This window comes from Rhagoletis pomonella, unplaced genomic scaffold, assembly GCF_013731165.1.
Source record: "Rhagoletis pomonella isolate Grant_MI unplaced genomic scaffold, Rhpom_1.0 Rhpom_scaffold_00006, whole genome shotgun sequence".
Taxonomy (NCBI): Eukaryota; Metazoa; Arthropoda; class Insecta; order Diptera; family Tephritidae; genus Rhagoletis; species Rhagoletis pomonella.
In genome coordinates, this window is record NW_023458560.1 from 44,100,525 (window position 1) to 44,166,819 (window position 66,295).

Consider the following 66,295-nt stretch of genomic DNA (forward strand, 5'->3'; position numbering starts at 1 on the left):
GGCAAATGACTATACAATTCACGACTTTCAACTATTTTGTTAAAAAATTTTTTCCCAGAATGCATATGGTTTTCTAAATTTTCAAATGCAACGCGCAAGTACTTAGAGTTATCATATTCGAATGAAATTTTGCACAGCTTATTTTTAGGCCAAAAGACATCTTTTTGAGCCCGGCAAACTGTATATTTAAAAAAATAGTTAAAATAACGAACGGTCTAGTGTGCACTCGGACAAATCAACAAGTTTGATAAGAGTTTTACGCGATGTAGGTAGGGTTTTGCCGATTATGACAAGTAAAAGTAAACAAGGCCTCAGAATGTTAATGTCTCTGTTCAAGGTGACACAGGGCGATGGCAGAGCTGAAATTTCATTCAGTGACCTCGCCATTCACCAGTGGCACTGGAATGAGCGGTTCGGGAGAAAAATGGTGTCTGCACTACATCGACTAGGGCAAAACGAAAGTTAAAGCTCGAATCCTCGCTGGCGAGAGGTGGTGAGAGAGAGAGGGAGGATAGAGCCAGCAGAAAGCGAACCGCACCCGCCGAAGAGCGGGCGCAACCAGAGAAGAAAATTTTAACCCGCGCCCGCTGATAAGCGGGAAGTCACGGAGAAGTAACACCACCTGAGTCTCCATTTCACAAGCGCCTGCGGAAGCACACACTTCCTCCATAATCACATAGGGCAGGTACAGGGCAGAGATGTTAAAGAATGCAATCATTTTCAACTAAATTATTCATTTGATTGAAGTCCCGAGTGATTGCAATCATTTTCTGTTAGTCCTGACTAAGACTAAAAAAAAATTAGTCCTTATTCTCTTTTTTGATTTATGATTCATAAATCACTTTTTTATTCATTTCTTGTTAGTCACTTGATTTGATTTTTTTAAATTGTTGGAACCGATATCAAAAGCGAGTGATTTTTTGCAGCAAGACAATAGAATGGTCTATGGCTATCTTCTTCCTACATTAAACATTTTGATAACATAGTTGCTCCATTGGAAGAATCATTGCAAAAGAGATTTCGTAAATATTATGATTTAGAAAATGCAAACGACGCTGTTATAGCAGCGGTACTTTGTCCAGACATTAAGACAAAGTGGGCCAAATGTTTAAATTCGTCGTTTGATACTGACAAAGTTAAGGAAATCAATGATTTAGTAAAAAATATCTTATCTGAGGAATTCGACTCTAATATCTGCTTTATTCCATGCAAACCACCATTCGAATCTAACAATAGTGAATTTTTCGATTTTTCTTTGACCGGTAATGACTAATTAAAAGCGTAAAAATAAGTAAGTAAATAAATTTCAAATTTCCTTTTCAGACGATTCCATGCCTCAGAGTATCACCAAGTCTTCATCTGTCGAGGAGGAGTTTTTGTCGTATATGGTAGACAAATGTACAAAGCTTACTAAGTATGCTTAACCGGTGCCCGATTATTAAAAGCGGCCGCAGTAGAAACACTTTTTTCGTTTTCTTCATTACTGAATACCCCACGCCGTGGAACCCTTTCTGACAACAATTTTGAAAAATTACTGTTGCTGAAAGTTAACGGAGACGTATAAATAAGTTTCAAGGATCATTGTTAATTTTTTGGAAACATGTTCTCATGCATTTTGTTATTTTTTTAATTTACATAATATGTACAGATTATGTATGTATATATAATTAATACAAATTTATTTCATTGGAAGTTACTGGAATTCATTTTCTAAATATTTTATATACTACTGGAGTTTTAATTAAGCTTTTTGTGTACTCATTTATTTTCTAAACAAATTTGTATTATAATTCTATGAAGAAGTGTACGCAAAGATTACTTTAGATTTTCATTATTCCCCTCAGAATGCAAAAATGACTAATTAGTCATGAATAACAGAAAAGACTAATGACTTCAACTTTGCAGTCTTTAGTCAAACATGTGATTGATTGGCTGCAGTTAAAAAGTGTTAGTCAGTGAATGTGACTACAACGATTTAAAGTCACGAAGACTGCATTCTTTAACACCTCTGGCACAGGGTAGAGTTTAAAAAAAGTTGTTTCCAGAAAAAACGCACTCCTACTTTCACTTCTAACTGCTGTAACTTCTGAAGTACTTTGGTTGTCGGTGTGGCGGTGTAATTCCTCAATGTAGTGAAATATAAATTGGCCGCGATTCTCTTTGGCTACTTTTCTTTTCGTAAATCGTTAAAGGACCCCTTACATTACTTTTTGGTAAAGGAATTAAGATCCTACGCGGCCCCATTCATTAGTTGTACCTTTCTGAAAAACAAAATTTATTGAAAAATAAGCCATGTTACTTATGTAGGTAATGATAATTTAGCAAACAAATTTTATTATTTTGTTTTGCTCTGCCGATATTATTGAAAATACTAATCTGAATAGGAATAGCTCTAGTCCCGTTAATTTATCACAGTTTTCAAAAGTGGGGTTTTCGCGTAAAACATGGGCTCTCCGAACTTTGTCTTGCGTAGAAAAGGAGGAAAATGTTTTGAGCTGCAATTTGCAAAGGGAATACATTTTCAGAAAAAAAACTGATTCGGAAAGTAGTGTCCGGTGTAGTAGCATTGAATGAAAAAAAAAAATGAATTTAACAGCCTTATTTTATATCTCGAACGATAGGTAGCACGAAATGCTTAAAAAAATTAGTCCGACGGCATCATTATAGCCGGTTTAAACGTAACCGAGACGATTGCAACGTAATCGATGTAAAGAAGAGACGTTGCCGTCTGCCGACGAATCGTTCGCGCAGTTTATCGTTCAAAACCCCAATAACAATGAAGAGAGCATCGTTGATTATAAATCAAATATTCGTATTTATAATATCCCTAGAATTATTTTTAAGAAAAAATTATCTCAGCCATATGCCTTTTTTTGTACGCCTATTTTCTAGTGTTATTGAAAGAAGTCTAATTTTTAATTAATAAATTTGATTTGTCTTTAGAAAAAATTGTGGTATGCAGTTTTGTAGCACATTTATTTCTAGAATAACAAAGTGCAATTTTCAAGTTGCTAAAAAAATCCCGCTGATTTTTGAGGATTTTTTTGGTCGAAGGTGTTTCACGTTTTTTTGCTATACAAAGTATGTTCGACAATTTTCTTTTATATGGACCCATAAAAAAAAATTGCCAAAAATCAACGCAATTTTTTAGCAGCTTGAAATTTGCACTTCATTATACTAGAATTAAATGGGCTACAAAACTGCATACCACAATTTTTTACAAAGATTCTGATTAAAAAGTTTGAAATTTGGATAAAAATTTGCGAAATTTTTATAATTATTGTAGAAAGTTTGAAATCTGAATTGATATGGTATTTGTTGAATAACCAGCTAGACTTTTATACAAAAAAATAATAAACAGTAAATAAACAAAACACAAATAGCCAAAACTGATAAAATATCGCACTCCTAATTTTTCGTGGACAACTGTACATAGAAGGAAATAATTCCACAAAAAACCCGTATTTATAGTATGATGAACCATTCATATTTAGGCCGTACTACATATAATACTTGAATGGAAAGTAATAACACTACAGAAAATTTAGTCGTTACGTGACGCGGGGTGGGTTTTTTTTTCTTTTTTTATGAACCACTCATAAAAGCTTGTCGTAGAAAATATTTTTTTAATTAGGTCCTTGTGTTTACACATAAGTTGATTTGATTTATTTTTAATATAATTGAGTGACTTAAAAATCAAAGTGTAAGTAAATAAATAAATAACTAAATAAAAACACACACATAATACATTCATGTTGTCAATTTTACGCTTAAATTAGCTCTTTGTTTTCCAAATAGCCAAGAAGACAAGGAACAAAAGGGAAGCAGCGCAAGTACTGAAAATATTTCGCGGCGTATGTACTGTATACAAAACAAAAACATAATTCAGCTGCGTCACTCGCAATACTAACAGATATTTGCATATATATTTTTGTATGTATGTACATACATATTTTCATTAATATAGTCGAAAGAACAGTCGGTGAGTTAGTCGAATCGCCTAAATGTGCCTTGGACCGAGGAGGTCTTATGCGTGATGCTTACAATTGTTCTCTGAAATGTCTCGCTTTTCAATTTCCATCACGCGCGCGTCAATTGTTATGCACTTTTTTTTTGGAAAATTGTTTATTGTATTCTATGTACTATGTATGTTTTAGTCTTACTGGCACATCTTGAGATTGTTTGTTTTTATATGCCAAAAAAAAAAATGTGTGCTGCCCTGATTTATTATTATGTATTTCTTTTAACAATTTAACTTGATGTGTTTACTTGCTTTGTTGCATTCAACCGCACATCTGCATTTTCCTGTTGTTTTGAAAAGTCTTCGTTAACTTTTTTTCTTTTGCAAAAGCAATTAAAAGTAAATTTATTGAAAGTAATGATGGCACCAAGGACAGACGAATCAAAATGTGTCAATTTGCAGAGGATGCATTTAACTTTACTTGTACATGTACTACTTATGTATATAGGCCTGTTCTTTTCTTTATAAATTTCATCAAAACGATTTCGTTCCGAAAGCGTACAATTCGTCTTTCGCTGTTCGGGCGAACGTGGTGCACTAAATTTCAATTCTTTAGGATGAAAGACCGAGACTCATATAGTAAAACCTCCAAATATCTTTGCATTTTCAGGAATTTTTTTATTTTTATTTCCATATTAAGTTTGCAATTTTTTGCGCGACTGCTTATAGGTTAAGTGCAAAAAAGGGTTAAAATTCATATCGGAGAGAAATCTGAAGTTAGCTCTCTCACGAAAGGGTCATTTTGACCACTTTATTAGAAATTTTGAAAAAAATGGAATTTGGGAGGTCGCCAAAGGGTTAAAGAAAATTATTGCACAGAAAATTTCACCAGGGGTATTCTCAGACAAAATATTCATACAAAGAACGTAAAAGACCGCGGAAAATAAGAAAAATATACGCTTCACATTTTCATCACGAAATTGTCCTTCGTCATAACTTTAAATTTTTTTTACAAAGTTTATCAATTGAAAGGAATGAATAAAAATAAACAACTTTCGAAAAAGCTTGAAAATTTCCTTATCTTTCGAGTTTAAAGGCCTGAATCTCAAAAAGTATTGTTTCGATGGACAAAAGATATATATCAAAGCAATGAGGCTAAATATATAGAAGAATGGTTGCATTCGCTTTTCGTTTTTTTTTATCTCAAAAAAGCTTCTTTAGAAAATTAAATGATACTTATTTTCATGTTTAGCACCCCTGAATAAGTCTAAAAGAACACTTTTTAGGGAAGTCCTTTCTTCATGTAAACTACATAGTGTATTTAATGAATTCGTAATGTATCTATTTTTTATGTTTTCCTTTTACGAGTCTTAAGCTCAGAATGTTTGTTTAGAATGGAAACTGTATGTGCCCATGTACCTAAACAAATAAAATTTTGGAAATTCGTTCTAAAAAAAAAAATATAAAAATGTTAAATCGATATATGAATATTTCTTTCTGGCAACACTGATTACTTCACTTGTCAGGGTGAAAACAGTAGTTGCATTCCAGATGCTTCACGATTTGCAGGTTTTTACAGGAAGTCGTTCCAGGTGACCACCTTAAGGTTTATTAATGGAGAAAACAGCTGTTCCTGCAAATCGTGAATATCGTGGAGCATCTGGAACGCAACTAGTATCTCATACGTTTTGACAGGTAACAGCCTCACGATAAGTGTAGTACTATTTAAAGATAAGGTAGTTTACAATGGCGTCTACTCAGACAGTGGAGATGAAGAGTACGAGCAAGGATTGCCCCGTCTAGTAGCTATTTCGGCTAGTAAAAATTTTACTAGCAGAAATTAGCAGGAGAGCCAAAAAAAGAGGAGCGTAAGAACGAGAGAGAGCTGCTAGTTTCTGCTAGCTTTTGGGTTAAGAAACGCCTTGCGACTTTGACTTTGCAATTTAGTCGCAAGAAATTTTTCATTCAAAAGTAAGCAGGTGTATTTCGTGATTTTTTTTTGTAGCACCGAGTAATTCATTCATAAAAATATAAATTATTTACTACATATTTTAAGCATTAATTTCAATTTCGTCCAAATCAGGTTGATACTTTCAGGTAAATCCTTTTTGAAATTATCCAAACTCTCCGATCCGATGGGTTTAAGTATAAGGCAGATTGGGACCATTCTACCACTGGGATAAAATCTGGGAACAATTTTTCTTTTCACCAACTTTTCGCATTTCTCGCTTTACTGGTCGGGAAAGAATCCTGTCGAAAACTGAATTTTCCATTTCCAAACGTTTGCACCGGAATCATTTAATACTTTTCTTAGCTCGGGAGATATAGGACATTTTAGCTACGAACTTTTCATTCTCTTTGGGATTATCGAATGGATGTAATTGAATAAAAATCTCATTGGAATGGATAATTTATGTTTCTGTATGCCTTTGCCTTTTCTAAAAGTTTCCAATTAATGGACGAAGTAACCGTAAAAATTCAATTCAGTGGCATTGCTGAAGAAATAATCTAGGTTGCTTAGGTGCGACAGTTATTATTTTACACGTTGTAGGTATGTATATACACATATGTATGTACTAGGGATGTTGCGAATGTGGAATTTTATACATCCGCGGGATGCGAATGCGGATGCGGATATTTAAAAACTAACATTCGCGGATGCGAATGTCGAGTATTTTTGAGAAATAATTTAGGTGAATGAATTAGGTGATTTAGGTAAATAAAAAATGGAAAGGTTAGTAATTTTTAATAATGTTTTTTTTCGTACTTTAATTTAAAAATTGGAACATTGTATTTAATAAAAACTTTTTATTAAAAAGTAATGTTGTTGCCTTTTCGGGTTACAGCCCGAAATAAATCGTAATCGTAAATCAAACCTGCGCCACTAAATTACTACTCGCTCGAGTTGAGAGAACTTTGAGTTATATTAATTTTTTTCATTGCGGTGCAATAATTCCTTTTTGAGAGTTGCATCGGGGCTGCAAATGTCGGATGTATCCTCCTGACTTTCATCTTCTTCACAATCTAGCATAATGGCAAGATCGTTGTTTAAACACCGTTGTTTTCCAAAGAATTCTTCATTATCATTCTTTTGGTTGTTTCTGAATTTCGAGGACCTGTAACGTCACCAGCGTTTTTCGATTTTAGTTTTTGTACAGGGACCGAAAATAACAGTTACATTTTACGAATTAAACTTAGCAAAATATTTTTTAATCCGAAATAAAAGTAATTTCCTGTTAATAAACAAGGCGCTTATACAAATTAAACAGAAATAACGAACGAAGGTTACTACCTCTATTGACATTTTTTTTATAATTTAATACTAAAGAAATTCATATACCTGAAATTGTTTATTGAAATATTTTTGAATATGTGGCTTTCCTCGTTTAGACATTTCAGTTTTAAAAATATTTACGTCCTCTTGCATTTGATATCAAACTTGTTTAATTTGGATAAACGGTTTGTTTATCATCTTTTTTTATTTCGGAATAAAAAATATTTGGCCAAGTTTAACTCGTAAAAAAATAACTATTATTTTTGGTTTCTTTAATATTCGCATTCGCAAAAGATCCGCATTGATTATTTCGAATGCGAATGTTAAACTTAATGCGGAAGCTCCGCGGTTGCGAATGCGAATGCGAATATTCGCAACAACACTGGTATGTACATGTGCATGTATACACATGAGAATCAGGCTGCTAGTTTATTGTCAATTTAGGTTGTGGCTTTTGGGGTCAGACTCATTGATACTCGTATTAGTAAATATGCAATTAGCAAAAAGTTCTGAATAGTGAAATATGTATAACACCGTGCGACAAAAACAAAAAATAGTACATAGTTAGTGCAATGTAGAATAACAATATGGGTACCAAATGAAAGAGCAAATTCTGTAGAACTTAAAAACATTGCAGTTTTTTGTTTACAAGAACGAATAAGTATTGAAAGTGCACTATTAATTAATTTCATTTTTTTAAGCTAATAAAGTTAGGAGGACGGAATTCGAGGATGTGGTCGTGTGTACATATATTAGTTCTTAAGAAATAATTATTTCAAAAATAAATAATGAAAATTTTTTAGGATATTGAAGGACAAAATTTTTAAAGAACATTTTCCATACTTAAAAATTAAAAATTTTTTAATTCTTCAGAATTTTCTCTTTTATTTGATACCCACATTGTTGTTGAATATAGCACTGATTTTTTTAAATATTTATTTTTTTGAATTAATCACAGCTTTGAAATTTCAGTCCTTTTAAAAAATCCTGACGTCAGAGAGAAAAACGAAATACACAATTTTACTATATTTTGCCCACAGCTTCGTGAGTATATTCATTTTAGTGTGTGTAAAATTTACTGCCGCACGGTGTAATCAAGAGAATTGACCAAAAAAAATAATACATACTTACCATGACATGTGGTCACTACCATAGCAAATTGCATTAAAATTTACAGTCAGTAGCTAATTACCTGCAACTTTAATGGCTTTAACCACAAAAACTCACACACATATGTACATACAAATGTATCCCCCCGGCCGGTCAAATAAGAGAAAAAAAAACAACTCACCTGTGTGCCTTGCGCAAACTGTCACGACGTCGTACCGACGGTTCGTTGTTCTCCTTATTGCTGTCATCTTTGCGGCTCGCTCTCCTCTTTAGATATGGACTCGCGTCATAATCTACGTAATCAGCATCGGTTGCTGCATTGTTGTTGTTGGAGGAGAGCTGTTGCTGATTGCCGAGTAATTTTGTTGTTGCAATAATTTTATTATAAATATTTTTGACTAAAATATCTTTGGCAAAATCCACAGCGAATTCACCGCCATGTCCATCGAAAATGGCAAACAATGAGATACCTGTATTATTATTGATATTCTCTTCGATAATGTATCTGAAAAGGTGGGTGGCGAAAAATGGAACGAAATATTAGAAAAAGCTACAACAACAACAAAGTATTTGTGTGTGGAAAAAACAAGTGGTCAACAACCGTTTGATGACGAAAATGGAAAAAAGAAAAGTGTGTGTGTTTTTAATCTAAATGAAGTGCGGTGGTGGTGTTGATTGCATGTACTACTAGTTTTGTATGGATATGTATCAACTTATTTACATAGGTATTCGAGTACAATCATACATATGCACCTGTGCACAAATTTTTTTTATATATCTGCACATTCATTCCTAGATATGCAGCTAATATTTTACTACATATGTAAGTACAGGTAAAATGGTGTTACGGAATGGGTGAGTTAATTTCGATATGAATGAAAGGATGGGCCGCAATAAAATTAAAACGCGGCGCTTACGCCCAACCATATGAGTATTCATACTTTTGTGTTTGTTTTGTGGTCTGTTTTTTTTTTTTTTTTTGGTTTACCAAGCAAAGCAATTAGCTAATGGAATATTTGCTTCCAAATTAATGTCCCTGCATACATACATACATATGTACATAAATATACCAATCAAATAGTCATGTGGTTTGCTGCGTTGTTGATAAAAAAGAAATTATAACTGCAGTAAAACATTAAAGCATCATTACTCATATGGGAGGGCATCAGACATAAGTGGGTAAGGAGTTTGAGAAAATCAGGCCGGCTTTTGGCGTGGAGATTTATGGTTTTGATAACAACGAAAAAATATGTATGTAATTGGAAAAAAATCGATAAATGTATCCAAATGAATATTGAAAAATTAATTGATAGATATTTCAATAAGAATATCGATAAATATGTCGGTTAATAAATCGATAACTGCACGAATGTAGACATCGATAAATATAATGATAGTTAAAGCGAACAAAAATATCGTGAAGCCAACTCTCCAACATTTGGTAGACAAATTTTGTGATTCAACACTGTAAAAGATTTTTTGTGGGCTTTTCTGAAGTAACGAGCGTTTCTTTAGAGGCTCTGGTTTCCGATAACGATTAAAGGGTCAAGATTTGGTCAAATCAGACACTGCCTATTATCAATTGGGCGCAGTTTGTGTTGCCATTTGAACGTGAATAGTCTAACACTAGAACAACGCTTGCAAAATGTGGAAATTTTTTGCGAAAACCATCGACATAATCGTCCATCTGATCGACTAATTCGGCAGACCAAGGTCATTCTCACGACAGCCGCTTATACGTACCGGAATGACTCGGGTTTTACCCGACCAAGGGCTATTGTTTCTGCGATCTAACCCCGTTTAGGTCGGCGAAATCTCTCAAACGTTGTTCGCAACTGGGGCTACATCTGTTCCATACTCTTATGTTCAGGGCTGGCATAGAGTCTAACCCAGGACCAGAAATAAACACCTGCTGCGTATACCAGAGACGATTGCACGCAAACTCCCACTCGGTCAGGTGCACCACTTACGGCGAGTGGTGTCACCTCCGAATCTGCTCGGGCTTAAGAACACACCGGCAGTGGACCACGTCATTCATGGGCCCATGCTGTGCTAACCAGACCGCCTCCATGGCAGACCGGAGCTCGCCCGAGCAACACAACACTAAAAGGCCCTACACACGCATTGATTTATCGGCCAACCAGTTGAACAACCTACTTAGCGAAATTCCCTACAAACGCGCGAACTAGTTGGCCGATTTCATTTGAGTCACAGCTTTTGAACTGTGAACAACACAACAGCACTGGTAAATTTTTAAGCTATGCTAGAAATGCTTCTCATTTTTATGTATTTGTTATTGCTACCGCCCCCGTTTTCATAAATTATACGCATTTTCACTAGCGAAATGAACCACATGTTAACGTTATTTTAGGTTGCCAACTTGTCTACACAGAGAGCAACAAGTTGACCAACCTGCCTCAAAAACCAAAAATTTTTGATTTTTCTCCAACCTGACGAACAACTTGACGAAGGTTTGCCAACTTGCCTACACACGGCTTATTTACCACCAACTTCTAGCGGTTGGCCAACTGGTTTGCCGATAAATCAATGCGTGTGTAGGGCCTTTAACTCAACAACACCCCGACACAACACAGCCATAGACAGACACGCGGACACAACCGCACCCTCACCAACACGCCGCCGCCAACAGCGCCTAGTTTCTCCAACAATCTCCTGAGTGTGTCGGTCCATAATATACCGTTACGTGACATCAGTCAAGTGCAATTCCTGCCTTGTCTGGTGCACCTTTAGGGCATGTTCAGGACTGCGCACCCCCGCAACTACGTGGAGCCCTGTTGTACTACATCTGCGAAGCCGCCCACTACCACCACAAGTCAGCACCCCGTTAAGCATCACACACATCGAACGGCCACCAGGCAACACAACTCCCTCACACTCCACATTGCAATCAGTCTCCTAAGGCACACCCTACAATTCAACGATAACGGACTTCAGGGCAAGATTGAGGATATAACCGTCTTCATGGGTCGACATGGAATGTTGATAGCAGCGGTACAAGAGACAAAGCTGCACAGCAACTCAACATTGTTGAGCTGCGTCGGATAGGCACAATGTGCACCGTCCAAACACCGCGAGCGATATAATGGTGGACGAAGCAGGCAACGACCGCAGGGATACAATCCTAGAATGTCAGGGTTTTCGAGGGTATTCGATCAGGCAATGTCGAGCTCAAAATATATATATGTATATATGAAGTAGGTAAAAAACGAATGGTAGTTGGTGACTTCAATAAGCACCACGATTTTTGGTATTCAAGCCTGTCGAATGATCGTAGAGGAATATACGAATGAACGACAATGCAAAGAAATTCATATCCGATACAGTATGTCAATGTTTTAATCATATGAAAATATTAAAATTTACGTTTTCCAGTGTATTTTAAATATAAAACAAGGGCGAAAATTTCCAATTTTAACACAGTTGTGATCGTTTGATATGTTTATTTGACGTTGCTAATTTAAAAAGTTGCCAGGTAATTCTGCATTTGGCATAAACATTATCTTTTAGTTGCTAAGTTACGGTGCACAGTGGTCTGAAAATGGCAGAAAGTACAAGTTTCAAAATGTCTCGAAATACCCAACTAAGTGGTTGGCTAGACTAAAGACATGCCTATTAACAATATTTATGGATTTCGCGAAAAAAATGGCACCAGTAGTATTGAAAGAACACTTGCTGTCGGCGTTGTATGATTCGCATTTTTAAGTCAAAATTCGAACAGGCATTTCACAGACTCAACACTGGTAATTGAATGATCGGACTTTATTGGTTTTATTTGCTCCATAACGGGATTTCACCTTTTTTCCTAGTCCTTTCAGAGTTGACATTTTTATGATTTAAAGCATTTTCAATTACTTCATAGATAGTGTAACTGTTTATCATTGGTAACGTTTACCATTTTCGTACCCTAGGTAGGTGGGTGGGGCAGTTTGCCAATCTATGTGATTTTTTCAGATTTCTTCATTCCTAAGAAAAAATACCACAGCCAACAAATTACCAGTAAAATCGAAATACAATTGGAATTTTTCGCCATATTTTTTATGGGGCTCTACCACTGTGCGGCGCAGATGGACAAGTTTACATACAAAAAATTATCAGCTGCCAGCGGTAAATTAAATGATTCTGGTAAGCAGTTAAAACAATGAAGCAACAACAAAACAATGACTAAACTAAACAACGTCTGCATTACAGGGCAAATAAAAATTAAACTTGCACGCGTTTTGATAATGATGATTTAATTCCCTCATTGGATTTCAATCATACGAGGCATGCATATGTAAATAAGTACATACTATATGTATGTATGCATGTATTCATGTGTGCAAATTAGGGTGGTCCAAAAATGCATGTGAAAAAGTAAAGTCGGAATTTTATTGGGATGAGCAAATCTTTGTCATGCTACACTCATACATACATATGTACGTACACTAGGGTGGTAAAAAAAAAAAAAGTTTAGTCGGAATTTTAAAGTTCTCACCCCCTAGGATTGTTCTGAGCCGAAAAAATATACGCCTCTTTTTTTAATTTGAAACCGAAAAATATTTAGAGGTCGCTCAAAGCGCTCAAACTTTTCCATGTATTTTATATGGGTTCCCACATTGCATTTTTTGGGTTTTTAAGGGTCCTATACAGAATAGTTAATATAAAAAATATTGTTAAATAAACAATTGGGTATTATTATTTAAAGTATCCTGAACATTTTTCCAATCGAAAAATATTGATTTTCAATTTGAATTCCATACCATTACTACAATTTTTTTTTTCTCATATAAAATACATGGAAAACTTTGACAAAACAGGGCATAATTTTTTCAGTATGGAACAATCCTAGGGGGTGAGAGCATTAAAATTCCGAATTATTTTTTTTTGGACCACCGTAGTGTACGTACATATGTACATATGTATGAGTGTAGTAACATGACAAAGATTAGAGCGTATAAAACCAAAATTGGTATTAATGTACAGATGTATTTGCGTATTTCTAAATAAGTATGTATGTATGTAGGTAAATATTGATTTTTATTTGACATTATAGCATTGCTTGTCATCAACTTGTCTCTACTGAAGTCTGGAACTTGACAAAAAATCAATTAAAAATATATTGCTTGGATGAAAAGTTAATTTTTAATTTTTTTTAATCTTTCATTAACGTCTCAAATCTAATCTTGGGATTGAACAAAGTTACGAAATAAAAGAAATTTGAAGATTTTATTATTTAAAAAAAATAGCTAAAATAACTTTTGACTTGGATCAATACAACAACAGTGCAATCGATGAACTTGTTTCGACTTTTAGTGTTGAAGCACTCATCAAGGGTATTTCTTTTTTTTAAATAATACTGAAGAATATTTTGAAAAACAATAAAACCACATTTACTGACAAATTTTTATTTTTTTTGTCTTCTTAGCTACATCGACTAATGCCGATAATACATAGATACTTTTCGTGATGAGCATCGATTCTGAGACTATCAGGCAGGTTCTGCAATTCACTTCCGAGTGAATTTCAATCAAACTCGCTTTGAATTCAAATTGGCATGGTCATAAAAAGAAAAAACATGGAGTAAAAGATAATGGCTTTTTATTTTATTCTAAAAAATTAAAAGCGAGGTTAACAGTTTTAAAGGTTAAACGGTTTAAGGTTTGGTTAACAACAATTTCATTAGGAAATAAACCGAAATATTTTCAAATAGGTATCTACATATCTACATATGTATATACTTATTTCTAAAAGGTATTTTTCTTTTACCAAACGATATCTCCCTTACTATTTTTATCAAATTTAATGAATGATATCTCGTTTTGATATCTCATGCGAAAAAATAGTCAAGTTGTTCAAATTTAGTTATTCATTAAAAAAAAGGGGCCTTAAAAAGCTGAAAGCACTGTATCCGGCTAATAAAGCGCCATATCTTCCATAATACTCCATCAAATTGAATGATTGAAACACCATTTTGAAGGACAGCTTCGCTGGTTGAGGTAAAAGATAAAAACTTTTTAACAGGGCTGCCATTCGCTTCAAATCTTAGCGACTCAAATATATATCGAGTAAAATATTGGAACGTATTCAGGGAATTCAAGTCATTTAAATGCACTCTTAACCATAATTAATAATTTTGAATAGGGTTGTCAAATATGTAAAAATTTAAATCTCTATATATATGTATAAAACAAAGTTGCTTACGTAATACTGAGCATAGCTCTAGAATGGATTGCCCTATTGATTTTTCCATAGATTTTGTACACGAAATTTTTTTTATTTCTTTAATTTTGATCGTAATATTACAATTGAAATGATTGTCCAGTTACAAAATTGTATCTATGTTAAACAATTATTTAGGTTAGAGTGCGTTGTAACTGGTTAAATTGCTGGATTTGAACAAATTATTATGGAATTTTTGATTAAAAATACAAAATCAGCCTTATTATGAGTTTCATTTTCCTCGAACTGGTTCACTTATCACTTTTCGTTTCCGAGTATTCACTACGGGCGGATGAAAAAATTTCGGGCGAATTTTTTTCGGGCGAAACTCACGATAGATAAGGTTGAATGAGTATATTCTTTTGCGAATATGGTTCGATTGCTTCGAAGACAGTTTGAAATAAAAGTTTCCATAGACAAAAAAAGTTCAACTTCTTTTGATTTTTTTAATATTTTCCCACAAGTGTAATGAAATCGACTCCGGGAAACAGAGATAGTGGGAGCTGGGAGCCTACCTACCTTGTCCTTGTTCCCAGATTTGAAAACCTTACTTTGTTAAAGCCCTCTCACGCGAACTTTAGAAGAGTCGCTTCGCCGCCTATTCAACAGTAGAATGCATTGGCTTGAGTTCAAGAACGGCTTCCAGGGCGGCCGCAAAGTGTGGAAATTGAACTTTTTTCGTGACAAATTCTAATATCCCGAAAACGGGAACAGCAAGCGAAAAAAATTCAAAAGCGTTTAGGGCTTTTGAGATAGTGAATTCAGGAAAAATAGTTTCGTTGGATTAGCAAAATTTCCTTTTAAATTACATTCAAAAAAATGGGGGTTTCCATTTTTTCCCCTTTTTTGACCTGAAAATAGTAGTATGCAGTGAACTTTTTAAAAAGTTTTAACACATTTTTGCTGCTCTTGTTGCGTCAAGGAATCCATTTCCATGGTCGCAGGAACCGAGAAACGCATTTTAAAGTTTTTTATGAATTCATTACCTACATGCTGTTTTTAGGTAAAAAAGACAAACAATTTACGAATTGATGTTTTAGATCACTCTCTTTGTCTCAACACCAGGCCCGAAGGGGAAATTTTCTTCAACTCAAATAAGGAAGAAAAAGAGCTGAATATTACAGTGAGCGATAGCTATCAGCCCTATTCTGCATTTCGACTCGAATCAAAATTTTCTCCGTTTGGCAACTTTGGTATTCTGCGTTCCGTTTCCTTTCGATCAATCTTCAAAATTTACGATTATACCTATTCTACATTTCGATCGTAGTTCCGTTTTTCTAAGTTGCAAATTTGTTGACGGAGAACGTTTCAATTGTTATTTTCGTGGGTTTAAATAATAAAATTTTATAAAAAATTTAAGTAAAATATACTGTGCATGATTGTAAAAGTCATAATAAATGAATTTTCTCGATTTCTGTGTTTTCGCGAGCGGTAATACGGGCAATACGAAAAATTGGCTCAAATAATGGCAACCAAAAGGGATGTCGACGTTTTCAAAGTGGAAGTCCAGGCGTTTTTGTTTACATTATCTATAAATAAGACTGTGAAATGCACTGAATGCAATTTATTCTTTTTATATAAAATTAATAGATGTATGCACATAGATACATACATACATAAAATGTGAAGTTACATAAAAAAGATGCTTTTATTATTGCACTCGTTTTTACTAAAAGAAGTGCGTATGTTGCCTCGAATTCGATTTGCTATGGAAAGATAAGCTTTGTTCTTCCCCTCCTCCTGACGGCTTACAAAATGGGATTCATTTGCGGTCAAATCTTCCACTGTAGTAAATGCAAATTTTGTGGAGTGCTCAAACAACGCTTATAATTTCACTGACTTTAAGCGATGAGTAATACAGTTCAAGATTAATTCCTTAAGACTCTTCACTCATCTGAAAAAGATCAAACATGTCCCTAAATCTCCGCCTTTCAACTTCCGCATCAGCAATCTGGGACTCGTTCTTCTCTTCAAGCAATAACGCAGCGGCTATGGATTTCGTTCTTATAATTATGTATCCACTTAAATTTTATTTTTAAATTACAGTGATGCGAGGTATATTTAGTTATTTTAAAATATTTACAAACTTTAACTTCATATGCTGCTATAGTTTGGTGGCAAATATTTCTTTGTTTTGTTTCGATTTCACACATTCCTAGGCAAACAGCTGATTTCGAAAGATGTTTTCTCTCTTCCTCTTCTTCTTTCATTTCGATCGTAACGCAGAATACCTAAGTAAAAAGCGAAATACACCACACAAGCGGCTTGTCAAACATTCTTCAAACCTACTTTTCCCATTTCGCCATACACCATGCAAACATGACTCGTTCAAGCAAAGAATTTTAGTTTTCTTCCAGTTCGCAATGCTAAATATTATGGTTTTCTTTCATTTTCCTCTCTTACGTCCTTACTCGGTGAAAATTTCGTTGCGAATGAGGCGATTTTGCTATACACAACGCAAGCGGTTTGATCAAACATCAACATGGCGGCCAGAAAATCAAAAAATTTTGATTTTTGCTCAAATTTCCCTCAAGCGGTTTGTCAAACCTTCAAACACCCCCATACACAGCACAAATGGCTTGAAGCAAAGGGAAATTTCGCTTGGTTTGTCAAACCGCTTGTGTGGTGTATTTCGCTCTTTAGATTCCAGCGGAGCGGAATGCGGGAACGTAATCGAAATGCAGAATAGGGCTGTATAAATTCGAAGTAGTGAAGGGGTTTTCTTACGATCCAGATGAGAGTCATGATATCAAGCAAAAAGTAGCGGGTACTTTTTGGGCTCCGACATCGAAACAAGAAAAGGAAGCTATAGGGATTTTCAAGAGTCTTATCCTACAAAAATTCTGTGGTGATATTCATGTAGTGTAGAAAGCTCAATAAAAATATTAAAAAAAAAAATAAAAAGTAGAAAATTAACTTTTTTCTATGACAAAATCTAATATCTCGAGAATGATAAGAGCTATGTATCTAGATGTTCTAGAAACATTTCTGCAACGAAAAAAATAATAATAAATAAAAAAATGTTGGCGGTTAGGGCTCGAAATGGTGATTTTTTTAAATATTCACATCAAGTATAAATTTTTATCTTAATTTCTAATGAAAATATGGTTAATGCTATAAGTAAAACCATGTTAGTCAAAATTTTAAACTTTGTGCGAAAATTCTAAAAGGAAAATCGTTAGCATTTTAAACTGTTTACTTTGAATGTTTTGAAAATTTTTGAGTTGCAGTTTTCTAGCCTAGAAAATTCGCGTCGATATTTATTTTATTTTTTTGTCGCTGACGGTCTATTGCAGTTTTTATAACAAGTCAGTTCTGCTCGTCACTGTCTGCATGTCATATGTTCAAATCTATCAATGAAACTGTATTTCTGCCACCCACAAAAATGCACTTGTTTATTCAACATAATTCTTTTCGCAATCCAAATTAATAAAATTAGAAAATATTAAATCTATTCATAAAAAGCTAATTTTTAAAACAACAGAACAAAAAAAAAACATAATTTTGAGATCTAAAAATAAAGAGAAATAATGAAAAAAATAATAAAGCAATGAAATGATAAAGCAAATTTGGTTGTATCTATGTAAGTCGTATGCATAGCATATTCATAAGCAAAATATTAATAAAAAGAAAGCCACTTGATGTTTAATTTAAAAGAAAGAAAAGTGAAAGGCAGCAAAGAAAAATCAAAAATTTAATGGAAAGCAAAAGAAACAAAATACAAATTTATTAAATATAATTAATGTGCTCATAAATACTATGTATATAAGAATTTAAATTAAATTTATTGCGCCGAAGAGAGAAAAATAGGAATTAAAGGCTCAATTTTTTTTTGTTTGTTTTGTTCTCATTTAAGTGTTTATGTCTGTGTTCGTAACCACCAGAATTCGAGAAAAATTTGAAAAATCGTCCATCAAATTGTGACTCGTGTAAAAATCTAAAAATGCAATTGTATGTACATACATACATACATATATGTATATTGCTCGGCGGCATGAAAGTGGTGACGACGGCCGCGTTGAAGAAAAACCAATGCCTACATATATGCCAGCACGTAGGCAATTTGGTAGGCGTGTCAGCTGACGAAACAAATGAAAAATGGGTCGATTTTACACAATTACATATCTAACATTCATACATACATACATATATATGAATTTATATATTTCTTAATTCCTTCCAATTTCTATTTTGCTTTCAGTACTTTTTATGTCGCGCCTAAATTACTAGCAAATACCCTGCCTCGAGTCAATGTAAATATGTACATACTCTACCCGTTTTTCAAAATGGTATTAATTCAACAGTTGTCATTTTTGATATTAAGCGCCAAAAGTATTCGAATATTTTTTTCCCTTCTAGAAAAAGTTCAAGCAAAATTCTGTTGTAATTTGTTGAAAAAGTCTGAAGTTTTGCTTGTGCATATACATATATAGTTAACATGTTCTAAGAAATAGTTTTTCGCATTTTCTAACAAACGGAGAATTCTGAATTAATAAGCTCTTGAAGAATGTGAGCGACAAGTTTGCGAACAAATTTGTTAAAATTAAAACCATTTTATACATATGTCACAACAAGTATAATTTCAGCCCATTTTTTAAATAAAAATAAATATGTCATATATTATTTTTTTTAGTGTCACTCCCTTCCCTCGTCAGAAATAAATCAAGTATTTGAACAATTTTAGCCTTAAAACGTTTATTTAGGCAGAAAACTACTAATTTTTTCATGTCACCCGTAAAAATCATAATTGTTTTTTTTTTTTTTTTAATGACTTTTGGAAGTTTTCAAATAGAATATTCATGTTAGAGGCAATGGATTTTGGCATCGAATACAAAATATCTGTGAAGTTTCAAGATTGTACCATGAAATTAAAAAAAAAAATGGCAGCGCACAGTGCCGCCTAAGTGGGCAAAAATCGAAAAATTCTTTGTCTGCAATGTGAACGTGTTTGGTATTTTTGTAAAGGTAATTTATCCACTAAAAAGATTTAAACAAAAATGTTTCCTATAAAATAACACTAAGAATTTCAATAAGAGCATAGCCATGCGTAAGCTCTTCACGGAAACAAATGTCAAAAATACATTCCTTGAAATAAAATGTTGGTTTGACGTTTTTTATTTCCACATAGATAGTAGAGCGACAGGATTAAAAATTTTGGAATAAAATTAAACATAGTCCCTGCGGTATTCCAGAAAATCAAAATTAAAAAAAAGGTAAATTTTAATGGAATGAATAAAAAATATATGTAAAAATATGTCATTTTTTATTATTTTACTTTGTATAGTACGGGGTTTTAGCTTTCGAGAGAAGAAATAAAAATCTGCTCTTTATTTGCACTTTTTGAAGTAATGCGTTTTTCGCTAATGCATATAATCATTTTTTTTTTAAATTCATCAGATCTCCACGATTCGTTCTATTTTCAAAAAGTAAGTGTCAGATTAAAAAGCTTGACCTGTCGACCAGGGGTTCTTAAACTTTTCAGATGATGGAACCCTTACTAAACACCATTCATTTTATGGAACCCCACATTAAATGACTAAAAATCAAAGGCAGAGCAATTTATATATGAATAAAAACTTTTAGTAGAAATGGTATACATACTTTAAATTTAATGTATAGAATGAAATTGTTTCACTGTTATTAATTAGGTATAGTATACAATAGTAGTTCGGTATATAATGTCTGAAAGCTGTATTCGCATTTCTGGGGTAGCATCTGATTTTGGACGAATTCATGCAAAATCCACACATCCCCCAATGTCGGTTAGTAAAAATGCTGAAAATTGGAAGGTCAAATATCAAGAAAAATGACAGCATTGAGAGAAAGGCGGAATCTGGCGGAAAATCAGACAGTATAAATAAAATAGCGAAGAAAAATGTTCTAAGGACTTTGAAAAGGAGTCCGAATATTTCTGAACATGTTATTGCACCTGGAGTGTAGTTCTGAGAGCCTGTATGGTTTTGGCCTGATCTGGCAACAAGCCATTGTGCAAAAACGCGCAAGAGTTTTATACACAAAATGGAATCAACATTATACTAAAAGAGGCCAATCCTCCGAATTGCCCAGAACTGCAAACGATCGAGCGTTATTGGGCCCATATGAAATCAACATTAGAAAAAAAAAAAAAACAAAATGCACGGCTTCAAGAATAACGCATTCCTGCAGAATGTGGCGAAAACAGGCTGAATCGATCAACGAAAGGGATGTCCAAGTATTAATGGCGGGTGTCATCTATAAAGAACGGGTATTTTGGCGTGGAAATTAATTCTAATAATATTTGTAAATCTTTCGTTTAAATAGAAATAAAAGAAGGTTCTAAAAAAGTTTCGACTGAATTATTCACATTTAAATTCGTTTTTTTTTGCTATTTAATACCTGCCAGATTTCAACTGAAGCAGATCTTACATTGCCAGTCAGTGATTTGTTCTGATTACATTCCTTTTAAATTGCTGGACTCTTGAATTAGCTCAGGAATCTTTTTACTCTTATTTCTTGCTAAATATGTCCAATTTTTTCTTTTGTCTGATATCTATATTGATACACATATTTCAGTTACCTTATTCCCTTAATTAGAGTGAATTTGATTTTTTAAACATGTAGCAATCCTTCTACGTTTAGTACAGGACTTTGAAAACCATTTCGATTGATACCCATATTGTAATATCTATTTCATTTACCTTATTAAATAATTTTAATAAAATTTAATCAATCGCGGATGCGAATGCGGATGCGGATGTTTAAAAGCTAACATCCGCGGATGCGGATGTTAAATATTCTTAAGAAATAATTTGATGAGTACATTAAGTGATTTAGGTAAATAAAAAATGGAAAAGTTAGTCGTTTTTAATCGACTTCCAAAAAAGGAGGAGGTTATGAGTTCGTCGGAATATTTTTTTTTTTTATGTATGTTACCGCATAACTTTGGACCACGTCAACCGATTTCATAATTATTTTTGCATCGGAAAGGTAGTGTCTCAGAGGTGGTCCCGTATTAATCTGGTTTAGATCCGATCATTGGATAATGAAATATAGATATATATATTTCTTTAAGTCGGTTTTTTTTTGCTAAAAATTACTTGTTAATGTCTTTTTTATTTAGTACTTAAATTAAAAAAAATGGAACATTACCCTTTTCGGGTTACAGCCTGTTTCCTAACGGGTCGTAAATCAAACCTGCGCCACTAAATAACTACTCGCTCGTGGCGACAAACTTGAAAAACTCTAAACTTAACAAAATTGTAAATTCTTTTCGATTGACGCTGCACCAGTTGAGAGCACTTTCAGTTATATTTCTTTTTTTTTTATTCCGGTGCAATAATTCCTTTTTGAGAATTGCATCGGGCTGCAAATATCGGAGGCATCCTCCCAAAAATCTTTTGTTATTTTGTTAAAAAAAGTACCCCGTTTTTTTTTAAATAATTTGAATTATTGGAATCACGGACGATAAAGGTCTCCGATCTGCTTAGTTCCCGGATGACTTCTTGGAAAGGTTTACCTGTAATGAACAGCTTGTAATTAGTTTTGTTTTATTAGTTAGCTGAGCTCGGCTTTTCCTAGTTGCAGGCACTCACAATTAATTACTAACCGCTGTCGGCACCATAAACCAACAAATCCGTTTTGTTGTTCCATTCCATGCGCTGAATGTGTTTTGATATTTTGAGGCGAATGAACGCAAAATTTTCAAGATATCGTTACTACTATATTATAAGGGCAAGGTATTTCACATTGTCGCTGAAATGCAAAAAACCACAACTAACTAAATTTTTTTATTGCCTAATGCATCATAATCAATCAAAAAGTGAGTTTAGGATTTTTAGTTAGTTACGACTTTTTGTATTTCAGCGAGGATGTGAGTTAAACCCTTTCCATACTATACTAATGATATATCCTCCTCAATAGATATAAAATTCACCTTGAATTGCACAATATTCGAATTCGCAAAAGCTCCGCATTGATTATTGCGAATGCGAATGCAAATGTTAAAATTTATGCGGAAGTTCCGCGGTTGCGAATGCGAATCCGAATATTCGCAACAACCCTGGTACATACCTATGTAAATGCCACAAGAACCCAAATTTTCTACTTCAAATTGTATTTTTGAATTTAGCGTCCTCAATTTTATATTTTTTCCCACATTGCACAGTTAATTTTTGCGCACTGACAAATGGCATACACTTCCGCTTGGAAGGCTTGAGTCATTGAAGCGCCGCCTTTTCCGAGCAGTGGAAAATATCCATTGTCTGGGGTGCAACCGTTGAGTGGCCAAGCCGCTTTCGCCGCTGCTGAAAGGCAAATGGAGGACATTTCGAATATGGTGGTGTACAATATTTAGCCATTGCTATATGCAAAAAATAGAAAAAGTGTTGCGAAAAGTTTTTACTCGTTTTCATTTTATTAGCGCAAATACCATGTACTAAAACATTTGCTAGCACCAAGTATAGATAAGTACCTAAAGGTGAAAAGGTGCCAAGTCAATTTTTGTTGATTGTTCAGGAGAGACGAAAAATCGATGTAGTTTCGTATTACCTGCCATTCTGCATCAAAAACTAGGTAACTTTTGAAAAAATCGACTTTTCACCTTTAGGTAGCGATATGCTTGTAAAAGTTTTTGCTTGATTGTCTGCAATAGAAACTTTCAAGTTAGAATTACGGCTCTAAAAACAAATTCTTGTCAAGAATTCGTTACACTTATGTACGTATGTATATGTATACTCGCATGTAGCTACGTGCTTAGTGGGAATAATTTATAAAAATAAATCGAAATGGGCCATCATGCAATTTCTACCGGAAAGTGTTGAAACATTGTTGCAGATAGATTTATTTGCAATATGTACTCGTGCATAAAGTAGTTCATGCACTATGTACATACCCTGCAGGCATGGGCGTAGCCAGGTAGGGGCAGGGGGGTGCTCGAGCCTCCCCCCCCTAACTTTCAAATTTTCCTTATATATATATAAAATAGTACCCTGAAATGCCAGCTTAATAGGGTCGAGCCCCCCCGAAATTTCATTCTGGCTACACCGATGCCTGCAGGAAATGCGTCTAACTATAAGTTAACTTGAAGTTGATTTGGAAGAAACTAATTAGCTGCATATTTTCTTTGAGGAAAGCATGTTTCTATGGCGATGGCCGGGAAATAGTCAACTTAGAAATAACTTGTAACTAGCTACTTTTGGACATAAAATATCAAAAAAAAAAAATTTTTTTTTTTTTTAATTTTTTTACTTGTTTATTTAACAATACAGATCTTATTACTTATTCTGCTGTAGGATGTCCCATATTCGAATTCCGTCAGACGTATCGAAAAAATCATCATTTTATTTGTCCTGAATTGGAAAAAGTATTTGTGAAGTGCAGAAAAACGTGTATTGAAACTAAAATGTATATGAGGATATTTAATAGAAGCTTGTTTAAAGAAAACAATCTCCCGAATACGTCTGCATGACTCCTGCATTACTTCTCAACTTATTTCAAGTTGGCTTTTTGTAGTTAACTACAAGTTATATATTTTATAGCAAACCCGCTAAAAAGCTAACTATAAGTGGGTTATTTTTTATCAATCGAAAATTTTTTTCTGCAGGGTATCGTCACCTGAAATGTCATCGAATTACAAGTTCCGCGCATATCGAGTACAAATTTGCATGGCCGCGAAATCTTCCCAAATAAAGTTTTCAAACTGGGGGTATTTACTAAATTCATTTCGGGACTCACTCTAAGATACATGTTTTACTTAGCGCCTTATTTCTCTGATAAATAGACTTACAGGGCAATTCTGGCTAACATACAGTATCGGTCATATCTATAGCACGCCATTTCAAGGTGATATTGTGTGCCACTTATGTTTATTTATTTATTTTTAAGAATTTTCAATTAAAATACAGTTCTTTCTCTAACAAACCCCATATAAAAACAAACCCCATACAATTTCAAACTTTTTTCTCAGAAGTGTTTGAATTTTTCTGAATACACAGTTTTATAGCCCAACCAATTTTAGTCTGATAATGTGCAAGTTTCAAGTTGCTAAAAGTTACCGTTGATTTTTTAGAATTTTTTTCGCCAAAGGTGTTGCGGTTTTCATCCATATACAAATAAATTGAGTTTATTCATTATATGAAAGCCAATGCGACAAAAAAAATTCTAAAAAATTAACGGTAAATCGTAGCCACTTGACATTTGCACATTATCAGACTAAAATTGCAGTGGCTAAAAAACTGTGTACTCGAAAAAATTCTAACACTTCCGAGAAAAAAGTTTGAAACTAAGGTGAAAATTTGTTGCACTTTTTTGAAGTTTTCTACAAATTGTTAAACTTGGGTTTAAATGAGGTTTGTTAGAGAAAGAACTGTATTTTAATTGAAAATTCTTAAAAATAAATAAATAAACATAAGTGGCACACAATATCACCTTGAAATGGCGTGCTATAGATATGACCGATACTGTAGTCAAAAGGCTTTCGTACAAAATCGAGCGGATTTTTTTCTTTTGTTTAAATCTACATTTTTTCTTTTTCAATTTAATTTTTAGAAACTTTTTTTCATGCATTTTTTACTTAATTTAATTTTCTTTAATGGTTTGGTGTTATTGTTTTAAAAATAATATTTTTTTAATTTCATTTAATTTTTAGGAACTTTGTTTTTTTTTCGTTTTTAAATTTTTTTCAGTTTTTGGGTTAATTTTTAAATTTCATTGCGTAAAAAAGAAAAATATGTTATTACATTTCATTTACTTTTTAGAAATTTACTTCATTTATTTTTGTTTTTGTTTTTGTAATTTTTAATAAAAATATTTTTTAATCTAATTTAATTTTTAAGTATTCTTTTTTTATAAAGTTTTTTTTTTCTAATTTATTTTTCTTTTATTAATTAATTTTTATTGTTAAAAGAAATATTTGTTTTTTTGTTTAATTTGATTAAAAAAAAAAACGTATTACTAAGAGGCGAACAGCATAACGCTAAGACCTCCTCGTAAGCTGATCTTTTGAAGGACAGTTAAGAGCTTTCAAGATATGTAGTTGCCAGACTTTTGTCTTACGAAAGACCGTGATGAGTTGAAAGACAATTGCCAGCATCGGCCTGTTATATTTAGTACATTTCCACCAAGCCTTAACTGCAGTTTATGCCTATTGGAAAAAGGAGATTACAACTTAAGTACAAGCAAACGAAAGTCAAAAAGCAAAAAGTAAGAAATAACCCTTTCCGATCACCCCTTGCTAAAAGTCTTGCAACTTACCTGAGCTCTTAATTGCAGTTAAGCTTTTGGTGGAAATGGGCTATTATTTCAGCTCACTGAAAAAGTAAAATAAAATATTTTCTTATGCGAGTCTGAATGATTTTGCTCACCTATGTATATGTATGTACTTACGTGGATCGGTGCACACAAAAAACTCAAAACTACTGAAAACAATTACCGCTCGTGATTATTTACTTATGCAAGTTGCATTTACGTCATTTGGACGAAGCAAATCTTTAAGTATACAGTGTATTAATTGAGGGTTCTAGTCCCTTTAACGCGGTAATTATTTGAGTGAATATATATGTACATATGTATGCTCAGGTTTCCAAGTCATTCTGATATAACTTGATAGTTAACTGTTATTTCTGCTAATTACAGTCAAGACTCGGTAAAACAAACTATTGAACTTAAAAAAAAAAAACGACCTAACTCTTTGGTATGCGCTTTTTTGGACATGGCGTCTCAAGGACTCCTAAAATTGTGGTAACACATTGACAGCAATTCTTCTTAATACACATAGCATTTTAATTTCGAAAAGTCTGTGAAACCCCCAGTCCAAAGTTGAAAGTTTAACGAACCTAAATATTAAGAGTGATGCAAATTATCGATCTCACTATGGTAAGTTCTGAGAGAATCTGATCAAGAACCATCACTTCGGTCAACAACAATCGGCCTTCAGTCTTCAAACGGCAAGCCTTCGAAGCCATTCATTAAGGGGCTTCTCACCAGTGTTAAGCCTTTTACCGGCTAGATTAAGCTTTTTTATTTTCTTTTAGCCGGAAAATTTTAATTTAGCCTCTAGCCTTTTTTAGCTTTTTCTTAAAATTGTTTAGGTTTTATTAGCCTTTACCTCTCAAATAAGAAAATCATTTCATTAAAACAATTATGCACATTCATAATTTGTACAACGTGTGCGTACCCCTTAATTGCGTTCGACGTCAACTCTGGCATATATAAATACATCGACTTTCCAGGTATTCTGTTCATCACTAACAAAAGAAAATATGTGAAAATTGTATTAATAAATAAATAGAAAATTATACGGAAAAATTGCCGTAATTTTCTTATTAAGTACTTTTATCGCCACCGTTTACTGAGTAATATTCACACCTTAAATATATATATTTTTTCCATTGAAATAAATGCTTCAAAACGAAATGTTTTTGATTATTTAAAACATGAAAAATGTAAATTTGATGCTAATGAAATATGTAGATGCCATAGAAAAACAATGGAAAAATTACACTTACACTGCCGGAAAAAAATATCGACACAGAATTTTTCACAAAAAATGCAACAATTTTTATTCAAATTTCATTCTGCTAATTTTTCATAGAAATATGGTTCATACCACAATAAAACAAATATAAATATAATTTCTAAAATTCGTGCAAAGCTCAGGAAAGTGCAATAAATTTGCCTACAGATTTGCAACTTTTTAATCGGATTTTTTTGGAATTCTTTTCGAGTATGCAGTTTTGTAGCCCATTAAATTTTAGTACAATCGCAAGTTTAATGTATGTAGCTAGGGCTTACCGTTGATCGTATCAAAAGTGAAAATAAATAGCTAAAGTTTTGTATCTGCATAAAGAAAAAAACAGTGTTGCCCTACAAAACAACTAAACTATGAAGCGTCCCTAAAGTCGCACTGAAAATCTGGTCAGTAGTTTAAACTTAGTTCAAATTTAAACTGAGTTTAACTAAATTTCGTTTGAGCCAGCAGTGAAAAACTGGCCCTAAGTGGCAGACCGTTGGGCGGCAAAATTCTTTACGAAGCTCTTTTAATTCAAAGAGCATAGATCCGAAACTTTACTCTTGCTAAGTTTTCAAGTCTTTTGGTAGGAAAAATATATGCCTAAGTAGCAACCCTGACCACAGATCACTTCTTCGAAAGCGCTAAATATATCCATATAACATCCATCTGACAACAGAGGCCGTTTTGGACTCAATCAAGAAAAATCCTGCGTTTCTTAGGACTTTGGCGTCAGATGGTGAAGAGTACTAAACAGCAAGTTTACTGGTCAAGTGCTGCTACTACAACAACAACAACTATGTAAGTATTAAATTTAGTTTGAAGGAAACTTTGTAATTTAAAACGAACAAACTACGAATCGAAAATCATGAAATTTTCCTATCATTTACCATACAAAAATTTCAAATTTTCGATTCGTATTAAAACGAGAATACGCCTTATTGAAAAATTTAAATTTTTTTCATACGTGTCTGCAGAACTACAATTTATGGTGATTTCGTTTCTCCCAAAAAATGCTGCCCTTCCCCGGTGCAAAATGTGATGTTACACGCAACAATTTAAAAGGGCATGTTTTTTGCCTTCTTGTCCGTGTCTAGCTCACGCAATTCACAATATTGTCGTTTTAAGCAACTATCTGATTTTCAGGGCAGCCATCACCCCTGACAAAGCTTCAAAGGGCAGGGGATGTGCCTTTTTTGCCTTACAAGAGTGTGGCATTTTCAGAAAAGAATAAAAAAATTTCTCACAGTTTGCCTTTATTTTAGAGCCGAACACGAAAGGAGAAAAGGGCAATGAAAGGGCGAATTTTTTTTTGGTAGAAACGAAATCACCATTAGTATGCACACCCGCCTATCCATGATGCGACCGTATGTCAAACTTGACATGTACTACAGACAAGTCTGCTTGTGTATCTTCTGCTTAACACTCGTATCTATAAATTTTCTTGTGTTCGAAAAATGTGTACTGTTTTTTTTCAAAATTCTTAATTTCTACGAATAAATACTTTTTTTTTGGCTAGATGAATTTTTTAATGCACAGAAGAAGTATATGTAAATATATCAGTCGTTAATACAAAACGATATATGCTAACAGCGAATTGTTCGTGGAAAAATAAAATATAAATATGCATATACTTACATAGTCATGTGAAACAAATTTGGTTACGACATTTTGATCAGTTTCTACTATATTTATTTTATTTGTTCAAGGTTTATTAATTTTTTACACAAGTCTAATTATATAATACGTTTCACACTTCAAACTTTTTATAAAAATTCAACAAATTTTCACAACAAAGACCACCTTTTTAGTTTAGTTTTTAGTTTCAAGAGGCTAAGTCCTCTTTCAGACACCTCAAGTCTTGACGAATCTGTAAGGGGACTAAGAATTGCCGGTGATTTTTGATAATTATTTTTGCCGACGGTTATTATTTTCCTCTATACAAGTAAAAATTTTCGAATATTGTAACTTTTTATAGAAGAAAATGCGTGGCACCGCCAGCAAAAAAACGACGGTATTTCGTAGACACTTCAAACCAAAAAATTGTCGTTGTGCAATTTAGTGCATTATAACAACCCGTGTAATATTACCTTTGAAATGTAATTCGTTTTCGAAAAGTTTGGCATTTCTTGATAATCAATAGGCAGTCATTAAACGTTGCACGCTCTAGTTATTTGGTTAAGTTAATATAATTCAAAGTATCTGAAGAGAAAATTCCAAAGCAATTATTACTTGTTGGACAATGACGCAATAATACATGATTAATACATATGTATGTATACATATTAGACTTGCATGTTTGCTCGAGGTTGATGATGGAAACTGCATTGTGTCTATTTCTATTTACTACTTAACTAGATATTGGACATTACATTTTCAACTCCCGTGCAAGCTGACAAGCTTTAAAAACACTAATTAACATTGTAATTGCTTCCATCTTCTACGAACATTGTCTATGTACATAATAATAATAATAGATTGGCGCTTACACAGATGTACTTATTTATGTTAGTGTTTGGCCGAGCTTCTCCTCCGATTTGTGGCGCGCACCTTGATGCTGCCACACAATGGGGAGGGACCTACAGTTTTACGCCGACTCCGAACGGCGATTGTATTTTTATGAGAAGCTGTTTTTCAAGGCAGAAATACACTCAGAGGTTTGCCATTGCCTGTCGAGGGGCGACCGCTATGAGAAATAAAAAAATCTTTTTTGTTTTTTTTATGTTGGGTTAAACCGGACTTGAACCCCGGCCCTGCGGCATGGTAGCGTGCACTGCTAACCATTACACCCGAGCGGCCGCCTATGTACATACATATGTATAGTAAATATACATACCTATGTATGTAAATATGCATATGTATATGGAAGTACGTACACTCGTGCGTGTACAGCTCAAAGTTTATTTTGATTAGCTTTTCACATTGGAACATTTCCCTTTAGTAAAACTTGGTAATTTCAAAAGTTGATTTATTTTTTACGCTAGTATGCACTCATGCACATCTGTGTATGTATGTACATATGTACATGTAGCAGTGCGTTAAAAATAGCTAAGAATGCATAGAACTGTAAAAGATTTATTTTCCTGTACGCGTATGTGCATAGATGCAACAAGTCTGTGGATCAGACCGGTACCGTCACTTGCGTCAATGTGAGCAATCTGCTTTTTGCATGTGAAATTATTACAAAGTCTGTAGGTATATTGCTTGCTGCTCATACATACATATATGGCATCTACATATTATTTAAGTACACTTATTTACATAAGAACTGAGCGCAATGAACTCTCTCACATTTTGCATACTTAGCACTTTTTCATCATTTACATACAAACGTGAGATTAGGAAGTCTCTAGCGATCAACGGATTATGCGAATGTTGTGCGACTTTTTTTTTTTTTTTTTTTTTGCATTCTGTTCAAGCACAGGAAGCTTAGCCGTCAATGATTATTTTGATTTACATATAAAAAAAGTATGCACAATTGTAAGTGTATATGAGTGGTGTCTGTGTGGCATTATCTTATCAGTGCTTTGCGGATTTAGCCCCACTCACATGTAAATTATAAAAAAGTATATATGCGTTTTCATCTACTACTTATTTACAGCTTTCATATATGTATGTACTTAGTAGCAAATACGTATTAAAAACACGCTAACTATAAAAATAAAAATTGTGTGGTACGCAGTTGACTTTTGATAAGGATTTTACGCATTTTCCATTAAAAAAATTTCAAACATACTTTTAATAATAATAAAAGATTTGTATCTGTAGAAAAAAAATTTAAAAAATAAAATAAATCAACTAAAGTTTAATGGGCTGTAAAACACATCGTCGATGCCTTTACAAAACCTCCTGTATCGCCGTTGTGGCAAGAGTGAGATTTAGTAACCCTGAACTCCAGACATCGAGATTTGTGTTAAGGCCTACTTAGGCTTTTTCTGTAACCAGTTCCTCCTATCTAAACTGCTCGATTCTTGCAAAAGTATATAAAGGCCTACAACTTTAGGTTACGAGTATATGCAAATGACTAATACATTTTTAAGAGCAGCTTTGTGATGGTAGAAATTATCTCGTAACTTGAATTAGAAGAACAAATATTTTAATTTCATGCCTTGAAATTGGGAGCGAACTGACAACATCCCAACTCATTAAATTTAATTATGTACATACGTAGATATGTATGTATGTATATAACTTCACTAGAACGCGAAAGTTGTGATTTATCTCTTATTCCTGTTTAATTCCATTGGTTGTGCTTGTAAATGCCATTTGATTGTAGATTTATACTGTCAGATAGTTTACACTAATTTTCTGGTTGAGTGAATGTTGCCATGGTAGATTTAAAAAGGTGCTTACTGCATGAGATGCACAAAAAAAAAAAATAATAGAAAGGATTTTATAACGATTGTTCATTACGATATATTATGTATGTACAGCTGCGGTCAATGAATTAAGTAGCACCGAAATTCAAAATGATATTGCTAGCCCCTTATGCTTATTTATTTATTTTTAATAATTTCCATTTAAAATATAATTCAATCTATAACAGAAACCATATCAATAAAATTTTTAAAGCTTGAAAGAATTTCAAAAAAAAAATTAAGTTTTACAAAACTGTCATCAGAATTTCTTTTAATCTTTAGAAAATTTTCGGGTATGCAGTTTTGTAGCCCACCAGATTTTAGTATGATAAAGTGCATTTTCTTCCATATAAAAAGAAGATTTTTTAATGCAAAAAAGTATTTATTTAAATCTATCTCGCACTCGTTTCTCATATCTCTAATGCACAGCCGACGTAATTACGCACATGTCGATTACTTAACCCAGAAGATTATTTAGGTAGGCCTTCTTAAGTGCCTTCTAGAAAGGCTTATCCATGTAAATTTTACGCGAATGCATAAATTTATATTAATTAGCATTACAAATGAACTTCAATAAAACTTTTAAGTTACAATAAAACATATTTGATATAAGTAAACCTTAAACAAATACTTCAAAGATGTAGAATTTTTATAAATTAGTGAAGCAACTTTAAAAGAACTCCCCCAAAAGGCCTTCTGAAGTACGTCCTATAAAAGCCCTTTTGAAAGGCCTTCTATGCATAGCGAAAGAAGGAGCCCTCCAATTTGTGGCCTCCATACAAAAATGAAAGGAATGTAGAGTGGAAGGCCTCTTGACTCTCAGGAAGGCCTTTCGGATGGGCTTTTAACTCCTGAAATTATCTACTGGGAACTAATTTTCTCCGACAAATAGATTATAAACTGCAAAAAATTGAAAAAAGATACTTCTCTGTGAGTTCAAAATTTGGGAAAATGTTTCGAGATTTTCGAATATCATGATGAAATACAAAATATGTGTTTTAGATATTTTTGATAAAAAAAGTTAAACAAAATTTTATGAAATTACCCATATGCATATCTATTAGGGCTCGTAAAATTATCCGACTATTCGACTAATCGGTTAACCGATTATTCGATTCGTAACCGTTCGCATGCTTATTAGTCGGTTAATGGTATTCGAATAGTCGCCCGCCTTCGATTATTCGAATAGTTGCTTTGCTTCGACTACTCGAGCATTGTAGCAAATCGAATTTCAGCAACCGAACTTTCATTGAAATTTCTTTGACAAATGAAAAAAAAAATTATTTAAATATATACATGCACACATATACATATGCAGATACAAAAAATGAGCGGACGCAAAAGGAGCTGGGTTTGGGATTTTTTCGAAAAAACAGAGGACGAAAAGGAAGTAACATGTTCCATATATGGTGCAGTTTTGTGCTACACCTCCTCCACATCCTCACTGAACAACCATTTAACAAAAATCCATAACAAAAATCGCGAAAATGAGAGGTAGGTATTGCTTTAGCCATTGTCTCTAAAATATTTCGCAATAACATTTCAATAATTAGCGCACATTCTTGCAAAAAAAGTTTGCCTTAATTTTGCACATGCAATCTTATATACATATGTACTACGAATGTAACAAGACTTTTCATATATGTATATGTATCTGTAAATGCAAAAAAAAACTCGAACTTAAAATATTCGATTAACCGAAAATGAACGGTTAACCGAATAATCTAAAGTGAACGGTTATCCGAATAGTCGACAGCTTTCGACTACTCGAATATTGCTAACCGATTAACAGTAGTCGACTTCAGTCAGATTCGAATAATTCGGTTAATCTATTAACCGAATTGCCCGAGCTCTAATATCTATACATATGTGGAAATCTTTTAAGATGGGGATTTTACAACAAAAAAAAATGTTATTTACAAAATCGTAGCACAATTTTGCTAAATACCATAAATTATCACTTGTCCACCTAACTGAAGTACATTTTAACCCCTGTGACTATTGTATTTAATAGCTACTATATTTTAAACATATGTTTAAAATTGTTTTCTATAAGTCCGATCAAGTTAGATTTTCCCATAAAGCTGAAAATAGATACGAATGCTAGGAGCACCACTATAAATGAAATGTGAAAAGTCTTCATCGATACCAGATCTGCAAAAAAAATGATTCAAGGTCAAATGTCACATAAATTGACGTTCCCACGACAGTCGGGTTTATGTAACCGGAACGACCCAGATTTATACATATCTGGCCAAGGATTGTAAAGTTCAGCAACACTCCCCAAAAACTTTTTTGGGAACTTGTATGCTGCTACAACAACAACAACATAAATTAATTTTTACCATTTTTCAGCAAAACGATGGGGCTTGTAACAAAAATAGGTTAGACAAAAGTGTAGATCCTACAACTGTCTGTAAAAATCGTTGTGACACTTTTGTTCCTAAGTTCACCATTTCTGGGATACAACGATTAAAAAAAATGTGTTAAAAAAACAAGTAATTTTTAGCAAAAAAAAACCGACTTCAACTCTCATATAAAAAAAAAAATATATATATATATCTCATGATCCACTGATCGGATCTTAACCAGATTAGTATGGGACCACCTCTGAGACACTACCTTTCCGATGCAAAAAGAATTATCGAATTCGGTTGACGTGGTCCAAAGTTATGCGGTAACATACATAAAAAAAAAAAAGATTCCGACGAACTGATAACCTCCTCCTTTTTTGGAAGTCGGTTAAAAAATACAATCAAAAATGCTAACCGTCAGCCAGGAATACTTCCAACATTTTCCTCATCACAAATAAATACGTCTACGAGATTGATAGTGGAACGAAATAACTTCTCCATGGTACCTCAACTATGAAACTTGGTCAAGACATGATTTAGTTATTAAAATTTCTATGAAACTGCTTTGAAAGATTGCCATGAAAAAATTTGATTGAGATTTTTTTGATAATTTTTAATGCCTTTTATCCAGAAATTAAAAAAAAAAAAACAGAAACAAGATTTGAGCCAACTCACCAATGGAGGGATTTGTATGTACAACATTTGGAAAAGTTATCTTTATATTTATTGTTGCGAATGCTCAAACTTTTTGCATTATTTCTCAACAGAATATTTTTGTAATTTTTGCCTCACAAGCGCCCCAGGTAACGAATGATATACATAGAACAACTTGTGTTGTGAGGCATCCTAATGAACATTTGTGACTATATTTATTTATGATAATATTTTGGCAAGAATATAGATTAATTTGTCCAAAGCACAGACTGTCCCTGACCTAGTCTATATAGTATTCATGCAAAGCAAACGTACGAAAATCTCACATCAACATATGCACATACATATGTATGTGTGGTTCTAAAAATGTATGTGCATTCAAATGCAAGAGCAGACAATTTATGAAGAGAGATTTAAATTCTAACATACTTAAGTGTGCATGTATTTACATAAGTGGGATAGATGTTAGATATGTTAAGAATGCTTTTAAATGCATTTATTATAATCTCAATGTATTTACATATGGATGAACGTAAATAACTATGTTAAGCACTTCACAATGGAATGCATTTGCGTTTACTTAAACTAAGTATGTTTATGTTCCTATTATATGCATTTATTCGCTTCTATGTATGTATGTATGTAAACATATGTAATTGGTCTCATTCATCTCATAAGTATGCCTTTACTCACCTGTCTTCCATGCGTGGTCGTCGTCCCAGCAAAGCATAGACGGCACTCTGTTGACGCACCTCTTCCCAAGACTGATAATCACCATGACCGCTAGCTTCACTCGTCATTTTCATGCGATTCGTCCTCTGACGGCCAAGTGTCGTCTGTATACGCCCCAAAATGCCACGACTCCAGGCATCCACGGCTTGTAAGTAGATTAAGAAAATGAATAGAATCACACCGAAAAATATGACTTCGGGGCGTAGTACATAAAGGCGACATAGTTTCCAAATGTACGCCAATGGCGAATTGATGGACGAAAAGCCCACAGCGAATTTTGATAAAATCTTCATGTGGGAAACGTAAGCTTGATAGAAGACTTTATCCTCCAACTCGTCATCCATGTGTCGCAAAGGAAATTCACAACTTTATTATGTGTATGAGAAGGGATTAATGATGTGATTTATAGTTTTTTCAAAGTTTATACTCGCAGATGGTACTGGTGTTTAGTACGTAGTCAAATGTTTTGTTTTATTTTGTTTACTTAATTTGCCTTTTAGTTCCAATTTTTGAAATCGATTGTTTTGTCTACTAGAGAAGGATAATATTAAGTTTAATCTATTGACTAGCCCAACGAAATTTGCAATGCAAATTACGTGGGGCTGGCAGTGGAGTGGAGAAGATAACGTTGCGCGTATTAAGCAGCATACGTAATAAATAAACCAAACATGTGAAGGTCGAACGGTGTTCAAAATATAGGCGAATTGTTTATTGGTGTTTGTTAAAAAAATTATTTAAGTCTAGCCGTTTTATATTACTTTCAGCGGTTTTATTTTAACTTTTTTGGTTGATGAATGATACTTGGTTTGTTTTTCTATCTGTGTGCGACACTAAACTGTGTTATATGAAATTGATATCTTAAAATCGCGCACCCAATGCGGTTGCCTTTATTAGTCCTCGAGCAAAAGTCGTGCTACTCATATTAAAATCGAATAAAGTCAGGTGCAAAGTATGCGTACAATTGCATACATATTTATATGCACATAGGTTTTATATTCACTAATCACAAGCGAATAACAACTACATACGTTGTATAAGTAGATGTAAAACCTATTTTTTTGCTTCTGCTGTTATTTTTAGAGTTTATGTGTACTTCCCCGTCACAAAAACCGTGACCATAAAATTAACATGGGACCCAAAGCACGTATTCACTATTTTCCCTACGCCAGGCAAGAACACATGCCACCGTTCATCAAACTTTTTGGTAAAGTAAAGATTATGGTCGATGATTTCGGCCGCAATTGGGGCCAACTGATGAATGGGTGATATTGTGGGTACAACAACTATTGCCAAGTTTTCTTTACATATTGTTGTTGCGAATGCTTTTGCTTTTCACGCTTTTCGCATTATTTCTTCACAGAAAATATTTCTGGTTTTCGCCACACACACTGCTGTCGTCTTGCACCCAAAAATTCGAGTATATTTTATCTCGTTTTTATTTTTCACAAATGCCCGCCGCCGGTGTCACTGCTGTTGCGTGCCAAAAAAATCACAAATATGTATTCTCACTTCACTCCATAGTGCATTTTTTTGTTTTTGAATTTCTTTATTTAAAATGACGCACTGGTGTCCATATATTTTATTGATCATTTAAGACCAATAATGTGAGGGGAAGTTCACTTTTATATGCACCAATTGCAGTGAATTTAATTGTTCGAAGATGGTTGAATTTTCTTGAAATTGCAAAGGGTACATTGACGCCTCCGACACCAACGCACAGATTTTGTAGCACCGCTTCACTTGGAGTGGCCAATTTTTCTAGTTTTTACATACATACAAATTTTAAATTTTATAATTTCTCCATTCGCCACACTTTATCCACTTGTTGACACTTACAGAATTTATCGACGACTGAGCAAAATACGAGCCCCAATTCGCCCCACAAATAGCCCCAAAATAACAACAAAATTGGCGAAACAACAATGCGGAACGGTTGAGAATCGAAACAACAGCTGTGCGCAGCGTTGCCGGGTAAAGTTTAAGATGTGATATTTTGGTTAATTCGCCGGCTTTGATTTCGAGGGCATTGGGAGTCTTTAAAGAATTTTAAGACGGATATCTTAACCTGCCGTCCTCAACTGCTTGAAAATGTCGCTTGTGTTTTAAGGCCTCACCACATAGAAATTCTTTTCTGTGTCATAGGAATGCTTTTGACTGAAATCGAAGTTAACTCTGTGATTTTGAATACGAGAGGCCACATTGACAACGCAATGCGGAAAAACAACAATGCATGGAATGAATTCAAACCAGCTGACTTTTGGCCAACCAAAATGAGCGGTTTTGTTTGCGGCAACGTTTTCATTGTGCCGCATCGCCTTGGTATGTGCGTCTTGTTAGTCGAAAACCCAAAGTGAACCGATTAGGGGAAAATGAAACTTATGATAAGACTGATTATAAAAAATCCGGCTCAATCAACTTAATTTTTAGATATTTCATATTTTCTTCCATAGTTAAATAAAAAATCCTTTAATATAGTTACGGCTTGTTTAAGCTGCAGCTAAAACTAAATTTTAAGTTTGTACTTAGCCGAAAAAGTCGAAACCAAGCCGAATATGAACCTTGGTAGCAACTTCAAATTGTTTCGATTTTCTCGACAATTACAGCTGCTCCACATTTTGACAAGTTTTAACATATTATTTATTTGGTATATAATTTAGCATTTAAAAAAATTCAACAAATGTTCTTAGAAATTTCGTGCTTTTTTAATTAGATCTCCTAGAAAAATTCTTAGTATGCATTTTTGCAGCCCATTGAATTCTAGTAGAATAAAGAACAAGTTTCAAACAGCTACAAATTACGGTTGATTTTTTCAATTTATTTTATTTTTTTGTCGAATATGTGACGGAATTCTTCCAAATAAAAATAAGTTGTCTGTACTCGTTATATGGAAGTAAATATTTCTCAAAGCTTACACGGGTTTTGTTAAATAATGAACGATATTTATATAAAGAAAACCTAAAATTAAGTACAAAAAAAAAAAAATATGTCAAATCTTGTTAAAGTGTGGCGCAGCAATCGTGTGCGCGACCACTTTAAGTGTAAACCAAGGCGAATACTCGCGGTTATTGAGCGTATAATTTGTTATCGTTATTTTTGTTTTTGCTCTACCAACACCACTTGTATAAATTAGCCTCATTATGAACTAAATACGACAATTAATGCACGCCATTATTTTAAAACGAATACCTGCGCGTACAAAGCGGTATATCTGGCAACGCCAATTCAGCGGAATATAAAGAACGTTGCAGAGTGAAATAGGGGGAATAAACAATAGGGGGAATAAACAATAGGGGGAATAAACGGCACTGAGAATCGGCACAGAGGGTCTATAATGATACGATATAAATAAAGAGCAAAACTGCAAAGGTAAATAAACAAAAGTAATATACTTCCAATTAAAATAGATTCAATAAAAAAAAAACAAAGACCGCGAAGACAATACATAATTACCCATCAAGCATTTCTGTAAATGTTTTTAAAAGTAACTTAAAGTATGCTTGCTATACTTATGTATATATATATATATATATATATAACCGCTAGAAGCGGTTTTAATAATAAGGGTATTTACAGTTTTTTAAAATGAACCTTTTATAAATGTCGAGAGCGAATATTTATAAATCACTTAATTTTAAAAGTAAAATGCAAATGTTTAGGACAAAACCTAGAAAAAATACTATCTGTTTAAAATTTATTATAAATTTATATTCATACGCTTTTAAGCAAGACATCGTTTCGATTAAATGACCCTTTTTAAAACGTTTTATAAACCAAGAATGCTCGTTTTGTAAACTTTATGTTTATTTTAGTTAACTTAAAAAAAAAACCTACTTTAAGTTTATTTTGCTTGTTGGGTATGTAAATTTAAAAAAAAGTTGAAAACAAATTAATTTCTTTCAATAAACTTAAAAATAATAATTAAATTAAACGCGGTTTGTCTTATTTAACAACTTCAACTTATTGCGTGGCATAAAATGGAAACACGGAAAAATGGAAATAAGGATAACCATATTAGGGCAAAAATTAACACGTAATTACATACAAACATACACGCAAGTTAATAACTCTCCATTAAGTTAAGCTCCACCTTAGGTGTCAAATTTATTGGAGCATGGCCAGAGCAGAGAACTTAATTTGAATGCTTTGTATGTATGTAATTTAAGTGGAATTAATGCCTTGTGCGTATATATGCATGTGTGTATGTAACATTACAGTGGACGCCAGTTATAAGGAACTTTTAATATAATGAATTTCAGATTTTCGCTCAATTCGAGACTATTTCTAGAGAAACCCATTTTCCTCGTTGTTTATCGTTGGAGAAACAACTTGCAGTGGAGCTGCTTCGCAACCTTCTACTTCGGGCTTGCATTGGGCCAATCACCGGACTTATAGTACAGTCAATCTGGCTCTATTTTTAGATGTACCTGGAAAAAATTCCGCACACGATTAAAAGGGGGCAATGCTGTTCAGAAAAATATCTTAATAAAAATTAGATATCCGATCTATTAATTTGGTAGGAATATTGTTTTTTAAATGAAATACAAATTATTGCCAATTACCGCATCGCTGAAAAATAAACAAGTGGTCGTAATTTATTAAAGCCTAAAAGGATTATGTCACGGTTATATAGACAATTTTATAGTTTTTTGTACCTGTTGCCAATTTTGAAAAAAAACCCGGGTTTTTAGTGCCGATTAAAAATTTCGAGAAAAACGGAGTGGTATACGACGCCAATTGTTTTTATCATGGTCATTTCCAAAATGAAAAAGCTTTTTAATACCGGTTACCAAATTCGAAAATTCCGAGTCTTAGTACCATTAAAAATTGGTTATTCGCAAAGAAATTGCGATAAATAATTGTTTTCTAAAAGCTGTGACAGACGGCAAAGCTTATGCATATAATCTGGCATACATATGCGCATAATAATTTTGACCTCACAGACGGCAGTTATGCGGATAAACGAGCCGCAAGGTCGTGGGTTCGAGTCCCACGGCCAATTAAATTTTCATTTTTTTTATTTTTTTTTTTCATTCTTTTTTTTATAAGTTCTATATTTTTTTTACGTTGCTTTCAGTTAGTTGTTGTTGACTTTTTATTAAAATTCAACTCTAAAAATTTAAATTAACTGATAGTAAAATTCAAAAAGTGATATAAAATAAAGCAAATGAAAACAAAATAAAGTAACATTAAATATATAGATCAAATAAAATAAAAAAAATATAAAATAAATAAAAACAAAAAAAAATTTCGCAATCGCTCCAACCGAGGATCGAACCTGGCAGCTACAGGCTTGTAGCCCGTAACTCCAGAGAACTTAGATAGATAGAGAAGGTGCAAATTTTTGGAACGTAATGGCGCATTTACATGGTATGAAGCCATATGAACTGTTGATACGCTAGAATAGAGGGACTACATGTTCTAATGAGGAATTCAATGATATCGAGTGGGATGCATATAATAAATTTTTTCATATGAAAAGTTATGGGGAGATACTGTAAACATACTGTTGTGATACTGTTAAGCATATGAAATTATAGCAAGTTGAATTTTCATACATCTTCCCATAAAAAGTTTAACAGATGCAGAGATACCAAGGGGGGTTTTTCCCATTTTGATGCCTTTTTAATATAAAAACCCACCGAAAAGGAGGAAAGCGGCAACTCCGCCATTCACATACATGTCAAAAGTATGAATTTAAAAATTAAAAACAATAAACAATCAAATTCAAAACAAAGAAATTCTTTGTACTAGAACTTTTTAAATTGAAGCCTCTCACGTTTAGTGGACAATAAAAATACGAAGAACTATGATAACAAACTTACAACAAGACATTACGGAACATTTTAATGAGCTTTATATCACGTTTAAGTAACAATAAGCCTATATTTTCTAAGCTGGCAAAGAAATGAAAAATTGTATTTTTTGTTGTTTACACAAAGCCTTGCCAAATATACATATAAGTCAAAATTATAGAAGGCATGTATACTTCTCCCTTTCATTTTTTCATACAGTTTATGCTTCTTTCTGGCTTTTACAAAAATGCAGGGATACCGCACTTATTTCGGTACAATATGATCGTAATGTATTTTCAATTCGAAATCAAACAAAAACATCCCACGAAAATGTTTGCGATTTTAGAACCATGAGTGAATATTTGCAAACTACTGCAAATAAAAGAGTGCCATATCTTACAAAGTTCAGAGTATTAACGAAACAAACAAGCATTTTATGGCTTCATGTTTCCTTCAAACCGCATTGCTATCTTTTCTAGCTTTTCCTTTTGTTTAGCGCTGTAACCTATTAAGTTATATCTTTTAATTTATACATGTGAACTATTTTCAATGAGCATTTTTCCATTTGCTCCAGAATTTTGGGTACATTTTCTTATAGTACCTCTCATTCTTTTTTATATTACATATATACACTCCGAAGTTCGGGATAGTATTTTGAATATACCAGCAATATATGTAAAAGTAGTGGCGGCTGCTGTAGAGCATTACGCAGAGCCTGAGTTCAAGCCCAGTTTTTCTAATAGTGATTGCCCCTCTGTTGGGAATAGTAAACCTCCGAGTGTATTCTGTCATGGAAACAACTTCTCATTAAATACAATTGCCATTCGGAGTCGGCGTAAAACTGTCCTTTACTTTGTGTGACAAAATCACGCACGCCGAATATCGGAGGAGAAGCTAGGCCAAACACTAACATATTGTTCAAGCGATATACATATTCGTCGTTTAAAGTACAAAAGCGCGTATCGTGGTTCTGCAAAACCTCGGAACTGAAATTTGTGCCAAAAAAGATATTTGGTCATCGGAAGCTCCTGACATCAAGCCCTTAGCCATTTATAATAAAATATCGATATATAAAAATATCGACTTAGACATAAGGAGAGAAGATTGTTAAGTTTAAAAGAGAGAACCGTTTTTAATTGGGACCAGTTTCACTCTCTCCTATAAAATTTAGGCAACCTCCCATACGAGGTTTTGCATTTCCTTGATGCGCGGTTTTGTGCTTTAAACGAAGATATGTAGAAGTATTGCATACATATTTTGGTGCCTTTTCAAGTATAAAATCCACTGAGAAACGGAAGAAAACGGCATCCCTATGATTTCAACTTATGCCAAACGTTTCGTAAACAAGCAATTCTGAACAAATACTGTTTTTCCACAAAGATGTTTAAATGGAAGCATTACAAATATGGAAAAATAGCAATCCACAAGGCTTTATTGGCAGTAGGTCCTTTTTAAAGCACATTTAACAAAAAAATAAGCTTCTAGCTTCGTAGCTAGCACAAAATAAAATTTTTTTATTTGCTGTTTACAAAAAAAATATTGTCTAGTATACAAGTCAAAATTGTTAAATATATATCGCTTTCATTCATTTCTTCATAGAGTTGGTGCTTCTTTTATAGGAAAATTCATACGGCTTATGAACAGATTCATACCATGTAAATGCACCATAAAATTGTTTGGCTGAAAAATAAATCCATGGAATATCACCACAGCGCTATTAACATTTCAAGAAGAGTTAACAGAGAAAAACGTAAATTTCTGTTATGATAATGTTATATTTGTTGCAAGTGTCTGGCTATGTGTTGCTTGGTTGCAGGTGAATGCAGAAACGTATTCATGTATATTTTTTTAATAAAATTAAATAAATTAATATAGTTAAATTATATTAAATGTACTTTTATATTAGTTAAAATTGCTGACTTGCATTTCTGCATGACCATTTGTTAAATATAATTTATTCAGTAGTTAATGTTGCTAAAAACTTAAAAAGCATCTGTTCAAGTTCGCTCTTGTACGAGTATTATATTATGTAAATAGTAAAAATGCATGTTAGTTAAAAAAATGATAAAGTTGGTTCTTTCACATACTCACTTTAAAGATGGACGCATTAACAAAAAAATGTATAAAGCAATGTGTTTGTTAACTTCAAAGTTGTTTTTGACTTTTACTGCAATACTCGTAGATATTATTTGTAAATAATAGTTCTGGAGTCAAATGCAAATCCATTTCCCAGGCATGCGCATATGGATACTTGTAGTACATACAGATGCGATCAACTAATTAGCAACGAAATTCAAAATGATATTATTTGCAAATTATGTTTATTTATTTATTTTTAATAATTTCCTTTAAAACATAATTCAATCTATAACAGAAACCACAATAATAAAAGTTTAAAAGCTTGCACAAATTGCAAAATAATAAATCAAACTTCAAAAAATTGTTATAAAAATTTCAAAATTTTTAGTTAGAATATTTAGAAAATTTTCGGGTATGCAGTTTTGTAGTCCATTCAATTATATTATAAGAAAGTGCAAGTTTCAAGTTGTTAAAAATTATCGTTGATTTTTTAGATTTTTTTGTTAGGGTGTACCCATAAAATATTCAAACACATCAAAGTACAAGCAATGCAATGTCCAAGCTAGTGCTACTCCACTGTACATGTGTATATGAATGTATGCATGTATGCGTGTAAAAAATGTCAATTCCAGTTGGTTTTTAACCCATTTTAGCGGACATAGTTTTTTTGGTTTCAGCTGGTTCCAACTGTTAATGAAGCACAATTTATATGGTTAATCTTGATGAAAGTTACATGTATCGTCGAGAACATGGTTACATGCAGAATTTTAAATTAATTAATATTCTTCTCCATATAAAATGTACGAGTATGACTTTATTAAATGTAAACTTATGCGAAAACCTAAATATTTCGTCAACCATGGGTTAATTTTGGTGGCGTCGTGGCAATTCGCAGAAATTTAATAATTTGTCATCGGTTGGCGGACGGCGAGGGGAAGACGAAAGCAGAACAATCGTACATATTTATGCACATATTTACATTTATAAATGCACACATATTTATGCGTTTGTCTTCTTGGACGAATGAAAAATTTCATATATGTAGTGATTTAGAGATCGCCGTTTCAGTAATGTGCCGTGGCGTGTACGCTAGAGGCGTTGCGACTTTTTGGCGTCTCGCCGTTTGTCTTGGTTCAAATCCCGGACGGACCAAGTAATAAATTTTATTTTTTTTTTTTAATTGTCATATCCATATTCGATTTTAAATTTTACTATTAGCTTTGTTTAAAATAATATAAATGGATATGTAGGTACAAACGCATGCATAATTTCACATAATCGCTCAAATTTGCCAAAAGTTACTGAAAGCTTTATTGTAAATGTTTTCACTAAAATATTAGTTATTGGAATTAAAATTTTATGCGAATCCAATTTTTATTCCCATTTTTAGAAAGCGCAAGTATGTATATGTTCGTGCCACAAAAATTATTTCATAAGTAGTTAATTTTAAACACAAATATGTATGTACACTGACAAAGTGAGTGCATCCTGTTTTTTGTTTAATATTTGCAATGTTTTTAAGTTAAACTTTTATGTTATTTTCGACGGGAATTGCGGTTTTATGCATATAGCAAGTGCAATTTGTAAAAAATAGCGCTAATTTTTTTTATTTGTTTGCAAACGGTCATGCGCATTTTATTCTACAAGAAATTCACTTTTATTTGGTAAAAAGTGCAAAAAGCCGTCAGCAATAAATAATCATTAAAAATCAACCGGATTTTTTAGCCGGTTAAAACTTGATCTTGTTCCACTAGAATTAAAAAACCGATCTATCTGCGTACTCAAAATTTTTCTAAAAACTCAGATTAAACAGGTCAAAGTTTAGACGAGAATTCGTTGAATTTTTCTATGTTCTGTGTAAAGTTTGAAAGTTTGACTTGTATAGTTTTGATTAAAGCATGAACCACATTTTTATAAAAAGATAATAAAAGAAAATTAATTGAAAAACATTGCAAATATTAAGCAAAAAACACCATGCACTCACTTTTGATTGCCAGTATATGTATGCATGTACATATGTGTGTAAACTTTATGCCAAACTATCATTATTTTAAATTGTATTTGCATCTTCATAAAAGGAGAACAAGATAAAAAAATTTAACAAAAACTACAAACTAATGAAAATTATGTGAAGATTTACCATATTTTCGTTTATGTGCTCGCAAAGAACATCACATTTCATGTTGCTCAACATTGTATTATGTTATCAACATTAAATTCAACAGAATTTCTACATTCCGACTTGAACTTTTCTAACGCTGTTAATTTTTCGTCCGCGAATAGTTTCCACTTTCAGTTTGCACCTTCTCTATCTATCTAAGTTCTCTGGTTTTGACCGCCACTGCAACAGACGGGATTTCTTTTAAATAAAATACAGAGAACGTTTAAAACAGAGAAGCAGCAACACGCTACTCGTTGGTATTTTGTAATAGATCAGAAATCGGCTAGAAGCTCACCACGTTAAATTTTTAACATCAATAGCTCTAGAATCTCACCATTTTTTAACAGCGTGAGCGCAGAGCGGCACAAAATAACAGAATTTGAATAAATTAGCAATTGTGAAATGTTATTTTTGTGCACGTTTATATCTATCAACAAAAATGACTTTTGATAGTTATTTTAATGCCCCTTTCATTGAATTAAATCTAAAACATTAATTAGTTATTACAAACAATTTCTGGATAAATTTTGGGAAAACGTTATTTTCATAAAAATTCCAATTAACTAATATAAATTTGCGAAAATTTTGTAAACCATATTTTCGTCAACAATTAGTAAATTCTTCATTAAAAAAATTTTAAACACGCTAAAAGGCAAGCGCATAAAAATGTATGTAAATACATATACATAGTACCTATGTATGTAGATGCATTTATATGTATGCACATATGCAAATAAACAAATGCTGCGCGCGGTTAAAATTTTTTCGTTATTTTTTTGTATAAAAATATGGTTCATGCTTTAATCAAAACCACAAAGTCAAACTTTATACAAAACTTAGAAAAATTCAACAAATTTTCGTCTAAATTTTGAACTTTTTAATCTGAGTTTTTAGAATGATGGATCTGTAGAAAAGCAAGTGCAAGTTTTAAGCTTCTAAAAAATCGCGTAGATTTTTAATGATTTTTTGTTGCGGACGGCTTGTACTTTTTACCATATACATACATAAAAGCGAATTTCTTGTAGAATAAAATGCGCAAGACCGTTTGCAAACAAAATAAAAAAATAAACACTATATTTTATAAATTACACCTGTTATATGCATAAAACCGCAAAAAAATTCATTAAAAATTAACGCGATTTTTTATCCGCTTAAAACTTTCACTTGTTTCACTAGAATTACATATATAACCATCTATCTACGTACCCAAAAGTAGAAAATTTAGATGAAAATTTGTTGAATTTTTCTACGTTCTGTATAAATTTTTAAAGTTTGACTTATGTGGTTTCGATTAAAGCATGAACCATATTTTTATAAAAATATAACAAAAAAATGTTTACTTGAAAAACATTGTAAATATTATACAAAAAAGAACCATGCAATCACTTTTGATTGCCCGTGTATGTACGTATGTGTGTCTAACAAATTATGGCTTGTTATCAAAATACCGATATTAACTAACAAACTTAATATTATATAGTACAAATGTGTTTGTAAAATTAATTTCAATAAAATTATTTCTGCAATCAAATTTTCTATTCATGCAAAAAGCCAAACGCATAAATTTGTACGTACATATATACACATGCCTTTGTAAATATGTAGGTATGTAATGTATGTATGTAACATATATATGTACATACAAATGTACGATTGGTCGGCTTTTGTCTTCCCCTCGCCGCTCCCATCAACACACAAATTATTCAATTTCTGCGAATCGGCACCAGATTGGCACGTGCGCGAAACCATTAACCCCATGTTTGCCAAATATTTAGATTTTCGCATAAGTTTGCATTTAATAAAGCAATACTCGTACATTTTGTATGGTGAATAATATTAATTAATTTAAAATTCTGCATGTAACCATGTTCTCGACGATACATGTAACTTTCATAAAGATTAAACATAAAAATTGTGCTTCATTAACAGTTGCAACCAGCTGAAAGCAAAAAAACTATGTCCGCTAAAAGGGTTAAAAACCAACTGGAATTGACATTTTTTACACGCATACATGCATACATTCATATACACATGTACAGTGGAGTAGCACTAACTTGGACATTGCATTGCTTGTACTTTGATGTGTTTGAATCTTTTTATGGTACTGAAGATTTGGTTACGGATGAAAAAAATTTAAAATAATCTGTGGATATATATAAATATATTTTTATAAACTCTTACAGGTATAGAAATTTTCAATATTAAAAAATAAATAAAATAATTTTTTTGTATATATGTAAATTTTGTTCAAGGCACATTGACCCACCTGTACAAAAATTGTGGCGCGGCATGGACAAAAATTTTACAATTTCGGACCGAAAAATATGAAAACGAGCTAAGTTGCCAAGTTACATCTGTGAACTTCCGATAAAACCACATATGTTTGTGATTTTACAAGTTTTGATTTTATTAAAAAAAAATTTATGTATTTTGCTGCAGAAAACATACACTTTTATTTAATGTTTATTAAAATGACACTTTAAAATACTAGTTAATGATTGAAATATTGGTATGGAACAGAGAAATAGAGTGTTTTGTAAAAAATTACCAAAAATTGCCAAGATTCGAGATAACTTATTTTACTGGATATAGAGAAATAATTGCCAATTTTCACTTGGCTGGCCGAGATTTCTTCATTTTAAGATTTTAGAATTTTTGTGTCGGATTGACAAAGTTGCGCTTGTTGGTGATGAATTTGCGGGGAGATGTGCTGCGGTTGTTTTTATGAATGAATTTACTTGGCCTTGAGAAATATGCGAATGCGTTTATGAATGAAATAGTTATTGTTGTATTTGAGTATACGTGTAATTATGTGCATATATATGTATGCTGCCGTGATTTGTACATATGTACATTTATATGCATGTTCGTAGTTTTTTTGGCAGTAATATGCACATACAGTGGCGGATTTATCGTACAGGCAACATAGGCTGAAGCCTAGGGCGGCAGAATTAAGGGGCGGCAAAATTTAAGACAGCTAAATTAAAAGAAAAAAATTTATTTGGATTCAGCTGCACTTGAAATTGTGTTTGTGTCTGTAAAATATTATTATTGATTCATCTCATTCAATACAATTCAAAATTAGAATTACGCTGCGAATTTTTCCTTAGTATAGCAGTCGTTGAAATTTCCATTTAACTTTCATTCACGCGGATTAGAAACCTGACGGCGCGCCTGCGCGTGACGCAAAGAAACAGCCGACACGCTGCCCCGAGAACGAGAATCATCTAAAAGGTTACCACACTATTATTATCCGCGAATTCGCAGCTGAAAAATCAAGACGTAAAGAACTGTGAAAAAGAAGTGTTTGAAAGAGGGTTTTTGTTGAATACCTTATCCATGCTGATGTCGAATTTGTTAATTCCGTTATGTATTTCATTATTAACGAACTATATTGTAATAAAGCACTGACAATAACAATCATATTTGATATATATATATATATTTTTTTTTCGTGAAAAAAGGGCGGCAAGTTATGAATTGCCTAGGGGCGGCAAATATTTAAATCCGCCACTGTGCACATACATATATATGCATGCAAAAACGTTATCAATTAATGGAGCATGTACATACGTATGCGTAGAAAATGCATTTTCATTTGACTCCAAAACTATTGGGGCATATTAGTAGACGAAATAAAGTCGACTCTTAAGTTAAAGTTTGTCAGCCCCAAATAAGAAGAAAGTTAGTATGTATGTACATACATATATGTAATATTATGTGCATGTGCAAGAACGTTATCAATAAATGATTTTGGAGTATGTGTATTGGGTACATGTGTACATATGTAAGTATGTACATACATATATACATTCAGATGCGATCAACTAATTAGCAACGAAATTCAATATGATATTGTTTGCAAATTATGTTTATTTATTTTTAATGATTTTAATTTAAAATATAATTCAATCTGTAACAAGAACCACAAATTGCAAAAAAACGAATCAAACTTCAAGAAATGGTCATCCAAATTTTTAATTAGAATATTTAAAAAAAATTCGGGTATTGTGGTCCATTCAATTATAGTATAAGTGCAAGTGCAAACAATATCATTTTGAATTTCGTTGCTAATTAGTTGATCGCATCTGTGTGTACTACAAGCATCCATATGCGCATGCCTAATAGGAAGAAAGTTAGTTGCAGCTTTTTTCACAGATACCTATTCCACTGAAAATGATGTGAAAAAGCTGTAACTAACTTTAGTGTCGACTTTATTTTGACCATGAATGAGCCCCATTATTTACATGTAATACGAGTATTGCAGTGAAAAATCATCATTCAACACATTGGTCCGTATGCATAAAAACTAAGCAATTGCTTTTACTTAAAATTTCATAACTTTCACTTAAATTTATTTGAACAAATCGAGTAAAAGGTCTGAGATTTTAAGAAAAGGCATTTGCTTAGGTTATATGCATATGGCATATTTTCTCGAAATAACTGTTCATAAAACTCAAACATAACTTTTCGAGAAAAAACCACTTTGCTAACAAGTGCAATTGCTGCTTTTGTACGTTTTTGTCAATGTGTCCATCTTTAAAGTGAGTTTGGGAAAAAACTAAGGCACCTAGAAAACTGGGGTTTGTTGCATTGAAAATAGCGCAGGAACTACAATAAGAATCGTTAACAAAAAAAAAAACGATTTTTGCGACCCAAATGCCGACGGCAAATCACCAATGAGTTTGCATATCTGCATAGCTTTCACATATTTATTAGATAACAAATCTACGTTTTGGAGTTAAAGCATTCCCTGGCATATGTTTTAGTAAATTAATTTTCATTAATTTAACCAAGAATTTTAATCTTTTTTTTTTTATTAAATCAATGCCGCGAAAAAGAAAATCCAAACCAAAATACTTAACATTGATACAAATTAACAAAATTGTATCTTCTTTCAGCTCTGTTAACTTGCCGCTCAGATCTGTTAATTTTCCGCTCTCAATTTTCGATTCGAGTGGTGAGCTTCCAGAGCGATTTTGGTAGTGTTTGACAATTCACACGGCTATTCGTAATTGCTGCTTCTCTGTTTTAAACGTTCTCTGTAAAATACACCGCAGAAATGGATTACGAAACGCCGTAAAAGTGAGTAATTTTATAATAGGAAGATTCATTTCTTATTTTTATTATAAATTCGTGTAGTAACAGGCGTGGAAAATAAAAATATATACGCACCAAACAAGAGCAGCTGCAGTTTTGTGAAGACCACCCCGAACTGCAAACGTGCAAAAACTGTCAAAAAAAACTGTTGTCTCGGAGTTCCCTTAGAAGTATTCTTCTCTGTATAATTTCTTCTTGCTCCACAATAATAGCCGCGTACAAATTATTATTTCCTTCATGAATAATATTCTGCAATGGATACTATTATGATATGCATACGCAAATACTAACTTTTTAAACACCTATTTAGGCAAATGAAATGGTTTCATGGTTTTGTGTTAGTAAAATTTTGCAACTTTTTTCTGCAAAATTAATAAAATTGAATATATTAACACATGTTTTAGCGTTATCTCGTACTCAATAGGTCATCACAAAAATAATAGCAATTGTCACTGTTGGAGCTTTCAAATTGGCCTCTGCATACCTAAACGTGACAATTGATTATAAACATGACAATGGGCCGTATGAATAAAAACTAAGCAATTGCTTTTTCTTAAAATTTCATACCTTTTACTTCAATTTTGTTTAAGTTGAGTAAAAGATCTGAAATTTTAAGAAAAAGCAATTGCTTATTTTTTATTCATACGGCCCAATATTTATAGCGGCGAGTTTTGTCATTGCACGCGAATAGGGCTGATAGTCAAGGATTTTGTCTAACTAGGATTCAGCATTAACACCACCAATAAGGTCAGTCTGGAAATAAAGCGAATAATAACTCTTGCCAATAGATGCTACTTTGGGCTCGGTAGGCAATTGAATAGCAGAGCCCTCTCTCGGCGAACCAAAATCACGCTCTAAAAATCTCTCATCACGCCCGTCCTTTTATATGGCGCAGAAACATAGACGATGTCTAATAGATATGAGAAGGCTTTGGGGGTCTCTCGCAAACCCCTAACTATTCTACGCAAGGACCTGTTCGCGTTGGCAACGAGTACCGAAGAAGATGGAATGACGAACTGTACCAGCTTTTTAACGACACGGACGCTGGCTCGGACATGTTGTACGCATAGATGAAGACGCTCCGGTGAAAAGCTCTTTCGACTCGACACGACACGAGCACAATGAAAGGACCAAGTGCAGAAGGATATGCCAGCCCTTGGGATTAACAACTGGCGTAAAACTGCCAAACAGAGAGGCAACTGGCGAAGCTTTTTGGTCTTGGCCCAAACCAACAAACGGTTAAAGTGCCAAATAAGAAGAAGAAGAAGGTTTTAAAACACTGATGGGCACTGCCTTGCCCGCGGGCAAAGTTCTTTTAAGCTTTCTATACATTTTGTATATTTAGGCGCGAGCGGAGTAAAAGCTCTCTCTGCCCAACGCTGTTTTAAGACGGCTCGTATGTATGTACATATATGTAAGTGCTAATTGGACTCGCCACCAACCAACTAACTCATAACTATGTACTTTATCTTGAAGCGTACTGTAAGTGTTCTGTTCCCCGGCTTGTATGCACCTACTTCCATGTGAATATGTACAAGTATGCAAGTTTGTATGTACATAGTTCCAAGGTGCCTGACCGTGAAAAATACTAAAGGTACAAAAAATAATTTCTCTATACATACTTACATATATGTAAATACATACGTACATATGTTTGTAGAAATGCACGCGCCTACCGATGCCTGTCAACATTATGCAATGGCATTTATTTTGATGTTGTAGACATGCAGACGGCATGTGCCCTAATAAAAACATAAGTACATATGCATGCATGTACATTAGGGTGGTCCAAAAACAGTAAAGTCGGAATTGCAATGCTCTCACCCCCTAGGATTATTCTGTTTCGAAAAAAAGTATACCCCTATATTTTTATTTTGAAATCAAAAAATATTTAGAGGTCGCTCAAAGCGCTCAAAGTTTTCCATGTATTTTTATATGGGATAAAAACAACTTTTCGTGTAAATGGTATGGAATTCTTGAAAATCAATATTTTTCGATGGTAAAACTCTGGTTATCTTCAGGAGACCTTCAATAATAATACCCAATTGTTTATTTAACCATTTTTTAATACTAACGAATTTTGATTGGTCCCCTCATTGAATTTTTCAGGGTTTTTTTTGGTTTTTGGCGGACCTATAAATTATAGTTGCGTTGAAAAAATCGTTAAATACATGGAAAACTTTGGGCGCTTTGAGCGACCTCTAAATATTTTTTGATTTTAAAATAAAAAATAGGGGTATATTTTTTCGGTATAGGACAACCCTAGGGAGGTGAGCGCATACAAATTCCGACCTTGCTTTTTCACGTGTGTTTTTGGACCACCCTAATGTACATGCCTCATACTTAAATACATTTTCTAGCAAGTTCTATTTGAAATAAACATACTTTCCATTTTTCATAATTTTTGAATATTTAATTAAGAAAAGAGGCGAAGTTCTGAGCGGTTATTATTATTACATCGGGTATATTCGCGCTGCGACCTAAAAAGATCTATTGTGCTAAACACTAATTGTAGTCACTCTAAGCTTAGGCTATTTAAGAAATTAAGCACATTGGGAGTACCTTGTTCCAAATTTCGGATGGAGAAGATAATCGTTTCCCAAGTTGCGATAAATGATAGGTAGGCTATCACATAGCATATGTCTCAGGGGTTTCCTCCACCACAAAACCTGTAGCTCGCCTCTACCCAAATTTGGTTAAAATGGTACCTTAACTTGCAGTGCCCTGTCGATAGCCTGTAAGAGCTTTAAGACCCTTCCGGCTAAGTTCCGGAAGTCTTTTGTAGTTCCTCCTAGAAGGCGATTCGCCAGTGGGCAGCAATCTGAGATTATTCCAAGCTCTTAAGTAGCTCTGCTCTGTCCCGCAGAAAGGCTCGGACCCATGTAAGCACATTTGGGCTTCACGTTTTGCGAGGCATTCAGCTCTTTCGTTGCCTTCAAACCTCTTATTTCCAGGTTATTGTCATCCTAGGAAATTCCAAACAGTTTTACAACAGTCCACAAGGCTTGATATTGTTCTAAATTAGTCTAGCGCCTTTAACGCTGCCAGACTATCCGACATAATATTTATTCTGGCCCCATTTGTCCTTATACGAAGCCATTATCGAACATAGACTTTGATTGCGTGGACTTCCGCCCGGAATATGGCTGCGTATGAGCCCATTGGCCAACTTTTCTGGAATATTGGTACAAGTTTGCCTGCCCCAGTAGTCCCGTCGTCCATCTTAGATCCGTCGGTATACCAAACTTATGACCCTGTGTCTATCATAGATATTATCGCTTCACAGCAGTCCGTTTCAGGAATTCTGACCTTGGAGGGATTGTCAAAGGATAAATTGGGTAGCATGATATCTATGAGCATGATGGCGGGATCATCCAGGAATGGCTTGAGAACCTCCAAGATACCCACTTGCTCAAGGTGGCACCCGCGCTTGCTTTCTGCTTCGCTTAGGGGATATTGCCGACAATAAACTTTCCTGGAAATGGAATGTTGAAGAGCGGAGAAGAAAAGCACTCATTGCGCTCTACACTTGCAAGAGTACAATTAAGGAAGATTGGAGGCTACAACTTTCTGAAACCGCTTTGGTCTGACACCACTACTGTGATACGTATTTCAATTACCTGAATTTCTTAATTCAAGATGAAATCGACTTTTTGAACAATTGGCAGCCCTCTTAAGTACATGTAGTTTAGAAATGAGACCTTTTCAAAACCATTTCGATTGACATCCATCTTTGAATGAATAATCTAACATATACAATACTTCGAATTTAATTTTTAACAGGTGGCATCCCTTTAAAAAAAAATAAAACTTACTCGCCGAGCATTTTGTTTTGACAATCGAACGAATGTCGCAAATCTGAACTGAAATCGCCTATATCTTTCATAAAACTCGATGCAACCTGAAAGAAACTGCTAAATATTGAATTCCCGCCGGAATTATAAGTTTCTAGCTCATCATGCAGTTGCTTAAAAATCTATTGCGAAGTCTGTACTGATATAAACGTGTTAATGAAAAAGATCCTCATTTTATTTATTTTTTATTCGATTGCGGGAGCAACAACTTTTTTTCGTGAGGCATCCTAATGTAGACACAAAAGTATAAATTAGTCATTCGCTATGGGCAATTCCGTACTGTGAAAAATTTCTGTTAATTTATTGGTATTTTATTTTATATAAGTATTCATAACTTTCTGGTTATTAGGTTAAGTGGATATAATTTTGCATGATGATGCTAAAATATGAACAACAAAAAATATGAATACCCTGACGTTAGAACGATTTTATTTATTCACACATATATAATTTTTATTATTTTTTATAAAGATATAACTAATTCAACAGCAAAAATCAGCAGAATCAAATTTTCCAATTTCATATAGAACTCGGGAAAGCTCAAGAAATACAAAAAAAAAAATCATAAAAATTTTCAACTTTTCAATTCGATTTCTTAGAAATCGCATTTTCTTCCACGTAACGCATGAACAAAAGTCAACGGAATTTTTAAATACTTGAAACTTATTATACTAAAATTTAATGGGCTACAAAACTGCATACTCAAAACTTTTCTATGAAATTGAACGGAAAAGTTGAAAATTTTAATGCACATTTTTTGGTATGTATTTCTTGAATTTTCCCGAGTCCTATATGAAATTTAAAAAAAATTTATTCTGCTAGTTTTTGCTCTCTTAATGAAATATATATTTATAATAAAATAAAAAAAAAAAAATGGTGCAGAAAATATAAATAAATAAAATGGGCACGGTATTCATATTTTTGACGCTGACTGTATATGTAACCACATAACTCGATAACCAGGCAGGTGTGAATACCTACATTATTTAATTAATTAGTTAACTCATTACCTGAATTCAGTGTAGGTGAACGTTGTAGCGAATAACGCATGCGAGCTTCCATTCTATTCAGTGTTGCTGTTGATATCGGCTGCGGACTGTGAAATCTCTGCACATGAGGGCGGGTGTAGTATTTTCTTAAATCCATTGTGAAGAAATTGGGGAAGGAATCGAATTTTTTCAGAGAATATTTCTTTGTTTTTGTTTTTGGCTTCAGCTTTGGTTTTAACTACTTTTTTTTAATACGTTTTTGATATTAGATATTAGCACTTGTTGTGTTTTTTTCACTTGCTGGTGATAAACAATTTTCTTTAGGTATTTAAGTATTTAATACTGATTTTCTTATTATACTGTTTTTTTTTTAACAATTCGTAATTAACTTTTTAGCACTTAATTGTTTCAATTAGACACATTTTTTGTATTTCAGCGGTATTTCGTGGAATTGTTTCCTACTGATTTTTTTTCATATTTTTTGCAAACGCTTCACCTTTATATTTATTTATTATTATTTTTAATCACTTGATTTCTTATACTTCTCGTGTATTGCAGAGCTCCTATTAAAATAAAATCACAGACAAGGTACCTAAGAATATTTCCTAATTTATTTTTTCACAGCCTTGCCAGTTCTTGGTTTCATTATTTTGTATCACATCAATGTTCACGTCACGAGTTTTAACCAATTTTTTTTTTCCTTCTGATCACACATTTATGTATATACCATCTACATACATACATACGCGTACTAAGTACTGCTATTTAAGCTACTGTTTTTGACACTGAATCCAAAATGAGTTAGCAAGTCGAAAAATTTCGTATGCGATTAAACTCACACAAAAACAACTTTTAACCAAAACAAATTAAAATTACGTGTACCCCCATCAGGCAGAGCTGCAGGTATTTTAAATTAAAATACGCGAAATTTCTTTTTGTTGAACTTATTATTGTTGTCGCCAACGGCAAACTAAATTTATTATTCCATTGCATATGAGAACACCAACACTACGTACTCTTCCTTGTCATAACAGCAGCAGGCAGCAGCTGCGGTTGCAGTTGCAGCAGAACGAACAGTCATCGGCGCGGCGCAGCAACTGTTGCTGCTGTTATCGTTGTTGTTTCTGTTGTTGCTATTGGCATGCGGCCGCGATATATGGATTGTTTTTATTATTATTATTATTATCGTAGCACTTGGTGATTTTATTGCTTTCCTTTTTCGTGTGCACTTTTGTCGAAATATTCGCGCACTTACTCGTATAAGAAATGTTTGAGCAGCCAGTGAGTGGAAACACTTGCTTGATTGAGAACCTGTATAGAATTGTGTGTATGAAAATATAAAAAAATACAAGAAGGCACAAATTAGCAAAAAAGTTTAAAATATAAATACGCTGCAAAAGTGTTGATATACATATTAGGATGATCCTTAAAAATATCAACATACAAATTTTTTATGCGGCACCAATTTATTTTGTTTTTCGTACAAAATTAGGGCACCCACGAAAATTACAAAATTTTAAACAAATTTTTAGGGGTCCGCTAGCAGGGTTTAAAAAATAAAAATAAAAAAAATCGCAAAAATTTAACTTGACCAAATAAAGACTTCCACGAAAATTTCAAAATAAAAAATAATGTTTAGGGTTTGAAAAAATTGAAGTTTTCAAAAAACTCACAAAATTTCGAAAACGTGTTGACTTAAAAAATTGATTTTTTTTAAATCACGAAAATTCAGCAAACAAAATAAACACATCCCCGAAAATTTCAAAATAAAAAAAAACTAAGAGGGTTTGAAAGAATTTAATTTTTCTAAAAAAGTCTCGAAAAATTCGACTTGACAAAATAAACCCATCCACAAAAATTAAATAATTAAAAAAAAAAAATTGGGGTCGCAGAAAAAATTTCTATAAAAAATCGCAAAAGTTCGACATGGCAAAATAAAGACATCCGCGAAAATTACAAAATTAAAAAAAAAAATTAGTAGCCGCCACCAGGGTTTAAAACAATTATGTACACTAGAGTGCCAGTTACTGTCGAAATTCGACAGTTTTTCTAGTTTTAGAAGCCATGGAGAGGTTTTCTAGCTTAACACGTAGCAAAACTTACCTATACGGTACAAATTAACTAACCGGAAAATCTTCTGCTAAAACGTAACTAAATTTTTTTTGTTATCTGAGAAGGTCTTTGGAGGACTTTGCTACATATCGATAGTTCGATGAATTTCAAGAACACTAAAATTCGATAACTCAACAAAATTTGTTAACTCCACCAATTTCGATAACTGTGAAATTCGATGGCTCGATAAATTTCGATAACTCAAAAATGTAAAAAATTTGGATACCTTTATAAATTTTTACTTTTGACATCTCCACATTTTTCGAAAACTATCTAAACATTTTGATAACTCGTTACACTCTGTTAAGACGATTAAATTCGATAAGAAGTGATAAATCGATAAGCTTATATAACCTTGAAATTTCGATAAATCGATATATTTTGAAAATTCCATAAACTTCGCTTCGTTGAACCAACCAATTTCAGTAGATCAATAATTATCGATAACTCTGTAAGTTAAAAGAACTCCATGCATTACGACATCTCGATAAATTTCGTTAAGTCTATAAATAATGATAATTCAATAAATATCGATAACTTGATACATTTCTTTAACTTGACAAATTTCGTTAATCCCACACTAACTATCCGTAAATTTCGACAACTAAATAAATATTGATCAGTTTGGATAAATGGATATATTTCGATAATTATAAACTTCGATGATTCGAAAAATTTCGGTAACTTTTATGGCTAATTTTGTTTCGATTCCTATCGGAAAATTTCAATTCAGTTACCCTTATTCTAATGCCTCATTGTTTCCATTTTCGTCTTCATCTTCACTTTTGCGTTCTTTTTTTGTCTTCATCGTTATCACTTGTTTCTTCATATTCATATCTATCTTTATTTCCAAGTCTAATTTCAAATACGAAGTAAACGAAATGCGAAACAGCTTAAATTGAACAGGTTGCAAAACCAACCATACACAAATATGGAAATTTTTAAACGACGATTTTCAACCAATTTCGAAACTATAAAAACTCTCCTCATCTACAGAAAACCAACGGTGTTTTTGGTTTTGACATCGGTAACTTTACCTTGGTCTTCATCTTTGTTTTTATCTTTCACATCTTTGCTTATATCCTTTTCTTTTTCTATTCACGTAGATGAGATGAGGTGCGCTGACGTGATAAGATGTGACGTGATTTTATGTGATATGATAGGATGTCATGTCATGTGTTGTCATATCCTCTGATGTCATGTCATATTATGTCATATCATGTGATGGCACGTCATGTAATGCCATGTCATGTCATACGATGTCATATCATGTGATGTCAAGTCATGTGATGTCATGCCATATAATGTGATGTCATATCATATAATGTCATGTCACGTGATATCATGTGATGTGATATCATATTATGTGATGTAATATCATGTGATGTCTCTTCATATAATGTGATAAAATGTGATGTGATGTCATGTTATGTGATCACATTCCATATTCCGATTAGTATATCGATAACCCTGTTGATAACTGTGTCGATAAAAATACCGATAACAATATCCATAAACATATAGAAAAATACAACGATTGTAAAATCGATTAATTCATTGATAAATATAGCAATCATCAGTATCGATTATTGTACATATCTTTAACAATATAAATGACTAAATCGATAACAAAATTAATTATTTAATCGATTATTATACCGATAACAATATCCATTATTGCATCAATAACAATACGATTATTATATTGATTATTATATCGATAACAATATCGATTATTTTATCGATAGCAATATCGATTATTATATCGATAAAAATATCGAGTTTTATATCAATAACAATATCGATCTTCACCCTCATCCTTTTCTTCATATTTATCTTTATTTTTGCATATTCCTCTTCACCTTTACCTTAAAGTGTTTAAATTTACTTTGATCTTCGTTTTTGCCATGTACCTCTAGGCATCTTTGTTTTTGTTTATTCTCAAACCGCTAAACCGCTGAGAACTATTTCCATTTGCATTATTTGACAATTTACTCCCAACCAACCAACTGCCGCTAAAAAAGTTTCACTTCATAATTTCAAGAAATGTTCTTACCCTTTTAGTTACCCTAATTCGTATGTATCTGTCATTGTCTCCATTTTCGTCTTTATCTTCACTTTTGCCTTCTTTTTTTTGACTCCATCGTTATCATTTATTTCTTCATCTTCATATTTATCTTTATTTCAAAGCTTAATTTCAAATGTGTAGTGAAACAACAGGCGAAACATGTCAAATTGAACATGTTACAGCAACATCTATACACAATTTGAAAATGTTTAAACGACGGTTTTGGCCGTAATTTTCAACCAATTGTGAAACCATAAAAACTCTCATAAAAAACTCATCTACGGAAAAATGCCTTTCCAACGGTGTTCTTGGTTTTGAAATCGGTTTGGTAGAATCGCCAAACGAACGGAGACAAAATTTATGTTAGCGTATTAATATATAGATTATTTTTTATATCCTAAGAACTTCACAAAATAAGCACATCTATGAAAATTACAAAATTTAAGGGTCGCTACCAGGGTAGGAAAAAATTACTTTTTTTTAAATATCGCAAAAATTTGAAAATTAAAAAAAAAAATTTATTAGGAGCCGCTACCAGGGTTTGAAATTTTTTTCTTTTTAACTAGTTCATGTTTTAAAGACCACCCTAATATATACATATACATACTATGTACATATACCATATGAATGTATGCATATGTTTACATTAAGGTAATTTTTACTGATGTATGCGTTTGTAATAAATAAAATTAAAGCAAAGAAGCAAAAAGAAGGAAATAAAAAGTTGAAATAGTGCACGATATAACCAAACGACGCCAACGGCCGACTGAACATTTGTTTTGGCGATGGTGAGGGAAAAGCGTAAAACGCCAAATCAGCCTAATAAATATGAACGACATATCCAGTAGAAAAGGCGTGAAGCATATAACCTTGACTTTGCGTGCTGTTAGTTGAGCAGATGTAAGAAGCACATAATAAACATGACCTCTTCCATGTAGGAATTGTATAACGCAGAACCTTTGGTACCTTTGAGGCTAGAAAAATCTTCAAAAAATTTACAATGGAAATAATATTGCTATAGTTAAAATAAGAGTAAAAAAATTGCTTAATAATTATGGTTGAAGTCGTTTTACATATAAAAATTAAAAAAATTTTGATGCACTGTAAAGAATAGCTACACGAGGTGGAGCAAAATCCATCGGAATCGGAATAGCACGTCCGGAAATAATGTTTAGGCAAAGTTCGGTTGAGGCCTTACAATGACTGTCACTCTGAGTTGAGGAAAAAGGTGTCTACCAAGCTTTTAATTTTAATTTCTTATACAATGCGGAGAGGATGAGGAAAGATGAAAAACTATCAAACATAACGTATATGTAAAAACTTGATATAAAAGAGGCTTGAAGAGATCTCCGAGAAAGATTTTTTTTTTATGGTAAATGTTACGCATATTTTTTTTTACACAAATGTTTTTATGGTAAATGTTACGCATATATCTTGCAAATTCCTAAAAAATCCTTTCATATTTATAGCTGGCCACTTTTTCGAAATCCCAGAGAGCTTATACGCCGTAAACGTCTATATAAAACAGACACGATTAAAACATGCCACGCAGAATAAGCTTTTAAAATTTGTCTATAAGTGTGTATATAGTAAAGGCTCCTCTCTTCGATCGTCGCTGATCCAAAGCAACCGCCAACAAAAATGATTTTATGTGAACGTGCACTATTGTCGGTCCCGGAGAGCGCCTCAAAATTGGTCACAAAGTGCGATCCAAGTTGTTTAGATCGCAGCCTTTTAAAAATTGGGTAGTGTCAGAGGAAGTGTTGAGGTGGTTCCGCCTTGTCCTTCTCCAAGCAGAGCTGTGACTGGGAGCCTCGGGTGTGATGTTTAAAGCCTGATTAGGGCAACTTAACTTAACTTAACGGAACGTAGAACTTAGAGAATCAAAATGAAACAGATTTCGACGTGGCATTAAGTTACGTTAAGTTTCGGCTGTTCAATTATAAGCAACACCCATTTAACAGAATTTTTAAGAGAGAGCCGTAAGTTACGTTAAGTTGCCAAAATCAGACCATTAGGTTCACTGCTTGGATGAGGAGGGGGTTGGGGGGTTAAACTACATGTCAGTCAGTGGCGGACCCACGGGCGGTGTTTTATTACATAGACGCCATATTAAAACACCCCCCGTGGGTCCATGTTTTCTTCCGAATCTTTGAAAATTTCGGCTCTCAGAGAATCTAAATCGGCTAGAAAATAGTGGCAAGTTCGAAGAGAAGCTTGAACCACTATCGAGAGGAGGATATTGTGACTCTGATTTACAATAGTGATATTACACTATGGGGCTGAGTAGTTAGAGGTGCGTACTACCATTAGGAGGTGTTTTTATTTTTATTTTCTTGAAGTTAACCTTGAACCAAGACCCGTTCCGCCTGGTCTCACATGGGGTCCGGATTCATCGCGTGAAAACAAGTAAATAAGTATCTTGATCTGGGGTAGCGATAATACTTATAGCTACGTATATTTATGTGCATATATGTATCTATCGTCACTACACACGAATAAAGGCGCGCTAGTGTTTTGACGGCGAAAAAAGGCGCGTAAAAAAATTTTGCGAAAATAGCTGCTTATGAAAAACTTCGGCGAAGTATGTTAAGAGTCTTTGACGCCGAAGTTTTTGTATGCGTCTTTTTTCGCCGTCATTTTTTGAGCTCGCGCCTTTATTCGTGTCTAGTGACGCTATATATATATTTAATTCAGTTGAGATTTGATATAAAAAAAAAAATATAAGATGTACCTGTCTAAACATCGAACTGAGGCTTCATGACTTGTACGTCTGTAATCCACTTCTCCCTTATCAGCGATAAAACGGCAGTAAAACTTCGTAGACTGGAGATTTGTTTATACTTATATGGTTGCCGGGGTACACCGGGATATTGTTGGCAACTGCAAAGCTGACGAATTGAAAAGGAAAGGTACGACCACCTACAACCTTCCGGGAAAGGACACGGTAGATATAGCAATAGCCACTTTCAAACAGTGTGTTAGAGATCACACCATTCTAGTAGCCAAGGAACGCCGGAACAACTTTCCGCCTTGCGAAACTTCCAGGATTACATAGGATTTCCCTAAAAGGAAACGCTCATCTTTGCTCGTAAGTTTAAACAGAAAAGAAATGTGCTTGCCTATGAATACTCTTACGGTCCACTTCCAAATGTGGAATCAGAACCTATGTGACATGTAAAACCGAATCGAAAAAGTTACCAAATTGAAAAACAAATTACCAAATTTGATAAAGAAAGAAAATAGTTACCAATTTTGGTTACAAATTGCCAAATCAGCAACGCTGTTCAGAACGTGTTCTGTGTATGACCGCAGTTGGTACTTCCTATTTCGCGAACCAATGGCGTACCATTTTGAGCCAGATTGAATACAGTTCTGAAATGTGTTGCACGATTTTCCTGTAGGGCATGTACCTACAGGCACAATTGCACACCTTCAAGGCAACCGGCTACGGTCAGCGCTACTGTCGACATTGCTGCTACAACAACACAGTGGCGTTTGTTGCTTGGTTGCTGCTGCTGCTGCTGCGTATTGCAGCTATATTGCCCCACAAGTGTCAGTAACAAGTGGGCGCACTTAAATAAGTATTATACATACATACAAACTCATGACTACTAAACACTAAAAAAAAAAAGCGAAAACAAATTGAAATAATTCTAATAAACAATTGCAGCGTAAGAAAATTAGTAGGCATCTGTTACTCGCGCGTACGATCTGTACGTAAAGCAAACCACATTTGAAATTTCTAGCAAAGGCACGTTTACATGGTCACATGTGTTATAAAATATCATAGATAAGCGTATAGGGTGTTCCAATACGTAGTTGTAGTTCAGTCACAATTGGTTTGCAGGTAAGTGGAAATTTGAGTGCTGACTAAAACATGTATACGTTTGAATTAGCTGAATCCAAGGGACAAAACTGATTTTTTCTAGTGGATGGTTTTAAAATGCTGGAAAATATACATATACATTAGCTATTATCTCCAAAAACCATTTTAACCGTTGTCTACGATGAAAAATTTTACAGCTTTAAGGCATTACGACGCTTAAAGATGTCTTTTGAACCCCCTAAATAAATTTAGGGAAGAAATATTTATGTTTTGTTTTACTCGGAATAGTTCACATTTCCTACAGGGTCACAAGTATATTTCACTACCGCTTATTGCACTAAATTACATTTTTCTAACAGTTGTAAGCTATAAACAATAACTCGGCGTATGTTTTACTGTACTAAACGGGGGCTAAAGCGGCTATGGTGGGCGAATTTGTGTAGTGGATATGATGCATGCAGCGGCTGATGACAGTGAGTTAATTAAGCAAGGTGTCGTAATATTAGTTTGCCAACTGCAATATAGTACATATGTATGTATGTACATACGTATACATTCGTTATAGTTATTCATAAGTTTGTGAATTACAAAACGTATGTACATACAATTCGATATACAATATCTATATATATATATTATACATACAGATGCATGTACGTTAGGCTGGGTCGATGTTTTATGGTGGGGTATATAAAGGCCATTTAGCCTTAGGGCTAAGCAAATAATAATTGGCCATGAAAGATTACCAAAAAACTTATCTTTAGCTCACGCAATTGATTCAAAGCATCGGAATTTAAAAAAAAATTAACTTTGGTTGTTAATATATAGCGAATACGTTAACTGATTAAAACAAACGATATATCAAATTAATGACCGGTTGCACCAATAAATTTTTTTAAATTTATCAGCATGTTAAAATTTAAAATGACACAATTTTGTTCGGAAAATTTTTCAGCTTTTATTCTTACGAAGACATCAACCAGCCGGACAGGGGCACCTTCCCCATTAAGGGTCCGGACATTCCAGGTGCATGCCCTCAAATCGTAGTCCTTTAAACGTTTGCCGTGGTCGTCATCATAAGGGGGCTCCCATCCTAGGCATTGTTTCGCTTCTTCACTGGAAGGGGTTTTTACGTGGCGCACAACCCATTGCTGGAACGAGGGTGGTTTCGCAACCAAATACACGTTTATATAGGCAGCCGCTTGCTCCAACGCAGACACACGCTTGCAGCCGCACCTACTAGTGAACAGACGCTGCAGACTTAAGCTAAGATTCTTCTATAGAGACTCAAAAAATTAAAATTAATTTTTTTCATCTACTACGCAAAATCGATACTATCATTTTCGAAGATATCACATTTAAATTTTGGTCTCGATTGGAGTTGGTTAAGGCGTGTCACACAGGGGTCAAACTTCAGATTACCCTATGAAAAGTCAATTACTGCAATCGTCACCCAAATTTATATGTAGTATGAAGAACATATTTTTAATTTTTTGAGTTTCCATTAGAGGCTTCTGGCCTTTGACCCTTTGCGACACGCCTTAACCAACTCCAATCCGGACCAAAATTTAAATGTGATATCTTCGGAAATAGTAGTATCGAATTTGGGTGGGTGTAGATGAAAAAAAATTAATTGGAACCAAAATTTATATGTGATCGTGGTATTACCGATTGAGGGGGTGAGACTGAAAAAAAATCGTTAATTTGATTTGTTTAAGGACCACCCTAATGTACACACATACATATGCATAAGCATTTACAAATGTTCATAGTTAATTGAAAATAGCAAAACAGAAATATTTAATACATATTTTGGCGTTAGTGAATCAGGTACGCTTAAAGTCATTCGAATAGAAACACATGGAGGAAATGTGCACGATAGTGTTTTAGTTAAAAGGAAAATTATGATTCTCCGCCAAAACATAGGCCAACCCGTAAATACTTAGTGTTTTAGTGTTTTTAATGAGAAATGTTTTTTTCGCGCCTTTTTTTAATAAACAATTAAGTATAACAAATAATAATTCAATTCAATTTTAGTATAATAAGTACAAGTTTGAAGAAGCTAGGACTTGTCTTTGCTTGTTGGCAACTTTTTGAAGTGAAACTTCTTAATCGAGTTCGGAGATGGTTGCGTTAAATATTTAACACCAAGCCATAAACTCTGTATCGTTCGTTCGATTTTTAAAAATGAGGTGTCACATGAAAGGCCTTGTCCTTCGGGTGTGCAACATAGCTTTAGTTCCATGAAAGGAGTTGCCACATGTTAGAAAATCGAGTTCAAAATTTCTCTGCGGCAGAGCGGGCTGCGTTAAATATTTAACACCACGTCATAAAATCTGTATCGTTCGTTCGATTTTTAAAAATGAGGTCTCGCATGAAAGGGCTTGACCTGTAGATGTGCAATATGGTTTTAGTCTTTTAAAGGGTTGCCATATATATGAAAATCAAATTCAAATTATTTATTAATTTAAACGAATTATCCCAATATGAGTATCAAAAGAAATGGTTTTGAATAAGTTGTATTATCTAACTAAATGTAGGAGGGTTGCCACCTGTTTCAAAAGTCAAATTTAGTTAAATTGTACAAAAGTCATACGCATAAAATACTATACAGCAAGCATGAAAAGAAAGAGCTTACAGAAACACAATTCAAATATTTTTAAGGTGCTTGAAGACGGTGACCACCTGTTTAAAAAGTTAAACTCAAATTATTGAAGCGAATATTTTTACTGCAGCTCCGATATGTTCGCGATATATATTTAACGCCACGGTAAAGATAGTATATGGCGGGTATAGAAAATGAATAGCTGCGTTAAACGCCAATTGGGCGGGAAAAGACTAAGCAAAAAGACAAGAATATAATCAAAAACAAATATAAAGATAAGATGAAGATGAAGATGAAGATGAAGATGAAGATGAAGACGAAGATGAAGATGAAGATGAAGATGAAGATGAAGATGAAGATGAAGATGAAGATGAAGATGAAAATGAAAATGAAGATGAAGATGAAGATGAAGATGAAGATGAAGATGAAGATGAAGATAAAGACGAAGACAAAGACAAAGACAAAGACAAAGACAAAGACAAAGACAAAGACAAAGACGAAGACGTAGATGAAGATGAAGATGAAGATGAAGATGAAGATGAAGATGAAGATGAAGATGA

At 33.4% G+C, this 66,295-nt stretch overlaps 1 protein-coding gene across 3 annotated transcripts; it reads right to left on the reverse strand.

Moving 5' to 3' along the window:
* Window positions 1-8,397: 8,397 nt before the first annotated feature.
* On the reverse strand, window positions 8,398-37,031 carry LOC118740783 (protein phosphatase 1L-like). 3 transcript variants are annotated; one of them, XM_036472466.1, is made up of 3 exons: window positions 36,920-37,031; window positions 35,108-35,674; window positions 8,398-8,850 (listed from the first exon to the last, which is right to left on the reverse strand). In XM_036472466.1, exons 2-3 carry the CDS (start codon window positions 35,488-35,490, stop codon window positions 8,523-8,525), a joined length of 711 nt encoding a protein of 236 aa, XP_036328359.1. In that variant the 5' UTR covers window positions 35,491-35,674; window positions 36,920-37,031; the 3' UTR covers window positions 8,398-8,522. The 3 variants fall into 3 exon arrangements, with proteins under 3 accessions (XP_036328359.1, XP_036328361.1, XP_036328360.1); XM_036472468.1 differs by lacking the exon at window positions 36,920-37,031 and adding an exon at window positions 36,451-36,909; XM_036472467.1 differs by having other exon boundaries at window positions 8,400-8,850; window positions 36,924-37,030.
* Between the last annotated feature and the right edge of the window lie 29,264 nt (window positions 37,032-66,295).

Excerpts from the sequence above, each read along its gene's own strand:
- LOC118740783 (XM_036472466.1), bottom strand. The coding sequence starts at position 35,490 with ATGGATGACGAGTTGGAGGATAAAGTCTTCTATCAAGCTTACGTTTCC. Across the intron at positions 8,851-35,107 it reads CGACCACGCATGGAAGACAG|ATACATTATCGAAGAGAATA; the intron begins GTGAGTAAAGGC and ends CCACCTTTTCAG.